This window comes from Artemia sp. Qi Xiang Cuo, chromosome 19 (assembly GCF_049724085.1).
Source record: "Artemia sp. Qi Xiang Cuo chromosome 19, ASM4972408v1, whole genome shotgun sequence".
Lineage (NCBI taxonomy): Eukaryota > Metazoa > Arthropoda > Branchiopoda > Anostraca > Artemiidae > Artemia > Artemia sp. Qi Xiang Cuo.
In genome coordinates this window covers 33,350,471-33,422,559 of record NC_142812.1, presented here as the reverse complement: position 1 = coordinate 33,422,559, position 72,089 = coordinate 33,350,471, and the positions used below count along the sequence as shown (strand labels likewise).

Here is a 72,089-nt window from a genome sequence, read left to right as displayed (position 1 = left end):
TTGGCCTTTTCCGAACCTATGGCATAAGAGCGAAAGAAGGAAAGGCAAAGCAATTGAGACAATTTCCTTAATTTTTACAGTAACTCCCACGGAAGGCAGTTTTTTTTGGGATAAAGCTAGAGGCAATTTTATTTTTTATACAAGCCTGCTTCGGGGCCCATGTCGATTGCTTGCCCACCCTAAGGTTTGGCTGAAATGGCGCCTTTGGTAAAAATAGCTAAAAAAAGGCCCAACCTCAAACAAATTGCAACAAAAATGATTTTTACACCAAAAAATGCAGACAAATCAGATAATAACAAACTGAAAGGCCACCAAAATCCACCCATGGGAAAATTTATCGCAGGGGAAAAACGGGGAAACCAGGGGAAATTTCGCAAAATCCAGAAGTGTTCGGATTGATCCAAGTCAAGATGATTTCCGATGTAATTTTTAACGTAGAAGCCAAATCTTGCATCAGAATCTTGATTACTATATCCTCTGAACATTTATGAGGGGGGAAAGGGGGGAAGAAGGGGAGATTTTGGTTTTTCAGGTCATTGCGATGTTAAGATGCGACCATCCTGCTAGCAGGATATAGGCTTGGCATCAACAAGTTAGCATTCGGCATGACACCTAGCGACGAGTTCTCTGGACTGACATCTAGTGTCTCTTCAGTGACTGAATTACCCAAAATGTAACGCGCTGAATACTCAAAATAGGTAAGTTTTCTTGAGAATATTTGGTCATTTTTGTTCCAAATCTTCAAGCATGTTAGTCATTTTTTTTTTATCTTGTACCATTGAGAATTCTTTCGCTCTTAAGTGACTACTGTACTCAGTTTCGTGACATTTTATCTCTATTTTTACCAACGCCATCTTGCGGCTCCTGGAACCGAATTTTAATGCTTGGATTTATCAATCTGTGAAAACTGGATTAGTTGCGTCGCTGACAACAGTTAACCATATTGTTTCAATTTGTGCTTCAATTTCAGTTCTCTACAACAAGAGGACAAATCTCGTGAATTTCTTTGTTCTGTATCTCTCTAAATATCCAACTAAAAAATTTCACAAACAATGTGCAATCTGTTTTCAGAGCGAAGGAGATGATAACAGTCTCTTTACGCTCGGAAGCAAAGTTGCCGTCACAATTAATGCTGTCAGTAAAGACATAGGTTATTGTGTCAACGTTAACCCAGGTGATAAGGTTCATACTCACTGTCGAACAGGCTTCAGTAGCCACAGAATAATTTCTACTCTTAAAAGTTCCAATTAAAGTGATTCAGCAATCAATAAAGAAAGTAACAGTAGATAGATCCTTACGTTCTGTAAGTTCTTTATTCGAATTCGACAAAGACTGTCTGTTTTGTGCGACCTCTGTCATTGCTGATCCGCGTCATCCAGGCTATTCGCCATCCCAGACTGTTAGAACAGACACATTTCAAGCCAGTGTTAGACTTTTGTGTTCACAAAAACAAGACGAATGGTCGACCGGCATTTTGGGAAGGTTAAATGCAGCTACTGCTAGTCTCCACGCAGCTGATGCTATCTATCGCACAGTTTGTTCATTGAACTTCCGGACTGGAAAAAACTTGCCTCAGTACTATTCAAATTTAGGTGATGGTTCTTGAGTAAATAAGTGCAGGAACTGACAATTGTCCGGCAAGGCTCGAAAATAAGCGACATGAGAAGGTATAAACCTGTTGGTTGATCTGGACGATTCGTATGTTAAATACCCAATATCTTAATAAGAATGAAATAGTTTTGAGATAAAGGAGATATGTATCCATTAATCAGCATTTATCATAAGAAATCGCTAGTTGAGTATTTCGGCAACAATGTGATCATTTCTGATGTTCCTGGGAAGCAAAGTATAGTGACGCTTAGGGAGACAGCTGCAAGCATTCTTCGGGATTATTGCCAATTGCCAAAAGACGTAAATCAAGAGAAAGAAAAAGTCAAAATTGCAAAAGCTTTTGCAAGAATAGTGGAGAGTGAAATAAAGACTGTGATATCTTTCAAAGAAGAATCTGACCAAATACGCACCTTAATTTCGGCAGAGGACAATCTCGATTTCTTTGTTCCATCCCTACGGCTTTTCCTGTCCATTTTGATCAAACACAATAACGCCAAACTTGTGGTCAGAGCAATAGGGCAGGCAATAATGCAAAACACCAGACCTCGAAGCATTATTGCACCAATGCAGCTGGGGTTGGCTGAGTCTATGCATCATCGGTTCGGTTCACGCGACGTTGTCGACACACTGAGCAGCCTAGACTTTTGTGCTGGCTATGCAGAAGCCCTGCGATTTGAAAGATGTGCGGCAATGGCTGAAATCCCCGACCAAGAACTCAACATACCAAGAGGCACTCTTGTCCAGTACATTGCAGACAATTACGATCATAACGCTAAAACTCTGGATGGGAACGGTACTTCACATGGTATGGCTATTCTTGAATTTAAGTCGCCGGGCGGCAAAGAAGAGTTACGCGTGTTTCCCAGAAAAGATTTTGACTTGAAAGAAACTATAGAAAAAGCTGCTATACCGATCTACCCTTACGTGAAGCATACTGACTTTACAAATCAGCTCACTTACGTAGAGTTGGTACTTCCAGAGTTCAGAGACAACGGCAGACATCTTGATATCATGTGGGAAAATTCTCAGCTAGCTCTGCGAGGTTCTCCAGTCGGCTGGTCAAGTGCAATGCAGTCAGCTCATGCTGGACAAACCCAGAAGCGGTCATCGATAGTTTTCCAGTCTATGATTGATTTAAACCCAACCGATCTCACGTGCATCAACACAACGTTGATGTCTATTGCAGAGAAGGCAAAGAAACTGAACCAGATTCCTGTCGTAACCTTCGACCAACCCCTGTATTGGAAAGCGAAAATGATGGTTGAATCGTCACCTTTCATTAGCCCCTTGAAAGAGATCGTAGTGATGCTTGGGTCCTTTCATGGAATAATAAGTTTTCTTGGGTGTATGGGCTGTTTTATGGAAGAAGCAGGTTTGGTTGAAGTCCTTGAACAGATCTACGCACAGAACACTGTAAAACACATCATCTGTGGCAAAGCAGCTTCTAGAGAAATGAGGGCACATTCTCTTCTTGACTTATCTCTGCACATCTTACTTTATGCTTGTGCTTTCGAAGATACTGCCGACGGTCTACGAAGTGAACCCACACCCTAAATTGTGAGCGCAGCCAGTGTCTATACAGAGCTGACATCCGAAAATATTTCTATTGAAGACCTTTCTGCGTCTCCAGCCGGGGTTTCACTTATAGAAGAAATTGAGCAAACATAGAAGAAGCTAGCTACTTATTCTAAGATTGCGATACTGTGGCCTGAAACGTATTCTAAAATGAATACAGCCTTAAGTGTAATAGTATACGCTAAACGGGATGGAGATTTTGACCTGTAACTTCATAACCTGTTGAGTATGCTTCCTTATTTCGCGGCATGAGGTCTAACTACATATGCTAAATCAGCCCGTCTTCATTTACAAACCCTTGTCGGTTTGAAAGAATCGCAGCCAGAATTATACGAGAAGTTCCAAACTGGTCACTTTTCTGTTAACAGAACCGAACATTCGTGGTCAGGACTGGCAGCAGACCTTGTTATAGAACAAGTCTTCATGAAAACTCTGAAGACCGCTGGCGGTCTCACTAGACGGAAAGGTATGAATGAAGTGCAGTGGTCGATCTGGACACTATCTATGCCATTGCGAGCTCAAATGAATGCAATCATGCAAGACCTAACCGGATCTGTTTACCACACAAGCGACCAGAACGTTGATACATAGGGGTCCAGGATATTGAGAGACAGCGAAGATTTGCAGAAGTTTTTCAAGTTCCTTGAGCCTTTGCAGCTGTTAAACAGGGGTCAGGAGCTAATGAATATTGTTACCGGAGTGAATGCTTCACCAGAGGTCAACGTCGACGAAGCAAAAGACGTTGGGTTGCACATACTGCAGGGGATGGTTGGAAAGCCAGTAGAGACTTTTGTACTCAAAAGGAAAGATAAAGTCGTAACTATGGCTGCAAAGTCGGCTCCGAAGCTTGATGGTGAGCCAGTCGAGATTGACCAAACGTTATTGTTCCAGCGACTAGCGGCTGTAGCCACAGCCGACGGTCAGGATCTGTCGGATACTCTTGGTTATGAACTTTGTTCTTTTCCTCCTGGACTTTTTGGGTCATACCAACTACTACGCACAGCTGACAAGGCTTCCCTCTCAAATGCCCTCTGGAAAATGATCGAAGGCTCTTCTGCGAATCTTTCAACGAGTTGAAAATATGTTGTAGATGGAGGATGGCTCCTACATAAATTGCCTTGGACAACCGGCGCTACTTTTGGACAAATGTATCTAGCCTACGCTAGCTATGTCAAAGCTCATTTTGGAAATGCTACGGTTGTGTTTAACGGATACGGAGATACACCGTCAACAAAAGACCAGACTCACTTGAAAAGATCGAAAGGCATAAGATCTCCTGATATTAACTGTTCTGATACAAAAACGGCAACCCTCAAAGAATACTTTTTCCTGAAAAACCAGAAGAAAAAGGGAGAATTCATCCTCCTGCTTGCTGGAGTGCTAAGCTCGTCAGGATGTCGCGTCGTGTATGCTTCAGGTGATGCACATTTCACGATTGCGACAGCCACAGTGACAAGTTGTTCTGAGGTAGAAACCTGTCTTGTTGGCAATTACACAGACCTGCTCGTCTTGCTTCTTCACCATTGCCAGCCAGGAAGCTACCCACTATTCTTTCGAGCGGAAACCAAGCCGGGAACATCCAAAATCTACAACATAATAGAACTAAAAAGCAAGCTTGGGGAAGTCGCAGAGGTCATTCTGCCCATCCATGCTTTCCTGGGATGCGATACGACCTCTAGGTTCTACGGCGTAGGAAAGCCAGTGTCACTTTTATTGGCTAAGATCAATGAAGAATTCCGAAAAAATGCGGCGATTTTTTGCTGGAAGAACTCAGAAAAGCATCAGATCATCAGTGCAGGCGAAAAGCTCACACTGCTTGTTTATCGGGCTAAAGCTGATACCAACCTTCAGGATTTGCGTCACACCATGTTTGTCACAAAACTGGCTTCTTCGACCTCGTTCGTCTGCCCAGAAAGCTTGCCTCCGACATTGTCAGCTGCGAAGTTTCACTTCTTCAGATTTTTCCTACAGGTCATGGAATGGATGGGTTGCTCAGCTGATCTGGACCCTTGTGACTGGGGTTGGTGGCTAGACAGAACCAAGTACGTACCCGTAACGATGGACTCGAAGCCAGCACCCGAAGCACTACTGACAATGATACGATGTGCTTGCAAGTCAGGTTGTGAAACAAAGCGTTGCAGTTGCAAAAGAAATGGACTTCACTGCACAAAAGCATATGCCGAGTGTCATGGTACCGACTGCCAAAATTCAGAAAGCATTGACCTTGATGATGATTTTAACAACTAAGTTCCTGTTTTAATTTTTTTATTATTTGATTTGTTTTAAGTCTGTGATTTGCCGAAGTACAATCAGTCTGTACCATTTTTATACACCGTGATGATTCTTAATATACTGTGATCGAATCCTTGTTGAAATTGGATCCCAGCAAAAAAAAAAAAAAAAAAAAAAAAAAAAAAAAAAAAAGAAGAGAATTCAATTTCCCTACTTTTCACCCTCTGTCAGTTTTTTCCGATGAGGGAAAACTAGTATTCTGAAGGAAGATTTGGATTCTGCGTCTCAAATTATATCAGAAACAGTCTTTACAGCGATGAAATTGAGTGAATCCTCATTTTCCCCTGTTTCCCCCGGTAACCCTATCAGATAACCCCGGTGGTGTGATATAATAATTCTGATGCAGAATTCGAGTTCTGCGACTTGAAATACGTAGGACTGGGTATTTACAATGCTAAAATCAGAGTTTTTCAGAATTTTTCCTCTTTCCCCTCTTTTTTCCCCTGTCAAACTTTTTCCCATCAGTGGATTTTGGTGGGCTTTTAGTATGTTGTTCTCCTGATTTTTCTGCATTTTTTGGTGCAAAAATCATTTTTGTTGCAATTTGTTTGACCTCAAACGCTATTTTTACTGGGCTACATCCTTACTGCCTGAGTATACAAATTCTATATCACCTAATGTCATGCTTCCCATCCTTGGGATATGAGATTCTGAAACTCCTAATAAGTCCAGTTTGAATTGTCTGAATTCTTCAGTGAAAATTTAGATACGATAATTATTTTTTAACGTCAAAACATTCCAAATTCCAATTTTCATTTTTCTTTAAATAATAGAAATTATTTTGGCTTCAGGAAAAGCAATTATCCCTGACACCAATGCAGGACAGAAACTAACACATCTTCTCAAGTATACACTGAAGCGCTTAAACGGGCTTAGAATCAGACATCAAGAAGTCCCTGGGACCTCCAGTATGAAGGGAGGCTTTGCACAATCATGGGCCTATTCTTTTTCACAACATGGTTTTGAGCACTTGGTGATGATCTTCTATGAACAAGAGTCAAAATCCTGCGCCCATAGTAGATAAATTAGCTAGCAAGAGATTTTTCAGCCTGAAAACGCCCATCAAAACCAAACAAGCCCAGAAGAATTGTCCATTAATCAGAATTCTGTGTTAATGATGTTTCGTTTATTTCAATACAATAACCCTTTTATGAAATTAAATAGGAAAAAAAAAATTTTTCAACTAAAAGAAAGGACCTACAATAAAACTTTAAACAAACAAAGTTTTTCAATATATGAGTTCCCCCCTTAAACCCCTCACTCTTTACGCTGGAGTATGACTTTTTTCCCAATTCTTTAAGAAAGACCATAAACATTAGAACTAGACCCCGGCGCCACGCCGGCAGATCGACCGAACGCCGCCGACGAGAGGCCCGGTCGAACGCCGCCGAAGTGTCGTAACGCCGCCGGCGCGCCGCAGGCACGCCACCGCCGGCAGAGGCGGCGGCGTTCGGTCGACTTTAAATTATTTTTACGGCAATTCTTTATTGCGTCAACCGCAAAGTCGGAGCTTTTCCTTCTCGTGTGGTTTAGTATTTCGATTTTCCTGATTAGAAATCAAGCAGGGCTTGCAGTATCCCCGAATTTTCGGCTATTTCCCCGAAAATCTATCCGTCACCTCGAAAAAAAATTTGGTTCCCCAAATCCCCGACAATCACGCAATCACGGTGCCACCCCTAGTGATTTATCACCAGTGACTTTCCCTGCCAAATATTACTTTATATACCATAATTCTTCACTGCTCTCTTGTTCATTAATTTTCGTCTCTTACTTTGCATAAAAACCAGAGAAGATGCAATATGCTATTGCAAATATTGCAATATACACAGTTCTACATATGTTGACAAAAAAAAGTATCGTCTTTATGTAATGAGGTTAAATCATTTTGGATGCAGTTTTCCAATCGCTATTTCTTACATCATTCTTAGTCAAGAATTTTATTTTCAAGTTGAATAGAATTATAGAACGCATTCACTACTATATAGCTTCAGCCTTTTGTTCGATTTTGAAATTGACAGCCGACAGATTGTTTCTACAGCTGGATTGTAACTTTGCAGACCTTTTTTTTTGCTGCTTTTAGATAAGATTTTCTTAATGTTTAATACTCAATTATTGAACAACTGATAGAAAATACAATCTTCTTTCGGAATATTTTTACCCCCCCCCCCCCAAAAAAAAAAAAATAAAAAAAAAAACAGCCTTCGGTTGAGACAAAATTTAGCTATAGACTAAGCTATGTCTATAGCTTGGCAAGAGCTTAAGTCAGTATTCATTTAGCTCTTGCCAAGACAAGACATGATGTGAATTGCCTGCCTAGATAAACCGGTTTAAAGCGGACTATGAGTGCTGCAAGCGATAATGACAGGTAGGCTATGTTTATTCGCCTGTTTTGAACTTTATCCAAGTGAACTTTGAAGCGGGAATTGACGACGATATCATCGTGAGTCATGCGGTTGATTTTTTCGAGAATTCGGCTGTTTCAACTGCAAAGATTGAACTTTATTCAGCTACAGTTCCAGATGACTGTTGTCCTAAGCGCGTTGGCAATAAAGCAATTACAAACAATATCAGAGATATGATTGATTTAATCCGGAAATGTGATTCTGAGAACATAAATATTCCTATTTATGTGATCCAACTTCCGACCGAAGTTCCTACCATACCAGCTATAGCATATTCACGATTAGCAACCAAGATTAATAAAATTGGCTGAACTCTAGAAGTTATTGGTTCTAAGCTCACAAATTATGATATGAATATCCCGGCATTACCTACTGTCCCTGCGAATGATAATCTAGCCACAGTTGTTATCTCGAATGTGCCTAAGGTTTTGAATAACCCAGCAAAACGTAGAGAGGTAATTGACAAGATCTCTGGTCATGAGGCAATTAGCAGCATACGGTTGTCTAACGATAAACTTGTTGTAAGAATCGATAATGTGGCCGTGAATGATTTTTACAAGGCTGTGCCCTCAGTTTTAGCGAACTCTAAAGCCAAACTTATCGAAAAGAAATATTTTGGTCTATTAAAGGGTATAGGCACTGATTACGATATCTCTCGCCTTATTGAATACCCTGGAGTCTCTGACGTAACAAGGCTTGGAACTTCCCATGCACTCAGAATTTCGTTTGTAGATGTTGCAACTAAGATCAATGCCATTAAAACTGGATTGAAAGTTGATTATGAATTTTTGCGCGTTTTTGAGTATTTTCAGATCCCGCGTTGTTGCCATAGATGCCGTTCTCCTGACCACGTAGTTGCCAATTGCAGAAGCCCAGTCGTGAAATGCTCCCGATGCTCCGATCCCCACGAATCATCAAAGGACTCTCCCTGTCAGTTGTCCCATAAATGCGCTAACTGTGGTGGAGACCATGTGTCATATAGTTTGCGATGTCCCAAGTTGCGTGCTATTGCTACCAAAGGTATTGCCAAATAATATCTTTGCCTATCTCTATTTGTTCTTTTAATATTAATGGGACCAAAGATAAGGACATTTGTATTGATAATCTTCTTGATACATTTGATGTAGTCCTTTTTCAAGAACATTTATTGCCGGCTGTGAGCGTAAATTTCCTTCGACGTAGCCCCAGACACATTGTTTTTTCTACAAATGCCCGAAGAACTCGTGGTCGTCCCTCCGGTGGGTTGGCTTGCGTGCTGAATTGGAAACTCTTTTCCCTTTCCCCACAGTGTTACGGATCTGATGATATTTATTTAGCCGTCAGGATTGGTGATCTTGTACTAGTCAATGTTTATTTGCCGCATAATAAGAATAATCTTGCGTCATTCACCCATTTTGTTAAAGCGTGCAAAAAATTGAATAATTTGGTATCGGGTATTGAGAAACTTGGTTATGATTGGCTACTAATGGTTGACATGAACTGTGACATGACAATGTCCTCCCCCCGATCCGATTCACTGCTCGAGTGCCTCCCCCTTGGTTACCGGATTCTGACAAAAGATCTTCCATTTACTTACATACATGCCAGCGGCTCCCGGTCTAACCTTGACCACTGTGTATGCTCTGCTGGTGTTACAACTTCAACTGTCCACGTTGATGAAAGAGATTATGACCACATACCCATATCTCTGTATGTGTCAGTCAAATCTAAACTAGTAATAAATGCTCCCCAATCCGTAGAAAAAAAGTGGTTTCAACGGCGAAATTGGAATCGTTGTGGTTGGCCTCTATATGTGGCCACGCTTGCAAGCCTGCTGAGTACCATTAATGTGCCTTATAACCTCCTCTGTTGCGGAGTTACCTCACCCAGTGATCGTTTGCAATTGAATACGTATTATCATCAAATCATTTTATGTTTAAAAAAAACCGAACAAGTAGTTGTCCCAATTGAACGAATTCGGTCCAACACGCGACAGTTTGTTTGGAATTATGACCCTCTTTTGAAAAAAGTGAAAAATCAGGCCAAGCTATGGTTACGTATTTGGATTGCTTGTGGGCGTCCCTCTCGTGGTACTGTTTTTGATATTAAACGTAAAAGGAAAAGGGCTTATTAAAGACAACTACGGTCCGTCCGAGAAGCTGGAGTTAATTTCCCAAACATTTCGAAAGAGTGGAAATTTGTGACGAATTCTTCTAAGTTTACTGATTATAAGAGTGATAATATTCCGCATTCAGCTTGGATCCAACATTATACTAATATTTTTCCCCGTGTTAATTTCGTTGTACATAGCCGATATTCCCAACTCCTTGCTAAGTGCCTTCCTGAAAAAATGCAGCAAATACACGTCCCTCCTGTGTCAGCTGAGATAATTACTGATTCGATCAGACGGCTGAAGTCTCAGTCTATTGATATTGATGGTATAAGTGTTTTTCATTTACGGAAAGATTTTCGGGAATTTGTAAAACATTTGCAGCTACTTTTTCAAATGTGTCTTTGCTGTTCTTTAGTGCCTGATAGTTTCCTATGTGGTACTATTACCTCAATTGTAAAGAGAGGAAAAGACGTAAATAAATGTGATTCTTATAGGCCTATTACTGTCGCCTGCAATATTAGCAAACTTTTTGAATATGTGCTTCTTCCTTATATTATTGATTTTGTGAATTATGATGCTAATCAGTTTGGATGTAGAAAGGGGATTTCTTGTCAACATGCACATCGGGTGCTTGCTCTCCTTTTTAAGGATGCACAAACGAAAGGTCAATCATTACATATATGTGCTTTAGACATATCTAAAGCTTTGGACAGTGTTTTGTACCCTCAGGCTTTTTATTCTTTACATCAGCTTGGTATAAAGCCATCAATTATTTCTTTGCCACATTTTTGGTATTCGAATTCATATGGTAGACTGAGATCGATTGGATGGGCTTTTTGAAATATTCCTGCTAAATGTGGGGATAGGCAGGGAGGAGTTCTTTAGCCTCATGTTTTTAATGATTGTATTTCGAGTGTGATTAATAATATTCCCTCCAGTTGTTTTTTTGGTTTTTTGGAAGTGTCTTATTTAGCATATGCTGATGACCTCCTCCTGATTAGTAGTTCCAAAAGGAGGCTTGAACGGAATGTTAGCATGGTTGGATCTAGGCTTAGTGAAATAGGCCTATCATTAAATACTTTGAAATGTGAATATTTACTCTTCAACGCTGTTAATCTCGCTGCTACTCCCCTTGCTTGCAACACCTTTACGGTACCTAGTGTCCCTGTTATCAAATGGATTGGTATTTCCATATGTGAATCCGTAGGAAGCATCCGGCGTAAATTTATTTGTGATTCGAAGGATAAGCTTAAAGCTGGTTATGCGAAAATAGTTGCAAACCGTGGACGTTTTAATAGGCATGGTCTTGCTAAACTCTACTGTAGTTTCTGTGACGATGCGATTTTATCCGCTTCTGGGCTGTATTCGCTTTTTACTAAGCATGATCTGAAACAAATGAAGGTTAATTATTTTAGATACTGTAAGTTCCTATTGTATTTGCCGCTTGCTGTGAGCAATAGGCACCTTGTTGGTCGTTATGGTGCAACAGCAATTCTGTCCACGCATGGTGCAAGCGAAGATTAGTCAGGATGCTAGTTTTCGGTTGGGCCCACATCACAGTCTTATCCGTTTTTTTATTAGTGATTATATTTGTGGTTAGATTGTCGTTGTTCTTTTTCTTTTTTTGTTTGTATTACTCCACTATTTTACATTTATTGTACAGTGGGTTAAAAATAAAATAAAATAAATAAATAATATGTACAAGGTTGGGGAATTAAAGATAGAACCGGAAGTTACCCCAAAAATATAATTCATCAATAAATTTTAAATTATTGCCTATAGGGGAGGGGGATAGGGGGCTATCATTTTTAAATGATAATACCTAATTTTTTTTTTATTGAAAGTAGCGATGCCAAAAAGATAATGATTTTTTTCATTTAAAGTGAAGACAGAAGAAAATGATATCAAAGTCCCTGGGAAACCAGTAAAATATGTTTATAGACCCATGGCCTCTTATTAAGACTTGTTCATTGTCATGGGTATTTTGCGAATTCTCACAAGCTACTGGCCTTATTTGGCTTTTGTGTGTGCTCCCTTTTAATTCGATTCTTTGGATCTTATGGAATGCCATGGCGAATCTATCACTCAGTTTTCCAGTAATTTGAGGTATATCTGAATAATTTCGACATTTTTTTTTGTTGTCTTTGTACCCCTTTACTCATACCATCAATTTTTTTTTTCAAGGAACACTAATTTGTTTAACGTTATTTTGCGTGTTTGTTTTAACAATATAGTGACCTTGTTAATTATTCAGTACATTATTTTTCCAATGAAAGCTGATACGGTATCCTATCAAGGTGATATCCAGAGGGGGGGGGGTAGGGAGGTATTATATTTAAATGATAATAGCTCGAAATTTTATTTATTGAAATCAGGGATCCCAAAAAGTTCATTTTTTTTAATTTAAAGCAGAGACGGCATCCTATCAAGGTGGTATCCAGAGGAGGGGGGAGGGGTAGTCAGCTATCATATTTTAATGATAATATCTCGATTTTTTTTTTAAAAGCAAGGGTGCCAATAAGATACTTATTTTTTTTATTTAAAGCAGAGATGGTATCTTATAAAGATTGTATCCAGAAGGGGGGCCTAGGGTGTTATTATATTTCAGTTATAGTACCTTGATTTTTTCTTATTGAAAGCAGGGATGCCAAAAAGTTGAAAAGTTGACAAAATTAACAAGATTTTCGTGAGTTATACTTGATACAGAACTTGCATGGTTTTATCGTCCAAAGGGAAAGGGACATATGCGTCCAATCCAGTTTTTTTCCTATTGATGAAACGGGTTTACTTTGAAAACATTCATTCATATGTACCAGGCAGATTCACACTAATTTGGTGTAACGAAAGCGATATCGACATCCCCACCTAACGTTGCGCTCGAGTAACAATGGCGCCCTTGGTCCAGTGCCCAATTTACATTAAAAGGCCAGGTCATAATAAAAGCTTTCAGTTTGGGAGGTTCAAGGAAGAGTCTTTGACAGTCTTATGACCTCAGGATACTAGATGTTGCAACGTTCTTACGTATCTACAGTGACATAAAAAATTCGATCACCCCACAAATGATTACCCAAAATATGCTCAAATATAACATTTGGAATATTATAACACTTTTTTCAAAGCTTTGAAGAAAAGCAAAAAAGTAAATACCCCTAACTATGCTTGAAAGCTATTTTAAAATGAAACTCTTTGGAGATTTCCATGGAAATGACCATAGCAAAAGCTTTGAGCCTGGGTGGGAATCAACGAGGAGTCTAAGTATTTTGACCACAGGTGATTAATTGCTGAGACTTTCTTAATTTTGGTAATTCCTTGAATCACCTTTATATCAAATCTCGAACTCTATAACTGACACTGATATTCCTAGCCTTTTGGTATGAGTGATTGCGAAGAACTATTATGAACAGATCAAACTATTTATGGAAACTCTTCAGTCTATACATCGTTTAATTTTATTGCATCTAAATCGGACAAGTTTTTCATTTGTTACCTAAGGAAATAACTGGCACTTCATTTTTCTTCATAGCGAATAAACTATTAAGTGTTTTTTGTGTCATTGTAATTGAAGTGTTCTCATGTGAAGCGTTGATCATGTATTTTTCAATTTGATAAATTTACTCCTTTTAGATACAGTTTATAATTTGACTGATATTAGGTATTTATCAGTTTATAATTTGGAATAAATCCCCAAAAGAAAAAATGAATAATATCCAAAAGAGCAGCCAAAAGCGATAAAAAAGCAGCAGTTCAGCCTTAGCCTACATGACATATATTCTATAAAGAAGCCGAAAAAAAACCTTTAAAATGAATTTTCTTTAAATTGTAATTAAAAATCAGTTTTTAATAAAAGAAGTCTTTTTAAGAATTCAAAGGAGCAAAAAAAAAGAAAACAATCAATATCAAATTTGCCCATTTCAACTGTTTTAGAGGTTACAAAACACATATACGAGAAGGGCAATATGAAAAAATTAAGCTTCTAAGTTCAAAGTTATATTCAAAGTTTTTACCCAGATAACAGACGAATTTTGTGATACGGTGTTCGAAGTTTTGTATGCAGTAACGCTCGATGAAAAAAACTGCTAATTTTGATAATTATATATGTTAAGAATACATAGCTAATTGACACTTCATCTACTAGTATAATGCAATGGTTCTGAAACGCCGCATCCATTTTATTTCTACCACATTTCTACTTCTATCGATGAGTAATGAAGAAGACCAGCTTCCAGCCAGCGACTTGTGAATTTTTGAACTCATGAATAGGCTCGAATCTGTTGTAAATTTAAGCTGTGATTTGAGAAAGACTGATGAAAACATTAATGTTTTCGGTCAACATTTATCGTGCTGGCAGTACGCCGCCGACATCTCACTGGCGCCGCGCCGCCGGCGTCTTACCGGTGGCGCGGCGTGCTGTTATTTCCCCCGCCGCTCTTCCCTCATCGGCGCGGCGCCGGGGTCTAATTAGAATAAAAAGCTTTTTCAAAGCAATAGAGATGTTAGTTTAATGAGCAAGGGATTTAGGAGGCTGCAGCCCAACTCATATATATCAGATTATGCCGGAAAATCCGGCTCCCTCAAGATGGTTTCAGGCACCATCCCCTCTCCCCACTCTGCACCCACCGACACTCTTTCATAACAGGTGATTGCAAATTAAAAAAAGCTTATTATTCTTATTAAACGGCCATTGTGTTTCAGGAGTCGTTCTTAAGGAATCGGGACAAAAAGTCAAAACTTTAGCGTAAAGAGCAAGGTCTTGAGGAGGGGGAAACCCGTTTCATATACGTAACAATCTATGTCCGTTTAAGTTTTGATATTGCTCATTACTTTCAGTTGAAGAAACTTTTTTATAATTTAATTTCTGATCGCTTTTAATAGCACCGAGAAATCCGGTTCCTCTCTCCACGAAAAATTCTTTCACCCACGGAAAAAATCCACCGTGTAAAGTTGTTTTCACGTCTCCCCTTTCAAGGGAAATTTCCCCGCGACAATTCCACTCTAGCTGAAAATTCCACTCAGAAAATTTCTTGCAGATGATATTGGATTTAAATTTTTCTTAGCGCACTTTCATTTGAAAAAGACTTTAATTTCTGATTGTTTTTAAAATCATGCAGGCTATCCTCTTCTCAGTGGAAAGGTTTCCCAGCAAAGAAGCAGCAAAAGGGTGTTCCCATTAAAGGTTTTTTAGGGGAAAGGGAGGGGTACAAAAGAAAGTATTAAAAACGCGTCGAAAACGTGAAATGGATATCTACTCCCCCCTACAATTTCTGGGAATATGTCATTCCACAATTTTAGTATCATCATTTCCGCATTGAGAAGAGTTGTCACCCCATAGCCCCCAGATTGAGGGTTGAGCCAAACAATATTCCACAGAATGAAAGTAGGCTAAGGATTACATTCTTTCCTCATCCTCCTTTCACATTATCTTAAGAGGCTCTTGTTGAAATTCAGAAAATTTCAGTAATGGGTTCAGATTACACTTTGAGGCTTCAACGCTGATCTAAGCTGTTATTATAAAAGTAAAGAATAACACCAAACCCCAAAATGAGCAGAATTTATTCCGTAGAGGAGGAGGAAATCGCTTCCTCATCCACACATCCACCTCAAGGCCGCAGAAACTTCAGAATGTGCTCACTGGATAAGAAATTGAGAGTTCTAGTCCTTTGCGTGGGGATGGAATTTTCCGGGGGGGGGGGGATCCGTGGAGCGTTATCTTCTGGGGGGTATTTTCAGCAGGGGGGATGGGTATTTTTCAGTGGGGTTAACGCCAGCCACCGAAAAAGGAAAAGCAAAGATAAAAAAAGAATGTTCAATGCCGACAAAAGCCAGACAAGAACAGAAACGTCTAATAATAAGAACAAAGGGATTCCGACTAATCAAGTGAAGAAGAGAAGGTGAAAAACAGAATTGTTCGTCATTAAAACTAAAAGTAATTAAAAACTAACCTGTATTAGGCTGGACTCTTATTACCTGGATTTGGTCGGAGTAGCTTAAATACATTTGGTTTTTTTTCTTTGTACTGGAGGGGGGGGTCAGTTGTTTTTGGTTTTACTTTTAAAAATTGTTGTCTCTAGTTTTCTTATCTCTTCTTGGATTATTCTTGTTGTTCCACTCTTCTGGTTTCGTATTGCTTGTTGCGTTTATCATAGGCAGCGCGCTAGCGCTGCCTAAGTAAAGAACGACGTGGGCACAATGTGTTGTTTTTTGGTTTTTTCTCCATACCCGGGCACTTCGTATCAAAGGAGTTGTCGTAGAAACTTCGAAAAGGGCTAATTGGATTAGAAATTGGAGTGGCTAGTGCCATTTTTAAGAGTCGAAAGTGGTTAGAGGGCAACTAGCCCCCCCCCCACGCCAATCATTCCCCCAAACACATCGAATCAAAATTTTGAGATAGCCATTTTGTTCAGCGTAGTTGATTTTCAGATAGAAAATATGTTTTTAAGGAGGACACTCCCCCACAACCCTTAGGGCAAGGGTTTTAAGTTATGTCCTGGGGGCTTATAAGGATTTGTATAGAAGGTGTTGTCGTAGAAACTTCAAAACGGGCTCATTCGATTGTAAATTGGAGGGGCTAGTACCCTTTCGAATAGTCGAAAATTTTTGGAGGGCAACTAGCCCCCCCCCCGCCCATCATTTACCCAAACACATCCAATCAAAATTGTGAGATAGCCATTTTGTTCAGCGTAGCTGATTTCCAGATGGAAAATAGGTTTTTGAAGAGAATACTCCCCCATAGCCCTCAGGGCAAGGGTTTTAAGTTATGCCCTGGGGGCATATAAGGTTTTTAAAGAAGGCGGTGTCATAGAAACTTCAAAAAAAGCTCATTCGACTGGAAATTCAATGGGCTAGTGTCCTTTTTAACAGTCGAAAGGGATTGGAGGGCAACTAGCCCGTCCCCCCATCATTCCCCCAAACACATCCGATAAAAATTTTGAGATAGCCATTTTGTTCAGCGTAGTTGATTTCCAGATAGAAAACATATTTTTGAGGAGGACACTCCCCCCAACCCTCAGGGCAAGGATTATAAGTTATGCCCTGGGGGCATATAAGGTTTTTTATTGAAATATTTGTCGTAGAAACTTGAAAAAGGGCTCATTCGATTTGAAATTCAAAGGGCTAGTACCCTTTTTAATAGTCGAAAGTGATTTTATTCAACGTAGTTGAAAGTTTTGGAAATTAGGTCTTTAAGGATGACAACCCCTCCCCCCACAGCCCTCAGGGCAAGGGTTGTAAGTTATGCCCTGGGGGCATATAAAGCTTTTTATTGAAAGCGTTGTGGTAGAAACTTCAAAAGGGCTCATTCAACTGGAAATTGGAAGGGGTAGTGCGTTTTTTAACAGTTGAAAGTGATTGGATAGCGACTAACGCGCCTCTCCTGCCCATCATTTTCGCAAACACATCGAATTAAAAATTTTGAGACATCCATTTTGTTCAACATAGTTGAAAGTTCTGGAAATTTTGTCTTTCAGGATAATAACCCCCTCAGAGCCCTCAGTGCAAGGGTTGTAAGTTATGCCGTGGGGCATATAAACTTCAAAAGGGCTCGTTCAATTGGAAATTAAAAGGGCTAGTGCCTTTTTTAATAGTTGAAAGTGATTGGATAGCGACTAACGCCCCTCTCACGCCCACCATTTTCCACAACATATCCAAGCAAAATTTTGAGATATCCGTTTTGTTCAACGTAGTTGAACGTTCTGGAAATTTGGTCTTTTAGGATGATAACCCCCTCAGAGCCCTCAGTGCAAGGGTTGTAAGTTATGCCCTGGGGGCATATAAGAACGATGTTGGCACAATGTATTATTATTAATTTTTTCCTTTAGAGCAGGGCACTTCGTATCGAACAAGTTGTCGTAGAAACTTTGAAAAGCGCTCATTCAATAGAAAATTGGAGTGGCTTGTGCCCTTTTTAATATTCGAAAGTGATTGGAAGGCAACTAACACCCCTTCTACGCCCACCATTTCCCGAAACACATCCAATCAAAATTTTGAAATATCCATTTTGTTCAGCATAGTTGATTTCCAGATAGAAATTATGTTCTTGAGGACAGTCCCCCACAGCCCCTAGGACAAGGGTTGTAAGTTTTGGCCTGGGGGCATATAAGGTTTTTTATAGAAGGCGTTGTCATAGAAACTTTAAAAAAGGCTCATTCGATTGGAAATTCGAAGGGCTAGTGCCCTTTTTAATAGTCGAAAGTGATAAGAGGGCAACTAACCCGCCTCCCACGCCCACCATTTCCCTAAACATATACAATCAAAACTTTGAGATGGCCATTTTATTCAACGTAGTTTTAAGTTCTGGAAATTAGGTCCTTGAGGATGACAACCCCCCCACAGCCCTCAGGGCAAGGGTTGTAAATTATGCCCTGGCGGCGTATATGCTTTTTATTGAAAGCCTAGAAACTTCAAAAGGGCTCATTCAATTGGAAATTGAAAGGGCTAGTGCCTTTTTTAATAGTTGAAAGTGATTGGAGAGCGACTAACGCCCCTCTCACGCCCACCATTTTCCAAAACACATCCAATAAAGATATTGAGATAGCCATTTTACTCCACGCAGTTCAAACTTCAGGAAATTATACCTTTGAGCAGGACACTCCCCCCCACAGTTTTCAGGGCAATGGTTATAAGTTATGCCCTGGGGGGCATTTTTAAAAGGGTGTATGTTGTTAAAAATTGCTGAAAATTTGTCTCCAGCATACAAATAGCAGGCCAAACTACAAAGTCTTAAAAAATGAAAAGATTTAAAGTATTATTTTCTTTTTCCCTGAAAAGACTATGTCAATATAAAACAAACAGAAAATTATTAAAAAACTTTTTCCAGAAAATAAGTTTTTCAAAGAAAAGTATAGAACTCCATTAAACAAACAATGAGCAAAAATAAAATCAAATAATCTACCAAGTGTGAAACAATCATAAATAAGCATCAATAAATAAATGAAACCCAAAACGAACAGAAATTACAATAAATAGCCGAGTCAAACTCAAAACGAGCAGAAATTTACATAAGTTGGGTGCAAAACCCCTATGCCTTCCCAAGGCCAGAACAAAATTTGCACTTTACAGAAAAAATACAAATGAATGTGCATTGTCAGTTTAGTATATATATACTGACATTTAGTAGTCAAAATGTTAATATTATTTGATTTATTAAAATTAAAGTAAAAACATTTATATTTTTTCCGTAAAGTGCAAATTTTGTTCGGGCCTTGGGAAGGCATACGGGTTTTGCGCCCAACTTATGTTAATTTCTGCTCGTTTTGAGTTTGACTCGATTATTTATTGTAATTTCTGTTCGTTTTGGGTTTCATCTATTTATCGATGCTGATTTATGGTTGTTTCACACTTGGTAGATTATTTGATATTATTTTTGCCCATTTTTTGTTTAATGGAGTTCTTTACTTTTCTTTGAAAAACCTATTTTCAGGAAAAAGTTTGTTTAATTATTATATATGAATAAATAAATCTTAAAACTAGTACAGCTTAAATTGAATATGCAAATCAAGCTTAAAACGACACAAATATTTTACTATTATGCATAAATGAACCCAAAAACGAACAGAAACTAAATAAACAAACATACAACATGTTCTAATATAAATGAATGAATAAACCTTAAAACGAGTAGAGCTTTAATTAAATGTATCAAGATAGAAACGAATTCAAAGAAGATTGAGGGTTCTGCCTCCTTCCCTAACTGTAAAAGTCTAAAACCTACTGCGTCATTGGCCCTTTACTGAAAATGACGCTTTATAACAAACATTTTCTTACGTACTTATTACATTAAAAATAAAAAATGAATTCACAGTGAAATCAAATTTTTAACTGATGGGCTTTTCAGCAGTTGATATCATTATATATCAAATATTTTGTTTAACCTTATTTCTTACCAAAACCGTTCACGACAAACAAGAAATTAGCTACTGCCTCCTTTCCTTACTTTAAAAATCTAAAGCCTACCGCGTTATTGGCCTTTCAATGAAAGCGAATTATATTACAAATATTCTCTAATATAAATGAATGAATAAACCTTAAAACGAGTAGAACTTTAATTAAATGTGCGAATCACTATTCAAACTTTACTTATTCAATTTTATTTATTCAATTAGAATTAAACCTTTAGCCTCCTTGTAGTATATTAAACGCTACATGCATATTGAATAGGTTCAATACCTTGTGGCAATTAAATGTTTCTCCTTATACTATAAAAATATTACATTCAGATTGGTACTGGTACAGAAATTTTAGCCTACTGCGCGTGTGGGCGGTTCTAGCAGACAACAAACTAAACGTAATCGATGAAATCATGTTCCAATCCGGGTTTTTAGCCTGTTGTTAAAATAGGTTCTGACTATAACTGATTTCTAAAAGCTCCTCCCAGGGAGACATCTAGTTTTATAACATCAATATTTCAAAAACATGTCTTACAAGGTTAAACAGGGGCATTAATCTAACCCTCATTAAGTTCAGTAGCGTCAAGCGTTTTCACTTTTACCCCGGTCCATCATACAGCTTCTGCAGTATTTCATGCAATCCATAAACCACTTTACAAGCAATACTTGAAAATAATAATTCTTTTAATGAAAAATTCAACTTTTTCCCAATTTCTACTAAAAAGTACAGAATTGATCCTAAAATTAGCATTTTGATAAATGCAAAGAAAAACAAGAAGAAAAAGAATTTATCTGCATGGGAAGGCTAAAATAAAATACCTATAATCGGTGCGACTAGCGAAATACTTGTATGTAGACCCCGGCGCCGCACCGTCGGATCGACCAAACGCCGCCAACGAGAGGTCTGGTTGACCGCCACCAAAGTGTCGCTACGCTGCCGGCGCGCCGTCGCCGGCCGAGGCGTTTGGCTGACTTTGAATTAATTTTGCGGCAATTCTTTATTGCGTCAACCACAAAGTCGGAGCTTTTCTTTCTCGTGTGGTTTAGTATTTCGATTTTCCTGAGTGGAAATCAAGCAGGACTTCCACTATCCCCGAATTTTTTGGTATTTCCCCGAAAATCTATGCTTCACCCCGAAAAAAAATTTGGTTCCCCGAAAATCACGCAATCACGGTGCCACCCCTATCGATTTATCACCAGTGACTTTCCCTGCCAAATATAACTTTGCATACCATAATTCTTCACTACTCTCTTGTTCGTTAATTTTCTTCTCTTTTGTTACTTTTAATAAAAACCAGACAGATGCAATATACACAGTTCTTCATATGTTGACAAAAAAAAGTATCGTCTTTATGAAATGAGATTAGATAATTTCGAATGCAGTTTCCCAATTGCTATTTCTTATATTTGTAGTCAAGAAATTTATTTTTAAGTTGAATAGAACGCATTCTCTATTATACAGCTTCAGTTGGATTTTGGAATTGACAGTCGACATATTGTTTCTACAGCTCAATCGTAAGTTTACAAAATTTTGTTTTCTTTTGCTGTTTTTAGACAAGATTTTCTTAATGTTTAATGCACAATTGTTGAACGCCTGATAGATTAAAGAATATAGAATCTTCTTTCCGAAAAAAATTACCCCCCTCCCCCCAAAAAAACCCTTCTAATGAGACAAAATTTAGCTATAGACTAAGCTATGTACAAGCTTGGGGAATTAAATATTGAAGCGGAAGTTACCCCAAAAATATGATTCATAAAAAAATTGTAAATTATTGCCTATAGGGGGGGGGGATTGGGGGCTATCATTTTTTGAATGATAATACCTCATTTTTTTTTTTTTAATTGAAAGCAGGGATGCCAAAAATATAATTATTTTTTCATTTAACGTTGAGATGGAAGAAAATGATATCAAATTCCCTGGGAAAATATTGAAATATTTTGATAGACCCAGGGCCCCCCATTGGGACCTGTTTATTGTCTTGGGTATTTTGCGATTTCTCATAGGCTACTGGCCTAATTTGGCTTTTGTGTGTACTCCCTTTTAATTAGATTCTTTGGATCTTATTGAATGCACGGCGAATCTATAACTCAGTTTTCCAATAATTTGAGGTATATCTGAGTAATTTCGACATTTTTGTTGTTGTCATTGTACCCCTATACTCTTATCCTCATTTTTTTTTCAAGGAACACTAAGCTGTTTAACGTTATTTCGCGTGTTTGTTTGAGCCATATAGTGACCAGGTTAATTATTAAGTAAATTGTTTTTTTAATGTAAAGCTGAGACGGTATCCCATCAAGGTGGTATCCAGAGGTGGGGGAGAGGGGGGTATTTTTTATTGAAAGCAGGGATGCCAAAATGTTAATATTTTTTTTTAATTTAAAGCAGAGACGGTATCCTATCACGGTGGTTATCTAGAGGGGGGGGGGGGTAGGGAGCTATCATATTCAAATGATAATACCTGGATTTTTTTTGAAAGCAGGGATGCCAATAAGTTATTTTTTAATTTAAAGCAGAGACGGTATCCTATCAAGATGGTATCCAGAGAAGGGCATAGGGAGTTATTATATTTAAGTGATAGTACCTTGAATTTTTTTTTACTGAAAGCAGGGATGCCAAAAAGTTATTTTTCTTTAATTGACGGTATTCTATCAAGTGGTATCCAGAGGGGAAGGGGGGGGATAGACAGGTATTATATTTAAATGATAATATCTCAAATTTATTTATTTTTTTAAAGCAGGGATACCAAAACGTTAATTTTTTTTTTAATTTAAAGCAGAGACGGTATCCTATCAAGGTGGTATCCAGAGGGGGGGGGGCATAGGGAAGTATTATATTTAAATGATAATATCTTGAATTTCTTTTATTGATAGCAGGGATGCCAAAAAATTAATTTTTTTTTAATTTAAAGCAAAAAATGCAAAAGGGAGTGTCAAGGGAGGTGGGATTTTGCAAGAATATGACAGTTTGGTTGCTACCAGTAGCTAGGCTACTAGGTGGAGTATTCTGTCAACGTGTACGGCGAATGAGTAGAGAAAGTAAATTTGTAAATTTAAGCTGTGATTTGAGAAAGACTGATGGCAACATTAATGTTTGCGGCCAACATTGATCGCGCCAGCGGCGCGCCGCCTCTGTTTTTGGCCCCGCCGACTCCGGGGTTTACCTGTATGTTCTTTCTATTAAACAAACAAGAGAAGTACTAGTGCAGATATCTATTTCAACAAAGAAGGGGAGAGGAGGGCAAATTATTTGAAATGGCAAAAAACAAGTGGTTTGTATAGATTTATAAAAAATATAAGAAATCATAATTAATCAGGTTACTTGTGGATGCGTGGCTGATAGCAGCTTCATGAAGCATACGTCCATCTTATAATTGGCCAAAAAGTGCCTTGTACGTTTCAGGGTGAGCGCAAATATGCATTAAACGTCGTGATTGATTATAGGTTTCCTAATTTCAAAACTTCTGCAAGCGAAAAAAAGAACAGTTCATTAAATTGAAAAAAAAAACCAACAAAAACAAAAAAAAGAAAAAAGAAAACAGCAAGCCACATTAGCACATTACAGTCGGACTTGAAATAGACCAGCTTTCGTGATATACTTCACCCCTTTAAATGGCTTGTATCTTTCACCATACATGTCCAGACGATTCACTTTCAAACCAGACGCAGCCAGCTGGTTAACACAAAATCGGACCTTGAAAATCAATAATACATCCATAATAAAATTAATAATACAAAAATAATGCATAAAAAAAGAAACCACAAGTCCGGAAATAAACTCAGGAAGACACAATTCTAAATAGCAAAACTCGTGAAATAAATTACAGGTCCGTAACATACGGTTGATGATTCGGATGGCATGGCAAGGAGTTTTCTACGGGGACACTGCTACTTCTCCCCTAGCTAAATCCATGGATATACAAAATTTATTTAGTTATTTAACCTCTAAAAGAGGTTCGACTCCCATCTGGATCTAGATAATTTTCAGAGCTCAACACGTTCTTATAAACAAAACTGATAACCGCGTAAAATTAAGGGAAAGGTAATTTTAAAGTTTTTTTCTTTTTAGGCTGGCCTATAATTTTCTTGGAGGAACTATTTCTCCTCCCCAAGACCGAAATACGATGTGTATTTCGAGGATAACATTTCTAAGATCAACGAGAACTCTTTGTACTCACAACGTAGAGGGTTCATTTCTCTCCCTGTTGTACACACAATTTTATGAATTAATGCCTAAAATTTATGTCACCAATAATCGTTACGAACAAGCGTTCATCACCTATCTACATAAACTTTCGTAACTGATATATGGAAGGAGGAACAATGTCAAAGCCGCACCACGAAACTATAGCTTTTGTATCTGACCACGGTGGATAATTTAAAAATATCAGATTTCGGCCGAGCGATCAAGAAATTTGAAATGAGTTTGAGCATGGGTTACCTTTTTAATGTCACTATAATTGTGTTAAATCCGCAAGAACTGGTCATCAACAAACGCGGGACATAAAAATAGAAATTAGAAAGTCTACATAATGCTGCATCTTGGCCGATTTACTTGGACAGTATATTGTGTACATACATACATGTATATATTTCACGTCAAAATTATATATATAAAAAATTTCCGGGAACATATATCAGACGTTTGGACTGAATTATACATTGAACAAACGCCCATGAAAAGCACAAAAAGTCGTTCTGGTTTAACACATGGAGGAGAAATGAGTCAATGCGCATTTTGTGCACATGCAAGGTGCAACGTGGATTTTGAGGCATTCTGGATGCAGGGAAATGATAAGTGCAATGAGTTTGCAAGACTAATGTTTCAGCATAGTGGGAAAACTATGTGGTCACATCCTTCAATTTTTATGAATCAATGTCAAATTGTTTTTCAGCATGGAATTTCTTGTGGTTTCATAACAAATATATTTTTTTTTAACTTTTCAATTATTTCAGGATGTCGGTCAAAAAAGCATACAGAAATTTTTAATGGAGGCCAAAACGAATTTTGGGCAATAATATGGATGCCTGGTTTTAGTATGGTAATTAGAATGTTGCCTATGTTAGCATGTTACCTATCATATACAATAAAATCTTTTCTTCTCCAATTAGTTCCACTCGTAGTACTTTCGTTTTATTTCTATTGTCCTTTACGATATGGTTAAGAAGAGTTCTTAACCAAAAGTTGGTTCTTTACGCTAATATTTAAATTTTGTCACAATTCTTTAAAAAAGGTTCCTGAAACACAAAGGTCGTTTGTTAGATTAGAACAATAACAAAGGTCGTTCGTTAATTAGAACAATAAGTAACTTTTTTAAGTGCCGATAAACTTTAGCTTGAAGAGCGAGGTGTTAAGCAGTGGCAACCCCCCTCATATACGTAATAATTTCTTTTCGTTTTAAGTTTTAATGCTGCTCCTTACTTTTAGTTAAAATAACTTGTTTTTTTTATTCAATCACGCTTAAAAACCGAACAACTGTGGTCCAAAATGAGGTATTTTTATGGTTATGACAGGTATAAAAAAAGGAATATTGGCTAATTTTACCCATTCTCAGTAATATTTAAATGTCGGGTAGAAGCTTTTCGGTCTCGGTAATGTTTCGATACTTCTGTGAACTGTTTTTTTTTCCTTCTGAAGATTAAGGCTCCAACGTTGTCATTCTCAACTCCTCCTGTAAAGTACTCCACAATCGCACACAAGCTTTTTAGTGGAGAGGGGGGCAAATTGACGTTTCTGTGGAATAGGTCCCAAAAGGTTATTTTTGAATCCTGATTTTGTATTTCTCTGTCCTAAAGATGAATTTTGTGCGGCAACATTCCCCGTTCCTTTGAATTCATTACGGTGCTGAGGTGTGATGGATTTTACAACGAAAGGAGGAGGGGGGGGGGTTGTTCAAAGAATCCCAACCCCTTGAAAAGGCTAAAAATACCACTAATCTTTGGTATTTCCAAACGCCTTCCCCTCCCCTTCAAATCTTGTCTTGGGTTTCCCTTTTGTTAGGCGTGATCATTTTGAACTAAAGGATGTAGAAAAAAGAAACGAGGTCAATTTGAAAGACAAGTCCTTTGTTGAGACCCTTTGTTGAGGCTACTAAGATTTGTAGGAAACCGCTTTTAAGCATTTTTGGCCGCGGAACAAAATTTTAAGTGCTCAAATCATGCCTTTCATTTGCAAATACATTACTATGCAGTCCATAATTCACTTATTGTAAATAACTGAAAAGAAATCCGCTTCTTCACATGAAAGTAAAGGAGGACATCCAAACTTAAAATGAAGATATTATATTAAATATGAGGAGGGTTGCCGCGCGCGCAGCTTCCTGCTCTTTAAGGTAAAAGTACCATATACTTTGAAGAAAGCTCATGAAGATACAACAAAAACATAATTTTGGGAATCGCTAGTTTTTTATTTGAATATGCTTTAAAAAAAATTGGACTTAAACATCGGAGTTTTCAATATATATATTATACCCGTATTTAAATGTGAATACACTTAAATAATTGTAGCCATTTAAAAGAAATGTAATAAAGAGCGCAAAACAACTATACAACAATTATTATCACTTTTTGAATCACAAGTTTAGTACAAATAGCAAGAGGTTGAAAAAAGCGAGGGACAGCCCCCCTATATTTAGGAAATTTTTGTACACCTAAATATTTTGATGTCACTCTCTACTTTCACTTGAAACAGCTTGTCCTTTTTTCTAATTACTAGTAAACATCTTTTAATTTTAAAACGATAATGTGGTGATTTTAACAGTAAATAAAAGTACTTACATTAATAACTGGATTTGAGGCAGGTATTGTTGCGCCTGACTGAAGAGCAATCTACAACGAGACAAAAAAACAGATCAATCAAAAGACAGCTGTACACAAACAGTTCCAGATTTGGTAGAATTCGGACAAAGCTTCAATCAAACAGGAAAATTAAGACCTCGATAGGATAAATTGGGATGTCATATTTCGATTATTCAAGTTAAATAGTTTTCTTTGTCTTTTTTTTTTTACCTTTGAGGCATAAAATCAGAGGCATACACTTTGGTGGTCCTCCGAGCAAAATCGATCAAGCCCATAAAAAAACAATGGGAAAATTCAATAAGTCCATACATCAATGGTACTGATTATAATATATTAGTAATTTCCGCGACTAAATGTCCAAATCTTTTCTTTGAACTTATTTAGGTATTTGAGTACGAAGAGAGTGTATATACACTTTTCAGTGTGAACTTTATCAAACTGGCTTTTTAGATGTGTACGGCATCCAAACGATTTTGAGTCATTTTTAAGGAACATCCAAATGAACATAAAAGGTTAGGTCTCAATCTAGTACTTTGATAATAATAAAACCATGGATTCAATCGATTTGGGATTCGAACAAGTTATTGTTAAATACAACAGCTTAGGTCTAAATGAAAAATTAGTCGCTCGTTGCAATGGCTGGCATACAACAAGCTGAGCAGAAAACAAAATAATAGGCTTAATATAATTGAACAATAAATTCTTATCTAATTCGGAGACAAAAGGGATAAATACATCAACGATTGTAAAAAGCTGTTGAATTATATATATATATATATATATATATATATATATATATATATATATATATATATATATATATATATATATATATATATATATATATATATATATATATATATAAAATTATCTCATAATAAGAAAGAAAGAAATAAGGAGTACAGAGCAATAGGTTAATAGTGACAAATTCCTTGCTGTTAAACAAAACTGACAAACTGTTAAACGACTTGTTTTAGCTTTGCCTTAGTTTTGAATACTCTCTTTTCAAATTCTATAACTCTTCACCTGACAAAACAAATGTTCCCCTTTATCTTCCCTTGTTGAAAAAAAGCTTTAAGATTATGTTGCTTGATTTGTCATATTTTATTCCATATATAAAATAAATTGTGAAACTAGATTAACTATGCAACTGCCTCTAAGAAATCATTGGCTTGGATTGTACTTATCAATTTTATTTTGTTTGACTTAAGAACATTCAGGCCCATGAAGAGTTCTTCGGAACATGCTTTAAACCGTTAATGCTCTATGATTTAAAAGGTGAAAAAGAAATCGAATGATTCAAGACTTAAAACTTTTTAGAAAATAAAATCGAAAGGAAAATGCTTACGCTTCCTTTACAGCCTGGCAGCTTTGTAGGATCAATTTTTCCGATATCCCAGAGAAGAAGACGAGTAACAGAGTCAAACGAAGCTCTACCTTGTGTAACAGTGAGTGTGCAATTTAACACCGATTTTGGCATAGAAATCTCCAAAACAACATTCTCAACCTATAATTAAGCAGATACAACATCTTACAAGTGATAACATAGCTTACAATTTGAATGGTCAACAGGAACGTCCGAACGAGAAGAGAGATAGGGATGTGCCCAGGGGAGAAAGCCCCGGGCCCTGGGTCATTTGAAATCCTAAATTTTCCTGAGTTTCTGGAAACTTTTCATTCTAATTTTCAAATTTTAGCTTTTTTTTATTATTGCCCCACATCATAAAGAATATACCTAGGTACATACCAAGAAGGAGAGGAGAGGATAAGACCAGATTCACGAAACAATAAACTAAGAGGTTTTGACAACAAACCAATTAACTAAATCAATGAGGAATAGTTGACGAAGGATATATTAGCGGTTTTATTTTTAAACAGACAAGTAACGACAGGCATAAAAGAGGAAACAGCGCATTCCCTTTCGCAAAGACCCCGTGAAAAATATTATGCCTTCTTTTCGGAACACAAGTATCAAGTCCTTCCAGCCGCGAGACAAAAGAGGGTTACTTTACCAATTGCATGCAAAATTTACTGAAACTTGTACAAAATCGACTTGTTACATTTTACTGAAACGTATGAACTAATTGCAGGGTTCGGCCGCGACGAGGTGCGCGAAAAAATTGACTTTAGTTACTTGAGGATATAAAAAAAAGTGACAAAAAGTGACTACTCAGAAGCCGTCAGAGCATAGGCAGATGACAAGGATTCCAATTACTGCCGTAAGATCATCACTGACCTATGACAGCCCAAGAAGTTACGGACAGAAAGGTTGAAATCCTTATTTTTTTTTTCAACTGATTTTATTTACTAATACAAAACGATAACTTCAATAAATTTATGACTTCGATTATGGTACTAGGAACGAAAACTGATCTTCGGTAAAGAAAAAACTTCAGTTATTCAAAAATAAGGGTCAGCCACGACTAGGTATAAGCAATCACTAGATATTGTGTCATCACTTCTTTGACTTTTTCGATAGGCGATCAATTAGTTCGGATTTCCTCTTAAGAACAAGTACTTCAACCGATTTAACATCATCTGCCCTTTCCCTTTCTTCAGAGCGAGCTTTTAATGCTGCTTCCAGTACACTTTGAGCAAAACCAATGTCCAGAAAGTCCTTCTCTTCCACAGCTTTCTTCAACCGTTCCCCTGCCTCTCTCAGAAGGGTATCACCTATTTTCTTCTTCTGCTTAACCATCTCTTTTTTCGTACAATGTCTGACTCTCGGTCCGCTATTTTCTGCTTCTTCCGCGCCATCTCCTGGATTTCTTGTTCAGCATCTTTCTTATCAGCTTCAAGCTTCTCTCTCTCTGAGTCTTCCTGTGTTCGCTCAATAAAGTATAATTTATAGCTGGCTCTAGCTGATCAAGCCGGACAAAGTAGCTTCTTTGTGATCAGCACACGCTCTGGTCTGTTCTCATAGTCACAGAGCGCATCCACAACAAAAGTCTTAGCGTTCAGTGTCCACTCTTCTGTACGCGCTTGAAGGCTAGTCATCAGCAGAGCTGACCGAGAAAATCCTCTCTCTACGTCTGCACTTCCATGACAGAGCGAGAGAGCTGCCCGGACGATCCGACCTAAGGCCTGATATTTGGTTTCACCAAATGGTGTCTTCAGTTCCAGGATCTTTTGCCAATAGCTGTTGATTGGAGTACTCTCCGTGGTGGCGGCACGAGATCTGACTGTAATAACAACCGTTCTCCCTGGACTTGCTCGATGTCCGTCTCAAATCGAAGTTCCCTCACGATGTGGAGGATATCACTGCAACTCGCTCTTTGGCAATCTGGACTGGGAGGGCTTAGGCAGGCAAGGCTTGGGAAAAACTCGTTGTTCACAGGGCATTTTTTCAGCAGGTACTGTACAGCATCTTTGATATGCTTCCTGATTCTCAGGAAAAATTTCCTGTCTTTCAGAATAACTTTCGAAGAATCAAGGGCAGCCAGGACCGTTTCATTAAACAAGGGTTGCTGTAGGTAAACATCTGCAGTAATATCTAAGCCTTCGCAATCACCGAGGATCCGAAGATTGACATCACCAGCCGGCACAATCTGCCTCAAAAGAACTGTGCATGACCGTCTCAGCTCAAACTTTACCACATGAATTAACGGCTCCTGTTGTTGAAATACACCAGTAAAAGCAGTGAAAGTTGCTGCAGAGCTTACAATGAACTCAATTTCGGCTTTCATTGTTTGCTTTTTTTAGCCAACTTACAATTTTCAAATATTTTGCATTTGACATCAAGTACTTCAGACTATTTTTCTTTGGCACGAATTCTAGGAAATATTCTATCAATGCAGGCCACTATTCGATTGCTCCCCCTATGGTGAGCCATCTCGTAGGGACGTGCTTCACAAACCTATGCTGAGGAACTAACTTTCCGTTGGCACTGGCTGAAATTTTTTCTCTTTTCTGAGTCTACGATTGACCACACTTTCTTATTGACAGCTGGGCCATCCCTTACAAGCATCAGCAATCTCTGAAGTGAAAGTCCTTCATCTTCAATACTCTGCAGGATTTTCTTACTCAGATCTTCCCTAGTTGCATGTCCCATATAATATGTCCGAAAATGCCGAGTAACCACTTGTTTCCGCTCTTTTGACCAGTATTGAACGCTTACTTGGAGCTCCTTTACCCCATCATTGTTCGTTGTTTCACCATATTTCAGCACAAAGTCAGATTTCTGGATGTCTTTTTCGAAAGTACGGATAAATATCCTCCGTCAATAAGTATGTAATTTTTTTTAGCATTTAACGAGAAACCTTCTGGTACAGCATCGGGGAACATTGTTCAGGACACCTCGGCAATATGATCACACGAAGCTGCAGCAAAAGAACTAGCAATAGTCTTAAAAACCCAAACTATCTCCGCCCTTGACGCTGCATCTCGCTCGCAGAGCATTTCCAGATTGTTTGTTGTATACTATCGCAACTCTGTGAGTTTGGGTGGTTTCCGGTTGGAGCTGATGCAGCGAGTCTCAACTGACGGTGGTTTAACATAACAGAAGCATTGTTTCTGTGATCTTGCGCGGCTGCATGCCGAAGAAGGGCCTGGAACCCTTTCTGGCAGCTGAGTGTCTTTTTACAAATACTCAAAACGAGCAGAAATTAATATGAGTAGGGTTCTAAACCCCTAAGCTTTCTAAAAGCCAGAATACAATTTGTACTCTACTGAAAAAACTCTTTTAATGTTTTCATTTTTATAACTTTAAGAAATCGAAATTTAATTATGATTTTAAGGAATAAATATCAGCTATGTATATTAAACTGATAATGCACACTTTTTTCAGTAAATTCATTATATATATATATATATATATATATATATATATATATATATATATATATATATATATATATATATATATACACACATTGATCTTTTTTAATAAAGTAAAACGACGGTTACGGTTCACAACAACCAAATGGATATAGGTACAGGAGTTGTAGGTGGAAAGGTTAACGTACAAGAGGACACAAGATCGGATGAAATGAAGAGAAGGGTTATTTTCCCTGAGTTCTTTTCATCGAGAAGAGCATATAATGTGCTACATTAAAGTTTTTAATGAATTTTAGGTCTAGTTTTCTCACACGGGCTAGAGGGGAAAAAAAATTCCGCTACTTGTATCATATAGCCCCTACCTAATATTCTTCTAATATCTTTCTCTTGCGCTCAATCCTAATGAAATATACCTATGTATGATAAAAATATAATACTTTAGAAACAAATTTGGGCTGTATATTTGCACATTCGGGGGGGGGGAAGAATATCGGGTCTGCATGCCAAATGTGTTAGGTACAAGTATTCTGCATACTATGAAGTAAGAATTGTTTTCTACCTTCACACTGTCCCAATACTTCTCCTCCACCCCCCCCCCCCTTTCTAATGTGCAAATATATAGCGCAAATTATATATTCTCCATCTATTCTATCATTTCCCTTAATTTTGTCTCATGCTAAAAAAAAAAAAAAAAAAAAAAAAAAAGAAAAAAAAAAAAAAACCATTCTATAATGCGTCAACAACTTGAGCGGTAGGGAGTATATCATACAAGTACCAAATTTCCATTAATTTTTTAGATTATACACAAAGTTAAATGTGTGATGGAGATGAAGATTTTTTTTTGCCATTAGAAATACATGATGGTGTAAAGGAAGCTGCTCAGCCATGTTTAGGTTGGAAAAGTATTAATAATAGGATTCTAGTGGCTCATTCGAAGACTAAAAAGTGCAATGTATCAGTCATAGCAGAACATGCTCTTGGAAAACTGACTTATGGATATCGTGTTGACTCAGGTGAACTTTACTTACAGCTAAAGGAACAAACAGATAAGACCCCAGGTAAAACTATGGTATTTTTATTAGGGGATTTTACTACTCAGCTTGGTAGAAATAGAGATACATGGTATCCTAGCCTGAGTAAATTTGGTGTAGGAAACGAAAATAGTAACGGTTGCAGACCACTGTATTTTTTTTTCTTTATATTTGGTATAACAATCTAGTTATAACCAATATTTGCCCACAGTATGGTTTTAGGAAGAGGATGCGTCGACCCACTTTTCATTCTTAAATTAATAACTGAGAAGAGCCGGAGTCATCAGACCTCTTCAGGCCTCAGCTTTATAGATTATGAACAAGCGTCTGATTCAGCGAATAGCAGAGCTTTAGCGAAGGTCGTATCCTTGTATGGTAAACCAGATAAGTACATTAAAGTGATTAGTGCCATATACGAGAACAACATTTGTGCAGTTAAGGCAGGAAATGAGGTTACTAGCGGGTTTCGTATGCAATCAGGAGTTATGCAGGGTTACATTCTATCTCCATTCATATGGGTTATTTTGATGGAATTTGTCCTAAGGAGCACGGCAAAGGTTATGGGAGAGCAGTGAAACAAATGGGAAAGTTAAACTCTCATACACTTAGATTAGGCTGATGATTTTAGCGTCTTAGACGAAAATGTTAGCAAAATGAATGATTTTTTGGCAGTTTAAGAGCTCAAAGCGCAAGAATAGGCTTGAAAATTAATGTCAAGAACACTAACTCACTTAGACTGGGAATAAGTGAAGGTGAAGAGGTGATATTGGATAAGAGGAAGATTGATGAAGCGGAAAGCTTCATTTACCTAGGTAATATTATTGGTAAAGATGGCGGATGCAGTAAAGATGTTATAAGTAGACTAGCCATGGTCCGGGATGTTTTTTTTCACAGCTTTAAAAGTTTGGTAGAATAGGAAGATAAGTCTGCGAACCAAGATTAGAATATTTACAGCTACAGCAATGACAGAGGTTAAGCATGGTTCGAAAACGTGGGTGCTCCGAAAGATGGACGAAAACTTTTTAGATATTTTCTAGAGGTACTGTATGCGAATTGTTTTGGGTACCCGTCTGACTGACCCTATTTAAACAGTAAGCTTCACGAAAAATGTGGCTCAATCCTCTTTCTAGGGATAAAATGAGAGAAAGGTTGAGATGGCTAGGATGCCTTCTGCGGATGAAAGATGACATCCGCAGACAGTCTAAGTCCTTTTCGGCTAACAGTCTAAGAACAAACAAAAAGTCGTCTCGGAATTGGGTGGGAGGAGGTGATAAGGGAGGATTAAAGGGAGATTGACATTTCTTGGAAGGATGTAAAGTGATTATCTTTAAATAGATTAAGATGCAAGAGGAGCAAGCGTAGATGTGTTGGCCTCAAGCGGCTTGATGCTGCAGTTAGTTGTTACCATTAGTAGTAGTATCGTAAATACATATCCCTCCATGAAAAAGGTCAAAATAAACATACTTTTATGAGGAATAGAACTATAGTTACTTCTACGGTCCAGCATTTCATAAAATTCTCTGAGCTACTACTTGGAACTAGGCCTAATACATAAAAAAATTACTTTGTTTTTTAGAATGGCGTTTTTTTTATATTATTTAGTCCTGAATAACAGTCAATATACTACCCCCCCCCCAATATAAAAATGTAAAAAAATATATTTTTAAGGGGCCTAAAAATGTATCTAATCTAATAGGTCTAGAACTTCATAAAAATAGTTGAGCTACATTTGAAACTAGGCCTAGTAAGTACATAAAAATCATTAATCCTTTTTGTAGAACAGCAGCGTGATAAAGATTTCCCCCCTCCCCTATTTTCACTTTGTTGGTCGAATAATTGCGAGTTTTTTTTAGGAAGACAAAGACTAAAAGAAAGGAATTCTGTTTACATCCCATTTTAAAGATATTTTTCATTTTCAAAAATAATTACTTAACTATCAAATTCTCAAAGGGCCCTTGTGGCATTATTATAATTCACATGAAGCTAATGAGCTGTAATTCTCGGTCATAGTGGACTGTGGTTCACTCCTTGCAAGGATGAGCTATTGCTACAACCATGGTGCCAACCATGATGCATATTTAACACAAACTCATCATGACAATGATGAATTATGGATTACAAAATTCATTTCTGAAGAGGAAGATAATAATGAAAAATTGAAATCGATAATTTGTTTGCTAATGGATTTGGTTATACTGTCTTGTCCTAGGTGATTGGATGGATGAGTAAGGTCAAGTACTCATTAATCTCAATTACAAAATTAGTAAGACAGTTTTTTTTTTTTTTTTTTTTTTTTTTTTTTTTTTTTTTTACCAAATAATTACCTGTAACATATTATATGTATAAATAAAGGGACAAAATAAAACATTATTTGAGTAACAATAAAAGACATAATTTAAGTGGAAAATAACAGAGAAATGTGTTTGGTATTTGGCGAAACCAACCAAGAATAGAGAAAGACTGCTTGAGGCATTCCTGGTACAAGAAATTTAGTAATAAATAGTAGCAGCACAAAACAATAAATTGCCTGAGCAGATAACACAGCTCGTACGGTAGAATATTTGCAAAAGACTTACAGTTTTACCCATTGTTGTCCTAGGACCAACTGTCAAATCCATTTTTCCACCGGTGCCTTCTCTGAATATTATGTTATGCTTGACATAAATAGGAATGGCTACAATATTGTTCGAAGCAACGTGATACGACATCAGTGTAAAGTTGCCATCAGGAGGGATAAAACTGAGTACCCGTTCAGCCTAAATTATTTCAGTGTTGTTTTTAAACTGTTAAAGATAAGATACACTGAGACTGATATCCTTTCAGATCATTTTTAGATTTCTAATATTGGGAAAGAGGATCAATATTGTTAAACACGTGTATAATCCTATTAAACAGCCTATCGAGAAGATTCAAAGGACAGGAAAATTTGGGTAGGTAAATAAAGCAAGAACATATGAGAGGGCGAGAATAATTAAAATAATAGTAAGTCAAAAATAGGGGGTAACAAAGATGATTGGGAGAAGGGAGAAAAGGCCAGAGGAAAGAGTTACCAACAGAAAGCATACCAAAAAAATGTTTGGCAATGTAGAAAAGCTGTTTCTAGCTCTTTAGATTCGCAGAATGGTCGAAGCCATCGGGAGTGGTGAAATATACTCTAATTTAAGAAACTAAACTCGGGAGTAAAGAGGGTTAAGTTTTTCACACCAAGCGAACTATTAACCGCTAGATTTAAAGAAGAAATGACCGAGTAGACAGAGTTTCAAAAAAGTATAAATTTCAAGATCATTAAGGCCTTTGGTATCTTTTGTTGAATTGGCGCAGAAAGTCCTTTAAGGAAGAAAAATTACTTTGTGTTTCTGTAATATAGACTCTCATTAAAACATTAGGAGATTTTTTTTTTCATTTTCATTAATTTTTGTGCTGCCATGACCTGCAGGCATTATTAAACAAACCTTCTATCTATCTGACAGTTTTTTTTAGACAATCGTTAATTAGGCAGATTTCTTACAATTCAAGGATATTAATAACATAGTGATTCTTTCTTTGATGGAAAACCTTATCCTTACAGCAACTACACTGAATTACCTAACCTTGACCTTGCACTCTCAAGTATGAAGGGGATAGTTCTTTCCTACAAATTTGGATTATATATATATACAGAAAGAACAAAGTCTTAATCAAGATGCAGAGGTGAGATGCCAGATTTTTTTTTTTTTTTTTTTTTTTTTTACAAATGAAACTGGGAGTATTTAGAACGGTGTGCGTGTAATTGATCCCCCGATTATTGAATTCTGTTTATCTAATCCCATTTCTAACTAAAAACTCGTTCGATCGAAACCCCGTTTAACCTCAACCCCATTTAACTAAATCTCAATACAACTCAGCCCTCATTCAACTCAATCCTCATGCAAGTCGACCCCCTTTTAACTTAGCCTTGATTTAACTCAACCTTAATGCACCCTAACCCTCGTTTAGCTCGACCCCCATTCAACTCAGCCCTCATGCAACTCAACAGTCGTTAAACCGAACCCTAATTGACTCAACCCCATTCAACTCCATGGTTGAATGACCCTGGACATGAAAAGTGTTGCCAATTTCAAATGTATAAGACAGAAGAACAATCTGTAGTTTTCAAGGGCAGGTTTGCCTTAAAACGGCATAAAAAAAACAACAAAAGAATGGACCAATGAATAAAGACCATTTCATTTGTGTCAAATTTTATCACTTCAAACAGAACAGGCTGAAATACATTTTCTAGGTGTGTTGTTGATTTAAGGAGGGATGACCTGAATAGGGTTGATTTGAATGGGGGTTGAGTCAAACATGGTTGGTTTAAACGGGGATAGAGTTGCATGACGGATTTGAGTTGAACTACACCGCGTTTGAGTTAATTGGGGGTTAATTTAATCAGGGGTTAGACGAGAGTTGAGTCAAACAGCTGTTGAGTTGCACAAGGATTGAGTTAAATAGGGGGTTTAGTTGGAAGGGTTGGGTTGCACGGGGGTTCAGTTAAATAAGCGTTGAACTGAATGAGGGTCAGTTAAACGGAGGTTGTTCTAAACTAGGATCGAGTTGAAGGAGGGTTGAGTTGTATGAGGGTTCAGCTGCAAAGGGAACCATTAAGTACTTACTCTTAATGTAGTTCCCCCCCCCCAAACAAAATCAGGTTTATTTCTTGCCAGATCTTCAATCCAGGAAGATTGACAAGAGTAACGTAAAACCACTAATAGCAATACTGTCACAACTTAACAGAATAATGAAACTAACAACCCATCAAAAAATAGCTATAAATAGACCAAAGCAGCAGTCTTTTCAACGTTGAGAACTTAATGCTTAGCCAAGACCGTCTTATCAATAACTTAAGTTCGATTATTTGTTTTTACGTTCTGTTGCTTGATGTTCACAGTCCAAAAATCACAATCACTATCGTAGACAGTCTTGGATGATTCTTGCCGTTTAGCTAACATCATTACCCTCGTTTCCTCGGTCATTTAATTATGCTTGGTTGAGTTTACTTCAAAAGGTTAGTTTTCTTCTTTCTTTTTTTTGAGGGGTGGGGGGGGCAAGAAGGTGCACTGAAGACAGTTTGGCGGAGGTCTTTGCAAAAATGTCTACTTTTGTCCTTTTCGCTTCTTTTCTATCCACTGGTTCATATCACCCTCGTTTTCTTTGTTATATGACTATATTATTTTTTCTTGTTTGTCATACCATCAGCAATAACCGGGAAACTATAAAAGTAAAATTTTAAACTATACAGTAACAAATCTTCGAACCAGATTTTTGAAAACCCGAGGAAAATCCGCAACTCAGATTTTAAAAATTACAACTGAAAATAAGTTTAAGAAACACAACGATGAGTGGCGTCATTATTTGACCCATAAAAAAAAAAACAGGATTAAGCCCCAGACACTTTGGAATATCCGAAATATGCTTTTTGGAGACACCGAGTCATAGTACCCCATCTAAGAGAATGGAAATATTCTAGGTTGTGTAGCAGATTACCCCATTTTCATCAAAAATTCACTACATAGAACAGTAATATTTCTCTAATTTAACCAAATTATCCATCACACCTGAACACATAATTGAGCTCAAAATTTCTCTTCAGATCTATCCATAAAAAGAGACACCCCCCCCCCCCGCCCAATCCGCAAATCATCATAAAATAGGAACCGAAAATCAATTTTATCAAATTTTAACCATGTGTACAAACAGGTCTGATTGGTAGGAAAGGAGGACTCTTGCAGAGCTAGAGGAGGGCTTATTCACTCCATTTTCAGGATGACCCTCCTCCTGTGTTCGATTATGCTGGATTATTTATACAATTTTTTTCTGGACAGCAATTTTATCTGTTATTTTAGACCCAAGCTCCCAACAATTCCAGCCAAGGGTTTATGGAGGAGCAAAGGCAGTCGTGCCTTCTCAAGGCAGAAAATGCACAGACAAAATGTGCATGAAATTTGGCTCAACCTTCTTCTATACCGTCTAGAAGGAGTCCTCCCGCCCGCCTTTGTCCCTTTATGATTTTGATTCTGCCCATAAGTGGCTGCGAAAGTTCCAAAAGTGGCAACAGTTTATTCCAGGTTACAGCGTTATTCGCAAAGCTTTTGCCAAATTTTGTTCGTGCTTTTAATATTTGTAGCTCGTGCGTTTTGATAACTTTTTGCTCGTTGACAAATCTTTCTTGTGTTGACCATATCTTCATTACTATAGTATTTTTGATTTTTGACTAACAGATACTATGTTTGGGCCATGGCATTGAAAACGTATCTTGTTTATAATAAATGATTTGATTGAATCAGTTAAAACTATGGAATTACTCAGTCCAATCCTTATTATCATTTTTGCTTTTACGATATCATTATTTTAGCAGCCCAATTCCTTTTACATTGTTCCAAAAAAGTTAGGGGTAGGTGCAGATTAAAAAAAGAAATCCAGGAAGAGGATGCTAGAAACGCATCTCTAAAAGTTCCATAAGAAAGAAATATGTTTAATTATATAACTGACTTCAACAAAAAGAAAATGTAGAAAAGAATAGAGCTTTTGTGTCAGCTATAGTTCAACACTCTTTTGATTTCTACTTCTAATACCATTAACAACTCACGTAGCACCAGGGTGCCCGTGACAAACATGTCTGCATGTGCTACAAGTCGATCCCGCCACATCTAGAGTTTTCCCTTTACTCACTCCCATGAAGATATCATTCTCTTCTTATGACAACCCACCCCAATTGAGTACATCCTACTTTTACTGCACGATTTAAAGCAGTTCAAATCTATCTCATTGTAGCCTTAGAAAGTGGGGTCAATATCCATTTTCGTAGAAGGCTTGTGAAGTTGGATATGGTGTCTTAGAGAGGAAACTTAGAAACGTAGCTAGGAATGTAATTGAAAATGCTTTAAGTTTAGTAGAGAGGAGGAGGAGCCTGTACAAGAAATATTTCAGTAGTATATAATATGAAAATGAGAAGAATGTAAGGAAAGTGGAAAAAAAAACATTCAATATGAATCAAGGAGATGTGAAGTGGAAGCAATGGATAAAATTAGAGGAAAATCTGGAAGATGCACCAGAAGGCATAATAGTAAAATATTGTACTAGTATGCTAAAAGATTGAGATGGAACAGTCAATCTGATCTCAGTGAATGACGGGAACGGGGCTACAATTAGTGATAAGGAAAATGTGTGGTAAGTGTAGTAAGGTATATGAATTTATTTTTAATTAATTAAAAAAAACTTTTTCCACAAAATAAGTTTTTCAAGAAAAGTAAAGAACTCCATTAAACCAAAAATGAGCAAAAATAAAGTCAAATAATCTACCAAGAGTGAAACTACCACAAATCAGCATCGATAAATAAATGAAACCCAAAACGGACAGAAATTACAATAAATCACCGAGTCAAACTCAAAACGAGAAGAAATTAACATGAGTAGGCTCAAAACCTCTATGCCTTCTCAAGACCAGAACATAATTTGCACTTTACTGAAAAAATATATATGTTTTTACTTTTATAACTTTAATAAATCAAATAATACTAACATTTTGATTACTATATATCAGTATATTTATATTAAACTGACAATGCACATTCGATATTATCTCGTTTGTAGTGATTTCTATTGTATCTCAAAATTGTGATTGGATTTGTTTGGGGAAAAGGTGGGCGTGAGAGCAGGGTTAATTGCCCTCCAATCACTTTCGACTATTAAAAAGGGCACTAGCCTTTTGAATTTCCAATCGAATGAGCCCTTTTTGAAGTTTCTACGACAAAGCTTTCTATAAAAAGCTTATATGCCCCCAGGGCATAACTTACAACCCTTACCCTGGGGGTCGTGGGGGAGTGTCCTCCTCAAAAACATAAATTCTATCTGGAAATCAACTACGTAGAACAAAATGGCTATCTCAAAATTCTCATTGGATGTGTTTGGGGAAATGGTGGGCGTGGAAGGGGTGTTCATTGCCTTCCAATCACTTTTGACCCTTAAAATGGCACTACAACTTTTGATTTCTAATCGAATGAGCCTCCTTTGAAGTTTTTACGACTACCCTTCCATATGAAGTGCCTCTGGAAAAATAAATTAATAATAATAATAAATAAATAATAAAACATTGGAGCCGTATCGCCTTTACTATAGGCAACGCTATAGCGTTGCCTCTGATACTACCTAGGAGAATGATCTCTCTACTTGATCGATCTTCTTGTTACCCAACATGATCTGTTCGCATTAACTGCCAAAGCTATTCTTGCACCCGACTCTTAAAACCTCCAAAATTCATTCATTTTGATAACATTTGTATCTAGGACGCTCAAATCATCAGCATAATCTAAGTCTAGGAGAATTTTACTCACTATTTGATTTCATGCTCTCCAATAGCCTTTTCCGTGCTCCTTAGGACAGAGTCTATCAAAATGATCCATATAATTGGGGATAGAATGCGACCCTGCTCAACTGAATTATTACGAAATCAGCTACTAACCTCATTTCCTACCTTAACTGCAGCATTTTATTTTTCTCGTACAAAGCACTAATGACTTTAACGTACTTATACGATATACCATTCAACGATAGGACTTTGGCTAAAGCTCTTCTATCGGCTGAATCAAACGCTTGCTCATAATCTATAACAGTAAGGACTGAAGGGGTCTGATGACTCATACTCTTCTGGATTATTAATCTAAGAGTGAAAAGAGGGCCGACAGACCACACTGTTTTCTCTTAGAACTTTGTCTGCAGTATCTCTAAGTTTAAACAGCATTATCCCACTAAGTAATTTTTTCCTATAGAAACCAATCTAATGCGTCTGTAATTGCCACACTCAGTCTTATCACCTTTCTTATAGAGGAGTGAAAATAAAGTTTAGCTCAAATCGCTGTGTACTTTCAAAAAATGATGTTCACATTCTTCAATAATTTATCTCTAACTTCACAACAACCATATCATAGGCAGCGCGATCGCGCTGCCTAAGTAAAGAACGATGTTAGCACAATGTATAATTTTTTTTTCTTTAGACCAGGGCACTTCGTATCGAAGGAGTTGTCGTAGAAACTTGGAAAAGGGCTCATTCGACTGGAAATTGGAATGACTAGTGCCTTTTTTATAGTCGAAAGTGATTGGAAGGCAACTAACCCCCCTCCCAGCCCATCATTTACCCCCACACATCCAATCAACATTATGAGACAGCCATTTTGTTCAACGTAGTTGAAAGTTCTGGAAAATACGTACTTAAGAATGACACCCCACCCTAATCCCTCAGGGCAAGGGTTGTAAGTTATGCCCTGGGGGTATATAAGGTTTTTATTTAAAGAAAGTGTTGTCGTAGAAACTTCAAAAGGGCTCATTTGATTGGAAAATTGGAATGGCTTGTGCCCTTTTTAATAGTCGAAAGTGATTGGAAGGCAACTAACACCCTTTCCACGCCCACCATTTATCCAAACACATCCAATCAAAATTTGGGATAACCATTTTGTTCAAAGTAGTTGAAAGGTCCGAAAATTATATCTTTGAGGATGACACTCCCCCCACAGCCCCCAGGGTAAGGGTTGTAAGTTATGCCCTGGGGGCATATAAGGTTTTTATTGAAAGGTTTGTCGTCTGAAGAAACAAAATCACTACAAATCAGGGTTTGGGTATCGTCTCCGTCTCTCACTGTAAAAGTCTAAAACCTACTGCGTCATTAGCGCTTTACTGAAAACTATATGCGTGTTGAACAGTCTTGGTAAGTATAAACAACATCAAATTGAATATTTGATTATATATATATATATATATATATATATATATATATATATATATATATATATATATATATATATATATATATATATATATAATGGTATTAGTTATAGAAAAATCCATCAGTTCAAGAATTTATTCACTCTAATTTTATTTTTATTTTCAATGCTGTAAGAACAGGAAAAGAGAATATTTGTAATATAATTTGTTTTCAGTGGAGCGCCAATGACGCAGTAGGCTTTTGGTTTTTATTTACAGTTAAGGAAGGGGGCAGTATCCAAACTCTTGTTTGTAACGAAACTATATTCGTCTTAAACAACTTTAGAAAGAACTAGTAAATTAAACTGAATATTTGATGTATAATGATATTAATTGCTGAAAGATCATCAGTTCAAAATTTTACTATACTTTTAATGTTTATTTTCAATATCAAGTACAAAAGAAAATATTTGTAATAAAATTGGTTTTCAGTAAAGCGCCAATGACGCAGTAGGTGTTAGACTTTTACAGTGAGAGAAGGAGGCGATACCCAAACTCTTGTTTGCCGTGATTTTTGTTCGTTTCAAGCTTGATTTGCATATTCATTTTAAGTTTCACTCGTTTTAAGATTTATTTATTCATTTACATTAATATCTGTTTGTTTGCACTGATTGTTTATTTAATTTCTGTTCGTTGTTTCATTTATACTTCAATAGCAAAATATTTTTTTTTCGTTTTAAGCTTGATTTTCATAGTTTTAAGCTTGCATTACTCGCTTTAAGATCCATTTATTCATTTATATTATTATTTGTTGTATATTTTTCCCTATGATTGTTTATTTAATTTCTGTTCGTTTTGGGTTTCATTTATTCTTTAATAGTAATTTTTGGTCGTTTTGAGTTTGAATTTTAACAGGTATTTGTATCTGCTGAGCTTAAGCTCAAAATGGCCTTTACTTTTTTTTTGAAAAACTTATTTTTCGGAGTTTTTTTTTAAATTAATTATTATTAAAGACGGGAGGGGGCCCACTGAAGATGTTAAAAGTTGAATAGCCAAGGTCCTGGGTATTTTTCACAGTTGAAAAAACCTTTGGAAGAATAGGAAGATAAGCCTGCAAACCAAGATCAGAATACTGGAAGCTACAGTGATGACAACGGTCAAGCATGGTTCTGAAGCATGGGCGCTCCGAAAGAAACAGAAGCAGTTGTTAGATGTTTCCCAGAGAAATTTTCTATGGTTTGTATTGGGTACTTATCTGACTGACCATATTTCAAACAATAAGCTGTGCGAAAAATGTGTTTCAATCCCGCTTTCTAGGGCTATAATTAGAGATAGGTAGAGATGACTAGGAACCCTTCTGCAAATGAAAGATGACAGATTGGCAAAGATTTTCCTTGTCAGCCAACCAGCTAGGGCCAAATGAAAAGCATCTCTTCATAGAACGGAGGGGGAGGAAGTTGTAAGGAAATGTTTAAGGGAAATCAAACATGTTGAGAGGGTGTAAAGAAGGACGCTTTAAATAGATTATGATACAGCAGGAGGAGTGTGGGTAGTTGTGTTGGCCTCAGGCAGCTTGGTGCTACATTGAGTTGTTAGTAGTAGTAGTAAAAGTATTATTTGATACATAGTCACTGAAACGAGTGGCTAAAAAATGGTTTAGACCAGTTTCCACAATCACAATGCAGACTTAAAAAATAAATAATCGATAATTGCTATGGTGTTTTAAATAACTTAACGAAAGAAAACAAACGAATTAATAACAAAAAAAAAAAAGTTTATCCCTCAAGGAAAATTATTCCCTGTAGATTGAACAGGGATGAAAGAAAATCTACAATACACCCTATTTATAAAGTATAAAAGAAAAGGAAAATTGTTCCTTCTGATGGTTTGCTAATGATTACGAACTGAAAATACAAACTTATAAATCAACACGTCAAGAGAGAGAACTATTTGTCAATTTACTAAAATGTCAATGTAAATCCAAAAGGGAAAAAAATCATTAAAGCTAAAAAGAACATAAAAGCTAAAAGAAGAACAAAGAACAAAAAAACAAAGAACAAAGAAGAAAAAAAGAACATTAAAGCTAAAAGAAAAGCTAAATTAGTAAAGGTCCCCAATAGCCGTAAAAACACTGAAATAAATTTCTTAATTTTTCTACTATCCAATAAAATTTATGTTGTACACTTAACGTCTTTTGAATAACCACCTTGCTCGAAAATTTTTTTTTATTTACATAAAGAAAGGTGATGTCAGAAAGAAAAAAACGAACGAAAAACAAAGAAGCAGATCTGCAATTGTTTTAAGAGAGGAGTAATAGTATTATTTCGTGTTGATAAGTAAGTTTTGTTCATATAATCAAAACATGATAAGTTTAAAAAAAAATTAGCTTAAAAAAACTTTTGTGTACTTTTAGGTCAGCCAATTAGCATCATACAATACGAAAGAATTAGACAAAGCCTCAGAAACCTAAGAAAATAATATCTACATCGGAGAGGTTTTTAAGCCAAAGATCTTTTTCCTTTGTTTTTTTTTTACCCCTTTTATGTACTACATTTACCATTACACGAGTTCAGGCATTCGAGGTTAAACAGAAAGAAAACACTCACCTCCCACTTTTTAAACCGAACACATGGATGAAAACTGACATCGTCACACAGACGAGGATTGATAAAAGACAGAGTTAAATCAGGGTTTCCACTTAGCCGAATGCAACAGTCAATGTATCCATGAATTTCAGCCATTACTGTGCCACCCATTTTATCAATTATTGCGTCTACCTAAAAAGTTAAGACGTCGATGACCTGTAACACTACACATTATAGTCAACTGACACAAAGAAAATAAAATAAAAAGAAGTGAACACCCATCTTCTAGGCTAAGGCGACGAGGCGAGTTCCGCATAAGATTAAACAGTATCAAATGAATGTGTTTGTTTCTTCTTTTCTTTCCCAGAAAAAATGAATATGAAACGGACTTGCAAGATTACGAGCCATTACGATTTGCAGTTCTTACGTACATTATTCCTAGCCTCGATAATCATTAAATTCTAGTCTAAAGAGCTACCAGGATCCTCGCATTAAATACTTTTTGGTCACCTTTGGCAAAGGTAAAATGATGCTAGGCTTATTCCCCCTGTAAAATTACCCTCACATGCGAAATTCAGCAGCCACAGAGAAAAAATGATCACTAAAATTAATGAAGAAACGAAGTAATTTTGGATAACGAAGTAACTCTACCATGTTCCAGAAGTTATGCAGAATATTTGGTGTAGAATGCTTTATACTAAGTATTTTAACATTTTTATTTTATTTCTTTTTTCGTGTTTCTGGGGGTTGGGTTATCATGGTAGGGTAAGATACCGTCTAACATTGAGGCTGTGCAGGTGATATCAAACCCAAAAGCAAACCTATTGGACATTTCGAAGTTTTGGAACAAAACAGATATCTCAAAATTTTATTTGATATCATGGCTGTTAGAGGAGGGCTGGGTTACAGAAAAGGAACCAAGAGGCAGACTGAATGCCTCCCAGTAGCTTTCGGCCTTCAAAAGGACAAAACACCTTTCAATTCTCTATCGAATTATCCCCTTCCAAGTTTTTAAAAAGCCCCTTCCATTTGAAATTGACGGGAAAAAAGTTGTTGGCACTTTTCTAGCTCTTTGTTGGGCTGCATTTTGAGGGGAAGCAATTTTTTCTTTTCCTTCTGCACCGGGTTCCCCTTAGCCAAAAATTTCATATACGTTCCAAGCCAGTTGGAAAAAAATTTGGCACGTTTTTTAACCTCCTTTGTTAGAGGAGGGACTAATTTCAGAAGGACCAATCCTTTGAACAATATTTTGTACATTAGTCCCCTTGGCCCCAGGACTTACGGCTGTCAGTTTCGAATCGATCAGGAAAAAAGTTTTCGTAAGCCTTTTGGGGCCCTTAACCACTTTCCCTTCCCAAAGCAAAACGATGATGGTCTTTTTGACCAAGAAAATAATCTCTAAAGTTTCACGTCACTTGATTCCCAAGATAAAACATGTCCCCTCGTTTTTCAACTATAAGATAAATTTGCAAAGAAATGACAGTTCGCACAACTTACAGCCTTTATCCCAGGGGCTCAGGGGGTTATGTCATTCTTGGATGCGAATTTTTGAAATTTTCAATTATTCAGAGCAAAATGGGTACCTCAAAATGTTGATCAAATGTCAAAAGGGGTTACAAAAGGACCAGATATCAAAAGGGTTCTAGGACAGGGGCTGGTTGCTCTCCAATCACTTTTGACTTAAAAAAAATGCACTATAACTGTCAATTTCTGATCGATTGAGAATCCTCCAAAGTTTCTGCAAGCACGAGAGGGGGAGGGACGAGGAGGGGACAGTTCCCCCCTATGTGGAATAAATTCTGCTCATTTTAGGGTTTAATGATACTCTTTACTTCCATAATGAAAGCGTGGACCAGGAATATTCCCAGGAATAAAGAGGGATTAGATATCCATTTCTACTCTCTCCCTTCCCCTTCCACAATATATCCTTTAATTAGAAGCATATTAGTTTAGTAAAATTACGCTTTAAAGTAAATGTCTGAAACGTATTTTCTGCCATAGGAAGGGAGGTCTCACCCTGCAGCATCCTTATTCTGGCTTAGCATAAATGAAGGGAGATGAGATATTACAATCCCCCCATACCTCTACCTATAGTCATCCAAAGGCTCATGAAGATTTAGACAATTAGTGCATTGAAATGCGCTCTTTAAGGCATCTAGCACCCTTCCCCCGCCTACTATATGACTCACCACTCCTCCTTCATTAGCTGATTTACAATTATACACCTTTCTTCGTTCTTTTTATTTGTCTTAATTTTTCTTTGGCTGTTCAATTTAACATTTGGAAAGAATTTTACAGGGGGAATGTTTTGAGTATTTTCCACGGAGGAATAAGCCGGATCCAAGGTAGAACTCATTTCTTCAGATCTAACACTTTTATAGAAATTTTTTTTCTAATTTTCTTCCCACTTAGTTATCATAAGGAATTATAACAATTAAGTGGAAGCAAATTAATTAAATTAGTGTGTACAGTTTGGCGTGATTAAATTTAAATCTAGCAATTTAGTCGGTGACGTACATATTTTGTGAAATAAAGGAGCTAAAATTTGTTTGTCCATTAAGTTGCAATTAAGGTGCTGAAATTGGCCACTTCGATAACCAATGTATTATTCTTTTTATTTATTTGGAACTTTACAGAACAATGGACAGATTTAGCATGACAAATATTTTCATTAGTATTTTCTGCTATGTCAACTACACAGCTTCCATTAACATTCAATCTCCAAAAAACTAGAATATTCTAAATGGTATGATATAGTAGAGGGCTCCTACATTTACAAGAGCGGATAGAACTTTCTTTCTTTTATTTCTTTTGGGAGGGGGCAGGGGCACCACCAAAATTTTGATTAAACCAGTAGTATCTTTTGCCCCTCTGCCCTTGTATTTCGTGCAACTTTCGAACTTTTTTTTTGGGGGGGGAGGAGGGACCCCAAAACAACCCCTTGGATCCACCCCAATACATTTATGGTGTAAATCTTAATGGCTGTAATGATGTGAACAAGGATGTAAAGGAAATGCAACATTAGGGCAACAGTAAATGAAAGGACAGTGGTACGCATTGGAGTACGTTGCAACTTTCTTTTTGTCACGACGATATTTGTCACGTATGTGTAATAGTTTTTCTTTCTTTACAACACTAAAAAAAGAGCATAAAATTAACAAAACTTAAGATAGATGAGACTTACCTGTTCCACAACGTCAAAGTATGCTTCATTGTTTGCATATTTAACGTCAGCTCGTCTCCAGGGAACGTTTGAAAGTTGACCTGATGGTAGTATTGAGCTAACACTGAAAAATAAAATTAATAAAAGAAAAATGACAGCGAAAATTTCTGCCAAGTCAGTCACTGGAACGCAAGAGATATGTTTCTTCAAACAAACTAGACGCAGCATATAAGATCCATTTTTCAAGAGTTATACTGCCACCAATAAGTAGCACAAAATTTAATATGCTTCTCACGTACTAATAAACGCAAAATATAGGTCACCCACAAAGTCTTTCTATGATTACAATATTATCTTAGATCCGATTAAAAAAAAAAAAAAAAAAAAAAACTAAAAAAAATAAAAAAAACTAACAAACTGAAACAGATGCCAAAATGTTAGAAAACAGACCAAGTTATTATTTTTTTTTTTTTTGTAAAGCGTTTGAGTATTGTGGATATACTATAGCAATTACAGTGTCCAAAAACCAAATTTGTTTCTGAATGACGGAAAAGCTCACATTTTTTTCAGATATATTTTTCTGTCAACTATAGCAGTGCAGAAAAACTTAACTAGGGACTACCATAATAGGTTTTTCAAGTGACTTCTTTCCACAAATTACTCTGAAGTACTTTTGAATTTTTACTTGGTGACCAAGTGCCTGAAATAGTAAAATCAAGGGCCAAACTGAGCTTTCCCATGATTTGTGATAACCAATTTATGGATTCTATAAAGGCTCTACCTTACCCATTTCTGAAACCTAGTAAAGGGCAAGCACCGACCCAAAAATAAGCGATAGTTTAAAAACTCGTTATCTAAGACACTGTTAACGACAAACATTTCCCACCAGACATAAATTAAGAACTATTAGATATAATAGTTGAACACAGGATTATAAGCTTAATTTATAAAACAAAGACACTATCCTACATATTGTGTATTATGTCTCTATTTGTGTTTGCCCTAAGTGTCATTTTCAAGTGGCTTTCACTTTGTTTTTTGCTCCACTTACCTGGATTTTGAAGCTGGTGATATTTTTATTTCAATTCCCATGAGGATCTAACTTTTTTCGCTTTTGGCTTGCATTTTTATGTAAACAAAAATATTTATTATTATCGCGTGTGCTCTTTCCTTCTAAAAGTGTATAGTTGCCAATATTGGGCGCAGTTGTCAAACATTGATTCTTTTATAAATCCATTGATTACGGCTACCAAGCCGTTTTTCGTGCTTTATCGGAGATAGCCTGTGCAGATAGGAGCAATAACAAACACTTAAGAGCCGTATTGGTACCGGCGGGATTTTTGATCCTTAAACTGCTTGGGACAGGTGACTTCTGTATTGCACTTCCCACAGATCCTATCTGCCACAATCACGTTCCATTTCATCCCGTTTGCTGTCTTATCACATCAAATTTCTATTTTGATTCTCGCGCGACAGCATTGCCTTGATATTAGTGCCGAAGTTAAGCAAAGCCACTAAAAAGGCAACGAGTGAGCCAAAAAAAGGCGAAGACATTTGTGTCGCTTACGACGATAATCTAGACGAAGAATCCAATGCAAACCTGAGTATAATCTTCTAACTAAAATGACGAGGAGATTAGGCTGCGAATGGAAATGCCCTGTTTGTAAGAGTAATGCCCAATGTAGCGTAAATGCAGCCGATATACAAGCCATAGTTGATAAGACACTTGAACCATTCGAACCTGCAATAGCTGCAATACGTAACCTAGATATTAAAATCAAGGATGCAGTTAAGCAATCATTTAGCGAATTTAAAAAAAGCTTAAGAAAGACATTGATGTCAAGTTCATGGATATTGAAACTCGTGTTACTACACTTGAACAAACTTTTAGTGCTGCAGTTCATCCTGCTCTATCGCAAAAATTAATTGAATCCAAAGTTGAATCTGTAAAAGTTGAAATAAATCAGTAACTAGAGAGCCACGTGCGAAACTTAATTGCAGACGACAGAGATAAACCAAGACTTTATTAAGATTAAATTAAAGAACAAAGATAAAAATTAAAGAAAAAGAATAAAGATTAAATATTCTAGCACTTGGAGTGTTATCGTAGTCAAATAATGGAAAATTCATTCACGACTTTTTATCCAATGAATATGGCATGCAACAGGTTGTTGTAACAAATGTTCACCTCCTCGTTAGCTCCAGCAGCTCTCGTAATGAAAGTGATCACCGCAGGACAAGTCCCATTTTTTTTTCAGTGGACAAATTGAGAATTAAAAAAAAAACTGATCCTGAAGAAACCATGCGAGCGAAAAGGAACTGACCAAATTCAGTTCATAAATAATGTTTCTAAATCTGATCGCAAAGATGGCGAAGCTGTATGAAGAGCTTCATGTACGACATGCCCATGGCAAATAAGAGGTAGTAAAATTGTCAAAAAAATGCGCCTTCCCCCACAGCACCAGCTGCGATGGACATGAACTAAAAGTCTCTCAAAAACATGTAAATTCTGAAAACAGCATTGCAACTCCTAATGTTGGAATAAGTTCTACTGACGAATCAAGTGAATCATTTTACAGTGCAAGATCAGTAAGCAGTACTCTCTCCAAACAGACTGTTTTCATTAGCGATAGCTCTAATAATGGCAGCAGTGAATCTAAAGTATCTAATGACCCAAAAATATCACATATAGCTATAACAAAAGTAGCACGCACTGGACAAGCAACGGTCTAAAAGTTGTGTTTAGTAATATAGATTGTTTAACGTCAAAACTCCATGAGGTAAAATACGCTCTCTCTACAGAAAAAGCAGACGTTAAAGCGTTTTGTGAAATAAAACATAAGCAGACTAACACCCCTCTTGGAGATGTTCAGATCTAGATACATGATTACACTTTGGTAACCACTTATCTAAAACAGGAGAAAGAGGAATAGCCGTATACATCCGAAGCCCCATCAATCTAGGAGACATCAATATTAATTCAAACTATGAGCCATATGATAAACAAGTGTGGATCTCAGTTCTCTTACCTCATGAGCCCTTTCAGGTAGGTTGCATGTACAGAAGTCCCAGTTCCCCCAGCCTTAAGTCGTCCCTTCTTGCTATTAGTACATCAATTAATGATAAAATGAAGCATCAAGGCAATATGATTATTGTTGGTGACTACAATCTCCCGTATATTCATTGGATCAATGAATCCGGATTCTCGGAAAATAGTTCAATAAGACCATTTCTGGAATGTCTGTGTAATCACTCCCAGTATCAGGCAGTTAGCTTCCCGACTAGATATAGAGAAAGTCAAAACCCTTCATTACTCGATCTTCTGTTAGTAAAGGACCAAGAATCTATAATACACATTGACACCCTACCACCATACTGAGCAAGTGATCACATTACCATAAGTTGTAGTTTTAGACTGTACCCACATAGATTAAAATCAAAAAAACATATGTATATTGATTATAGTCTAATTCGTCACAAATTGGCCCATTGTGACTGGTCTTTCATTGAATGTATGCACGAAGAAGAGTCATAGTCAACTATGAAAAGAATATTATTGGGAGCTATTGGAAATCATTCTTCTGCAAATTATAAAAGGAAAACTAAAACCCTCCCGTATATTACAAAAATTAAAAAGGTCAGGAACAGAAAAAAGAAATACTGGAATCTCTACATAAGGATTCACAACCAGGTGGATTACTACACGAAATATAAACAGGCACGTAACCAACTGAGAAGTCTTACTAGAAAAACCACTGAAAGTATGAGGAATCAATAGCAGCCGCAACGAAATCTAACCCCAAGAAATTTTGAGGGTATACATTATCTGGTAAGCCTGGTAGGCATTCTGTCACCCAACTTCTACTAGTTGGCACGAAAATCTGTGACCCAAGGGAAATAGCCAAGGTTTAATTTTTACGCAAAGTCTGTAGTAGCCAGGGCCAACAAAACTCTTGGTTTAATAAAAAGAATGTTCTGCAGTAGATCTCTATCTGTGATCACCAAGCTCTCAAAGTGCCTGGCCAGACCAAAATTAGAATTTGGGATGTGTATTGCTTTTCCAGTCAGTAAGGGTGAGATATCAACTCTGGAACCAGTAAAGCGACGTGCAACTAAATACAAACATCTTCGATATCCTAACTGATTGCATAAGCTCAAATTACCATCTCCGTCACACATAGACGTAGGCGAGGAGATATATTAATGACATATAAGTTAGTACATGATTAGAGTGTGATCCCCAGCCTTTTCCAGATAGTAAGTTCGCAGAGTACTAGAGGCCACCCCTTGAAGCTTTACCAAAAACAAGCTAACACCAGGCTACGAAATAAATTTGTTTCTAATCGCGTAGTCAACCTATGGAACTCCCTTAGCCAGAATGATGTTATATCTCCCAGTATTAGTTGACAAAGGCTGGTAGAGGAAACCTTGGCTCACAGTATGGGATGCACCTAACGAGTTGAGTCACCATCATCATTGACCGGCGTTCACAGGACCAGTCCTTATCGCTGGCAAGTGCGATTTAGGGTAAGTTAAGGTAATATTATTCACATAAGAATCTAAAGCCCATTTAATATGACATTAAATGAAATAATTACACCATTGAAGTTGCCATAGTTTAAAAACCTGAAATGGAAGCATACTGGGCCTCCTTAACCCTGAAAACCAAGGAAAATTGTGTCTTTGCATCAGTAGCATCCATACTATGCAGCACTGATGCCGCAAATCATGCCCCATTTTCCCTACCTTTTAGGAAGTATAAGTGGATTTTGTACCTAATGAGTATATAGTAGGTAGGGGGAATCTCTCAGGAACACAATGTTTCTATCTCAGAAAGTACCAGATGCACACTTTTGTCCTCAGCAAAACAATGTATGTATTACAAGATTACAGCATCAAATGTGATAAAAAAAAAGAACTACGACAAAAAACACCACCAAAAAGACATATAAGTTTCTAAAAGGCTACATTAAGGGTATCCACTTGAATCAAGTCCATTTTCAAAGTGAATATGAGTCAAAACACAGATGTTACCCAATATTTACAAGCGTTTTTTTTTTTACCCAAGTTGGAATTACTGCATTAGCCGAAACATTTTAGGAACAAAAAACCAACTTTTCTCTAGTAGCAACAGCACCACAAATCCACCTGGATTTATTACAGTATCATGGTGCATGGTTTAGGTACATGCAAAGAGAGAGAGAGAAAGCAAGAGAAAGAAAGAGAGAGCGAAAGCGAGAAAGAGAGAGATAAAGAGAGAGAGAGAGAGAGAGAGAGAGAGAGAGAGAAAGAGAGAGAGAGAGGGGTAGAAATAACCAAATATATTACTAAATTTCCAGAATTCTTACTTGGATTTCCCAGTGACAGTATTTGCAATCGTTCTGAATAAGTTTGGGGGCTTTATCAACTCCTTAAGAATGTTCGACTCTGTAGCTAAAGGATAGCCATTATCCAACATTTCGTCGAGAAGCTGGAAAGAATTTGTCTTTGAAATAATGGTATATAAAATTAAAACAAAAATAAAAAAAATAATAAATGACCCAATACTATTTACTTCATGTGAAACTGGTCAAATCTTATTATAAATGGCTGTATATATAACCCAGTCAATTAAAAACAACCAGCACCAAAGATAGAAGTTATGTGCGAAATATTTTACAAAGAGAATTTAAGGTTGTTTTGATGGAATAATTGTTAATACTGTTCACAAAAAAAAAAAGCACACACATCACACACACATGCAACGGTTTAATTTAAGTTCTGTGCCTTGCCTAATCAAAACTGTGCCTTGCCTAATCATAATTACTGAAATTACGCTCAGAACAATCTGCAGAACGAAACCCTAATAGACACTTCATACATAAATTTTTCACTAATTCTTGGTTGAACTAGCTAGATTCTCAATGACATGATAAACATAAAGCTCAATTAGAATGAGTAAATATATGGTGTAATTGAGAAAAAAGATGCGTACCCAAATTTTTAATCTCAGATCTTTTATTCTCTAATTTACATATCTCCTTTGATGTTTTTATACAACCAGAAAACTTGGTTCCAAGTTCTCTGGTTTGCTTTTTCCAGTTTCTCTAATATTCCGCCAATGGTGTTTATTCTTTCCGTTTACTTTTATATGCCCATGGATCTTTTGAGTCCCCTTACTGCCTGGCAGGCGATATTTTTCAGTGACTTTATCTAACATACTTCGAAATTTGGATACCAAATAGGTTATTCACTTGATTAATTGTTTCGTGAATAGCCTCAGCCACTGAACAGCAAAGTACAGTCAGTAAAGTTTATCTACAAATTAAAATTAACTGAATCAATCAAATGTAAAAGAATAATCAAAAGCATTTTGTCTTGTTTTATGCTAGAGCTAAATATAGGCTACATTTAAACTATTTCTTCTTCTTACATATCTAAATCCATATTCTAAAATATTTGACAGACTCTAAAACTGAATAATTAGTTAGTGAATAGCACAAATAACTTATTTTTTTGTAGATTAGATTGCTAGGAAAATTGACTTTTTAGAACAAACAAACTGTTTCTTGCGTTTCAAAAAGCTAAAAATTAAAGAAACAAAACAAGGAACTTGAAACAAAACAAAGAACTTGAATGTTAATGTCAAAGTTTAATTTAAAGAAAGAACGAAAGAACAATTACTAATTGTTAGCCTATCAGCTAAAAAGTGCAGAGATAAAAAACAATGAAACAAACAAAAATAAAACAACAAGATGAAAATGAGATCAGAAAATGCAACTAAGACCAGAGGTAGAAATCCCCCATATCTGAGTATATTCCAAAAGATAAAGCTTCCTAGTAAATTCTTCCAGATAAGGAATTTCTTGAAAAAAAAGTTTTTAGCTTACCTCATACACAACTACATGCTGCTCCTTAATAATACTTTCCTTACATTCGCCAAAATAGTCTTCTATTATATGGACGACTCGCTGTAAGAACTCAATGACAAACAGGGGTGGTACTGGAAAATTAAATTTTTTCATGAAAATCCAATGGAAGAAAAAACCGCAGCAGCAGTTGCTTGGCAACAAATTTCCTGCTATCTTTATTGAAAATACTAATACAGAGAAAACCAAAAATTTAAAAATATTGTTATTCTAACAACTTTAGACGAAAAGCTATTATTGCAATTACCTTATATTTCAGATTTTGTTTCTAAAGATTAAGCTCCTCTGAAATTCAAAGCAAAGCTTACCCAATTCTCTCCACTTTTAACAGATTCTATGTAGGACAAAGTAATCAAAGTTCAATATTGCCAACATATTGACGCAACTAAGCCTACCTTGAGTTGAAGGTGAGAGCCAGAAAATATTCTCTTCAACTGTAATTATTTCCTTACTTTTAGGAACTCATATTTAGAACAAGTGCTGAAGACCCACTTCCCCCTTCATTGGTCAAAGAAAAAACATTGACCCAAAAAATTTAAAAACACTGACAAGAACATAAAATCTTAAGGATTTTCGAGGCCTACCCCCTAAACAAATCACTATCACAAACATTGCAATTAAAGCCGAAATATTTTGGCACTGTGTATTTTAGCTGTGTATAAAAAATATTGCTTTAAATAGGGAAACTGAGCTGTCTAATGCATTTGAAGAATTTTCAACAAAATATAATTCAATTCTTTGTTCTTGCTCCACTGTTACAAAGACAACATGTGTGCCTAGAGATAGACAAAGATAAATAGATCAGGGGCAGTATCAATAAAGTGTACCAATGTAGAACTAATAAGTACTCTTCAAAATCACCTTCACTAGATATTACAGCGACAAAAAAGAGATTATTCCTCAAAAGGTTAATTAAATAGTTGTGGGGTACAGGGATGACTGGAGGCACATCTTCTGGTCTTGATGCAGATTTTTGCACATCAAAAAAGTAGTCACATATGGATCTTGGTATAACACTTGCCCAGTGTTTCTCCATCACAATGTCCCTGGAAAAAAAAACATATTTGATTGCACCTGATTTTACAAACCAAACAAAAACAGTAGAAAGAACAATATGCGAAAATTCAACTGCCCATTACAGGTTAAGATTTGCGATTTATCATTTGATTTATTAGAACAACTGCCTTGGCATATGAAAACCAACACTTCTGAAAACATTGGTAAAATAGCCTGTGGATTTTTTTTCAAGTAGAAATAGTTTCTGTTTATTTCCCCTTGCTTATTAGAATTGAACAGAATCATTGATACCAAAAACCAGACTACAGATTGAAACAAAATAGCCCTGCTTACACTCAAGAAATTGCGATAAGCCTGTCTATCAAGGACTCCCCTCACTCTAAAAAAGGCTGCACTTGCAACAATGAAGGCTGTACTTGCCAGCATAGGTTGAGACAATGTAACTTTATATACTGACTCTTTAGAAGTATTAAATAAATAAAAAAAACAAGTTTTTTTCAAATGAAAGTAAGGAGCAATATTAAACTTAAAGGGAGCAGAAATTATTTTGTACATAAAGGGGTGTTACCCCCTCTTCACTACCTTGCCTTTCATGCTAAAATTTTTAGTACTTTAAAAAAAACTTGTTATTATTCTAACTAACCAACCCTTGTTTTTCTGGAGTTGTTCTTGAAGAACTGAAAAATCAAACCTTAGTGCAGAGTGAGTTCCTGAGGAGGGGGCAATTCCCCTCATATATGTAATAATCTCTGTTGGTTTCAAGTTTTTATGTTGATCCTTACTTTCAGATTACTTTATTTAATTTCGGATTTTCTTTAAATAATACTGGGAAATCAAGCTCCCCTCCACAAAAAGATACTCTAGACAATTCAACCCAGGTGAAAATTTGGACAATTACCATTATCATCTCCACATGTAAAATTGCATCAGCAAAGAGAAAGTAAGACAAATAAAAAGCATTTCGAATAGAAATTCTGGCAAATTCCCCCAGTGCAAAATTCACCTCCAGAAACTTTACTCCCCATGGAGAATCCCCCAGCATAAAATTCACCCTCCCCCCACCAAAATGTATGCATACTTCCCATTAACAAACACTAGCCTATACATAAACAATGGTCAAATTCCATAACTTAGAGACTTTTCCCCAGAGGCTGTGGGGGGTCAAGCTATCTCCAAAGGCAGTGTTATTGGACTGTTCAACTATATTGAACAAAATGTATATGTCAAAGCTTTGATCAAACTACTTTGCGGAAAAAAGGGGCGTAGGAAGGGGCTAGCTGCCCTCCAATCTTTTTTGGTCATTTGAAAAAGGCATTAGAACTTTTAATTTCTGTTCGGCTGAGACTTCACCTGATGTACTAGGACCCCTGGGGGAAAACCACAGAAAAAAATAAACACACATCCTTTATCTTTCTTCTAGCAAAAAATATAAAATTCCACATTTTTTAAGATGGGAGCTTGAAGCCTCTACAATACTATTATCTGATATGCTGAATCTGGTGGTGTGGTTTTCATTAAGATTCATTGAAGTTTAGGGGGTGTTTCTTTTTTTCCAAAACAAGGCAAGTTTTTCTGTTTCAACCATATGCAGCACTAATAGATTTAAATGCACTGATAGTCAACAGTAGAGCCTAATCATGGACACACCCTTTAAGCTTGTTACTAGAATTGAAAATGCTGCCCAATATTAGACATCAGATCTTAAAGTTGGATAAAGTATCAAAACAATACTGCTACTACTACTAAACTACTAAGATCTCTCTGCAGCACCAAGTTGCCAGAGGCAAACACAGCAGAACCCATCTCCATCCTAGTCTTAAACCATTAGGTTTTTTATTTTATGCTATTTCAAAATGCCATAGTGGGTTTCTGAAAATGCACCCTCCCCCCTCTCTCCCCTGCTGGTCCTAGGTATAATAGCTGCCCATAAGGGAGAGGGGGCTGCCCCCCCCCCCCTGGCTGGATGACGTGGTCATATATTTGTATTAATTTAAAAAACTTTTCCACAGAATAAGTTTTCAAAGAAAAGTAAAGAGCTCCATTAAGCCAAAAATGGGCAGAAATAAATTCAAATAATCTTCCTAGCATGAAACTACCACAAATCACTGTCAACAATTAAATGAAACTCAAAACGAACAGAAATTATAATAAATAGCCGAGTCAAACTCAAAACAAGCAAAAATTAACATTACTAGGGGCTGACAACCCCCAAGCCAGAAATTATAATAAGTAGCTGAGTCAAATTCAAAAGGAGCAAAAATTAACATTACTAGTTCTGGTCTTGAGAAGGCATGGGGGTTATCAGCCCTACTAATGTTATTTTTTGCTTGTTTCAAGTTTGACTTGGCTATTTATTCTAATTTCTGCTCATTTTGAGTTTCATTTATTTATTAATAGTGATTTGTGGTAGTTTTATGCTTGGAAGATTACTTGACTTCATTTCTGCCCATTTTCGGCTTGATGGAGCTTTTTACTTTTCTTTGAAAAACTTTTTAGTGGAAAACGATTTTTAGATTAATTTCTGTTCATTTTTTATTGACAAAGTCATTTTCATGAAAAAAAAATATTTGATATCTTTTTTTTTTCTATTAAAATCCATAGTTTGGCTTGCTATTTGTATGTTGGGAAAAACTTTTTGACAATTTTTAATCCTGACAAAAATAGTATTTTTTAATTTAATTTTATAGCTCCTCAAGTTGACCTGAAAAAATAAAACTTAATATCATTCCCAAAAGATTCTATCTATGCTCTTTGACAACCTGGATACACTTACAATATATTTAATTATTTAAAATTTAATATCAGAAGTAGTAATAGCAGTAGCCCCAAAAGCTTCAACTTAATACCCCCAGTCGTTCTTGATATATTACTGAAGTGTCTTATTGGCAACTTCAAATACAAATGCCTTTAGATTTATTTTTAAAGTAGCATTTAGTTATATAGCATAATGGTTTGACATGTCCAATGTCCCTAAAGACATAGTTGATGGACTGTTCTACTATGCTGAACAAAATAGTTGTCTCAAAATTTTGACTAGATGTGTCTGGGGAATAAATTGGCTTGAGAGACAGGCTGATTGCCCTCCAATCTCTTTTTACTCTTAGAAAGGACCCTAGAATTTTGAATCAATTTAGCTTTTTTAAATGTTTAAATAATATTTCTAGCTATTATAGAGTGGTTTTGCCTATGATATTGCTAATATGCCGTTTTTAAAACCTGTGTGTATACAGTTTTTCTGTTTCATTGAATTCCTCCTTAACACTTCCTAGAAGTTTCACCTTAATACCCTTAGCATCATTAATTAAAGTAACAGTAGTTGTAGTACAAAAAGTATAAACACAGTGCCTTCTGGCTAGTTCAAAAGCCCCAACAACTTACTCTAAAGATCTAACTTAATAATATAAGTTGTTCTTGAGATATTGCTTTGTTACCTTTTTGAAAGTCCACATGCTCATAATTGTTTTCATTTAGTTCAACGTCCTCCTAAATATTTCTCATATTTGATTACTGAAGACATTGTTATATTCTCTTTGATTACTGAAGACACTGTTATGCTCTCTCACAATTTTGATTGAATGTGTTTGGGGAAAGAGGATATCAGGGAGGGTGGGGGGGCTATTTTCTCTCCCTCACGCTTGACTCTTAAGATGGAACTAGAACTATGCAATTCTAATCAAATGATTTACCCCTATACTCTGGGGGGTTGTGTCAACACCAAAGACCCTGTTATGAGATCTTTGGACAATTTTTGAACAAATGGCTATCTTAAAATTTCTATTGGATGGATTTAGGGAAAATATAATGTGGGGAGAGGTATAGCTGCCCTCCAGTAAATTTGACTCTTAAAAATGGCTCTTCAACTTCCAATTCCCAATCCAATGACCCCCCTCCAAAGTTTATATGACCACTGTTTCCATAAAAACCTTAAATGCCCTCAGGGCAAACTTTACAACCCTTGCCCTGAGGATTTTGAGGGGGTTCTCATCCTCAAAGACATAATTTCTGGACTTTCAAACAACGTCAAGCAAAATAACTATCAGAAAATTTGACTAGAAGTTTTTGGGGGGGGCATTGGGGGCAATGGTTGTCCTCCAATCAGTTTTCACTATTAAAGAGGGCAATAGACCTTTCAATTACCAACCAAATGAGCCCTTTTCAAAGTTTCAATGACAACAAATGGCCATCTTAAAATTTTTATCAGATATGTTTCAGAAAAATATGACGTGTGTGTGTTTGTGGGGGGGGGGGGGGTATTTGCCTTCTGATTACTTTGATTCTTAAAAAGCGTGCTATAACTTCTGATTACCAATCCAATGAGCCCTCTTTGAAGTTTGTATGATCACGATTTGTATAAAAACCTTATATACCCCCAGGGCATAACTTATAACCCTTGGCCTGAGGGCTATATGGGGGGGGGGGGTTATCCTTAAAGACATAATTTCTGGACATTTCAACTATACTGAACAAAATGGCTATCTCAAAGTTATGCTTGAATTTGTTTGGGGAAATGATTGGTGTACAGGGGGGGGGGACTGGTTGACCTCCATCACTTTTGACTGTCAAAAGGGCCAGTAGAACTTCTGACTAACAATCAAATGGGCCCCCTCTGAGGTTTATATGACCAACTTTTCTATAAAAAACCTTATATCTCCCCAGGGCATAACTTAAAACCCTTGCTCTTAGGGTTGTGGGGGGGAGGGTTGTCATTTTCAAAGTCATAATTTCTGGACCTTTGAACTGCACTGAACAAAATGGCTATCTCAAAATTTTGATTGGATGTGTTTGGGGAAGTGATTGACCTGGGGAGGAGGAGCTGGTTGCCCTCTATGAGCTCTTTTTGAAGTTCCTATCACATTTCTTTCTATAAGAAGTGCCCTGATCTAAAAAACAAACAATATATTGTGCCCACATCACTCTTTACTTAGGCAGTTCTATTGTGCTGCCTATGATAATTTGTCTTAAGGTTTCAATTATACAGCACTGGAAGTACCCATTAGACCAGGTAAGCCCCCTCCCTCTAAAATTCAGCCTATGGGTGCCCATGCCAGGTATGAGCTATAATAACTTATTTTTTTATTATTTGACTTGATGAAATTTAGTTTTGCCTAAGTGAGAACTTTAGAATTGTGACAATAAATTTTATTTGAAATGATTCAAAAAAGTGAATAACAATGGAAGGAAACATGACAGTTTAATCTTATTAATAGAAACGTATTGCATATCATATAGTAAGAATTGTAGACTTTCAGTGTTTTCTTTTAATTTTTTAATATAGCCTATTCCTAAGGTAATATTTGGGATCACCAGGCAGAAGAGGGGGGTGGGGTGTATTCTCAAAAAAACAACAATAATATTTGGAAAGAATATAAAATGAGGATTCTAATGGTCAAATATAGGGCCCATATTATGTATGCTCTTTGTATTTTTAATAGCACAACTCTTTTATTACAGCTGCTTATGTAACCTAAGCCTACTGTTAAATTAATAAGAAGGTAAGAGTTGCACTAAGCCTACTAAAAAGACAAAGACCAGGCTACATATAATTTGAGCTAGCCTTTATATTTATGCATTTGGGGTATTGGGTTAAAATGAAGAACTTCACATTTAGGAATGATATAGCATAGTCTAAAAGAATGTATTAGAGGAGTTTTCAGAATTTTGTGTTGTTAACTAGAAATCACACCTATGTGCAAAGATGGGAGATACAAAAGAAACTGGCCTAAATCAGTGGTATCAAGGTCATCAGCAAAGGGATATCCACCATACAGCTAATGTAAAATAGTATAGTTTATATATAGAGATAAAAACCTTAGCCAATCATTATATATAATTTTTTTTTTTAGCTGACTAGGCGGCTAAAGTTGATGAAAGTGTAAATATAGGAATCTTTAAATTTTCTAGCCAGTTGGATATTAGATCTCATCTTTATTTAAATTTCAGTCTGAATTAGTCAGCTAAAAATAGAATTATATAGGCTATACACTATTAAATTAGCTAACTAGTTGGCTATTAATATCCAGGTAACTATTATAAAACTTAGTTGAAAATAGCCAACTATCAATAGGCCTGAAGTTTCTAATAAACTTGTGGAATTAGATAACTAGTTGGCTATTAATATCCCAGGTATATAGGCCATAAGCTTTAGTTTAAAATAGCAAACTAGTAAGCTATTAATAAAGTTTTTAATACACTTTAGAATTAGCTAACTAGTTAGCTAGCCTATTAAAGTCTCAGCTATATACAACTGTTCAGATTAGCCAACCAGTTGGCTATTAGATCTCACCTAGCCTGAATTAGCCAACTAGTCAGCTAAAAAGAAAACTATATAGGGTAAGACACCCAGTAGTCGGCCACCTGCCTATTCTTGGACAGAATGTAACTAACAGGGAACCTAGGCTACCTCTAGGCTAATGTGCTTAGAAAGTTTTTAGAAGACGAAAACAGTATTTTCTGTCTGAGAATAGGCAGGTGTCTAGAGGTAGGTTCCCTGTTAGTTACATTCTGTCTGAGAATAGGCAGGTGGCTGACTACTGGGTGTCTTACCCTATACTTTATAGAATTAGTAAACTAGCTGGCTATCAATATCCAATGTATATATAAACTTTAGTTTAAAATAACCAACTAGTCAGCAATCAATAAAATCATAACAGAAATTACCCCAATCCATTGATGAGAAATATACTTTCTATCATTTTACCCTTGTCCCCAGGTAGTAAATAACTGGCTTCCTTTACGGTCGATTCGTCAAGTCACGTTTTCTCTTTTCAAATTAAGAACCATTAATATTTTTTTTAATATTGGATCTCGAAATTTTGTAATTGGCTGATTAAAATTTGATTTTTTCACAGCATAAAATAAGTTTTGCTTAAAAATTTCATGTTCTAAAAACTAAGATTCCACAAATTTAACTCCTATCTTTATAATAAATTTCAAAATCTGGTTCTTAGATATAGTGAACTTCTTTCAGTTTTAAGAACGGTGTGAATCTAATCTTAAGCAGACTACACAATGTGGGTGAAAGGAAGGATTCCCTGCTCTTCTGCTGAGCTGAACATTGATATTGTTCTTCAATGTGGCCAGTCATTTAGGTAGAGGTTTTAGCTACATTCTTCTGTTTGGTTTGACAGGTAGCAGAAATTCCTGAAAAGGGAAATTTAAATTGTTTTATATAGATGGCTCTAGATTAGGGTTGCCACTATGGTCAGTTCCTAAAGTATTAACATTGCCCAAATTTGCGTGCTACACGGGGATTTTCGGTGCTATAGTCAACAAATTTTTGCGACACGCTCATGGTCTGTTTAAGTGTGCTTGGATTATTTTTAAGTCAATTTCTAATTGAATTGAATTGAAATGAATGGTTCCTCCTCTCTTCCTGCAAGGACTCAGGAGGCTTCTTGTAATCACTACACCACTTGGTTTATATAAGATGTATCCGATTAATATCCTTTAAAAACTTGCATATCAACTTAAGTCCATTAGCACAGTCACTGTTCAAGCCTGCTCCACTTAGTATGTCACTGCTCTGTCGAATTGTTTTTCTCTAATAAACTGTCTAATATCCTTCCTCCTGTCTTCTGTTCCCGCACATTCGAATAACAGATGTTCTACCGTTTGCTCATTTCCACAAAATGCAGATCTCGGATCTAGTCGGATCTTCATTATAAAAACGGGCTCTATATTTCTGAATTCCTGCATGACCTGTCCTTAGTCTAAATATGACCCTGGCTTCAGATTTACTTAGCGGTCCATATATTTTCTTTTCAAATTGCTTTTCTTTATTTTGTGTAACTAACATATTTGTTGAGTACGCACGGCTGTCCTCGAATGTCTTTATTCTCAATTTCTTTATCAGTTCTCCAATTTGATTAACCATCCTGGGCGTGATACCTACAAATGTTTGCCCGTCTTCTATGGATGCTTGTTTTGCTGCAGTGTCAGCCTTTTCATTTCCACTAATGTTCGCATGCCCCGGTACCCAATCCAATGTGATGGTTACTCCCTTTTCCAGTAGTTTCTGTAATTCTTCATGGCAAAAGATAACTTCGGGAACTACTTTATTTGCTAGAAAAATATTCTTGATTGCCTCCAAACAACTTTTTGAATCTGAACAGATTCTATATTTTTCACCTGTGGGTCCCAAATATATTAGGTATCTCACTGCTTTGGCTATTGCAACTACTTCTGCTTGAATAACTGTAGTTATATCACTTAATTTAATCCATTTAACTATATTCTTGGAGGGAATTACAAAAGCAGTCCCCACTTTATTATCGACTTTGGATGCTACTGTGAAGATATCCACAGTGTCAAGATATTACATTTCTTTTGTCATCTTGAATGATTGATCATAATCTAGATTATCCCACTTTTCAAATTCAGTATTGCACTGGTATGGGATGGACTCCCGCTGAGGGGTTATGAACATACTCTTAACATTGATGTCAACTGACAATCCATTTGAAACTCTTCCATTATCTCCTTTGCCCTCACAATCCCTAATAGTTTTTTCCATGAACACCACAACCTTCCCTCTTTTAGCATTCTTGATTTAATTGGATTCTAATGGTCGGCTATCCATGTCTTCCGTAAAAACTTTAATGTTGCTATGTCTCTCCTGCTACCTAGCTTCTCAATCCCACTTTCTGATCCGAGAAAGCTCCGTGGAGTTGTCTTTCTTGGTTCAAAGGCTGTCCTTAAAGCACTGTATTGAATAGTTTCCAGCTCCTCTAACAACAACTTAGACGCTGCCATATAAATTATTCCTCCATATTTCAATTTCGCTCTTATGTATTTTATATAAAATTCCATAAAAAAGTCGGGCTTTGGCCAAAATTTGCTCAACATAACATTTTCATAATATTTAGTCTTTTGGCAAATGTTTTCTTAAACTGTCTTATATGAGCTTTAAACGTCAGCTTTCTATCAATGGTAATTTTAAGCCATTTAAATTCATTCACGGTTTCAACCTTTTACCAATTTAGAAACAGACAAAGAGCAGAGTACTTTTTTGTTCGCGTGATTACCATTGCTTAGGTTTTCTTGACTTAAAACTGCACATAATCTTCCATGGCCCACGTTTCCATTAATTTTATTTTCTGTTGGGCCACTCGTTGCCCCTCCTCAATACTATCACACACTATCCACATTCCATTATCATCAGCGAAAATTCCAGCTCTATCCTCTCCTGTATCCAGTGGTATATCAAATTCACTTATATTTTAATAATCTGGCCCAAATGAGGAGCCTTGTGGTACGCCACGTTTTCTCAGTACCTTTCTTTCTGAACATGCTTTACACAATTTTACTGTCCCTTCTCGTTCACGTTAATAATCATAAGAAAATATTAGTAAACGTCCTCTAACCTTTGCTGCAATCACTCCTTCTAGTATATGTCGATGAACCACACTATCAAAAGCACTACTCACATCAAAGAAAACTGCTAAACAGATTTTCCTATTTTCCAAACAATATACTGCATCATTTACAAACATTTGTAACAGTTCTATAGTATATATGTTCTTTCTAAACCCACATTGAACATCTTTCAAAGTGTTTGTTTTTACACTTTCCATGTAAGCCTCTCCTTAACTATTCTTTCATAAACTTTTCCTAACACAGGTAGTAGAGTAATCATCTTTAAATTTTCCATTTTTGAATTATCTTTGCCTTGTTTAGGAATCATAGTAACTACCCCATCCTTCCATATTTTTGGAAACTTTCCGTCTTCCCAGGCTTTGTTAATAATTTCTAACAATATTTTTTATCCATTTCTCACTTGAATGTTTGATATACTGTGGGTAAATCATGTCCAAACCTGGTGCTGTTAATGGTAACTTTCGAATCCCGTTGTTTAACTCCTCTACCGTAAAATATCTGTTATAATCCATATCATTTTCTATTTTAGAGAGTCTTATTACCTTAGTAAACGTAAATTTTTCATCATCTAAAATCATCTGGTCTTCCAATCACTGACTCTACAAAATCTACTGCTTTTTTCGCTTTTTCTTGTGTTCCCACTAACTCCTCTCCACTAACAATCTAAGGTGGGTTACCATTATCATCTGTCTTCCCTGTAATCAATTTTTCACTGTTTTGAACACTCTACTTGCAGACTGTCTAAAATCCATCTACTCCAAAAATTCTTGATACGAAATTTTCTTTGCTTCCACTGTTTGGCGCCTAAAGACTGCATATCTTCTTTGACACATTGAACAATTTTCAAAGTTTGGAAGCTGATGGTACCTTTTTCTTGCCTCTAATAGATGTTTCTTTGCAATTATACATTCATTGCTCCACCAAGCACTCTGTTTACGGTGAATAGGAACTCTTTTTCTTTTCGGAGCCAATTCTTGTGCTATTTCTAACAGTGAGTTTCGAAATGCATCCATCTTTCTATCAACATCTTCACAACCGTTCACTTGTGACTGAACGTCTGTTTCTTGTAATTTATTCTTAAAATTTTCCAAGTTAATCTTCTTTAAATTCACTTTGCTAGTTTCTTCATGATTTTTGCATACACTATTATCTTGAGAAATCTCTACCATAATGGGAAAATGATCACTATATAGGGTGGATTCCTTGTCACTTGTTATTGATAATTTTGGTGCCAATGAAGCTGATCATATGACCAAGTATATGATCACTGATCTTCCTGTTCTGCTATTGATTCTTGTTGGCAAATCCTTTTGAGTAAACAGGCAGATATTTAAGTTTTTCATTAAAACTTCAAAGATTGTTCTCCCATTTCTCTTATCACTTCCGCATCCACACCAAAGACCATTGTGCGCATTTAAATCACCTATAATCATTAGTTTCTCCCCTCCAGGCACTGTTTCTATAATTTTTTTCTAGACCTCGATCACTTAAAAGTAAATTAACGTCTGGGATATAAATATTGAATATATTTAGCTAAACTTTGTTTTTAAGATGTATTTTGCATCCAACAACCTCCATTTGAAATCCTCCTGTATTGACAAATAAATTGGGATATAGTTGATTTCCTTATTAATTCCAATCTAATCTTTATTCCACCTATCTAATCTCACTATATTATGATTTCTGAATGATGGACTTGTATATGGTTTCAAATAAGTCTCTTGAATGCAAAACACATCAATATTATTCTTAATGCAATAGTCTAGTACTAAATCCTTATTCACTTTAACTAATGATCTTGCATTCCAAGACATAATTTTTATGTATGATTTAACAGTCATTTATTTACACACTGATTCAAAATAAGGCTGCTATTCATTTGCATGATTCCCAAACTTTCAATAAAATTACAGAGTTTATCTACTTTTTCTCTGATAGAAAAGTTCTCTGTGCTTAAAATTTCTGGTGACAACACTAGACCAATCACAACATTGTTTATAGTATTACTCACTATTCTTTGCTGCATCTGACCAATTTCTTTATCCCTAAGAGACACGTTGATTTTTACTTGTTCTTTATATCCCTGTTTGTTAGTCACTTCAGCATATGACCTATAAACTATTTCAGCTCTTCTAAAACTCATTTGATGTCTTTCTGCAACTATTAGAATCTCGGTATTCCCTTGTCTGACACTACATTGCATTGAAGTTAATGGGTGGTTACCATAGCAATTAATGCATTTATATAAAGATGTTTTATTTTTTAGATTGTTGTTCTTCATTTGAAACAGTCCAGATGCATGCTTGCCAGCACATCGTAGGCAAATTTCTTCTTTTGCTGGGCAATATTTTTTCCCATGTCCATATCTTTGGCACTTATGACATTGTAGTAATTGTCTCTTATATTCACGTACAATCCGTCTCCTCCCCCCCATCCAGACAACTGGAGGAAGGAGATTATTTTCAAATGTTAGCAATATTGCAAGACTGTCTTCCATTTTTCTAGTCTCTCTATTAAATCTTTTTTGCCTTTTGGCCCCAATTATTGCAATTGGGCTATCTAAACTATCTAAAATATCATCCTCTGAAACTTCTAGGGGTACTCCCTTTATTATCCCTCTTACTGTCTCACCTTTTCTCTTGGCCTCTATTGCCAAGCCACACATTTGACTTTGCTTCAAAATTTTCTCAGCTGCTATCTCATTTTTCACAAAAATAAACATTTTCCTTCTTTCAGCAAAAACTTCGAACTCAAACTTGTTTTCTTTTAATAGTTCTTTCATGCACTTTGAGAGTCTGAAATCTTCTGAGAATCTTTTTGATTCCTCTTCCTCCTTTACTTCAATTCCGATATTGGAAAGCTCTTCTTCTGGGATTTCAAATTCTTTATTGATATTTAATTTTGCTGACACCCACTGTCTCTGTTTTGGCTCCATATTTATCTCTTTCCTTCCATCTTTTGGAACCTGGGATGAGAGTCAAGCATTATTCACTGAATTATACATTTTCGTTTGAGGTTATTGACACTCCACATCAGTAGCTCTTCTTTTTGTAGCTGATTTGTCTATTTCAGTGTTAACACCTTCTGCAATATAGGGGTTAACACAGTCGAAAATGTCTATTTCCTGTTCATTATATGCTTCTCTGCTACTTGGTAGGGGTGGATATTCCTGATCAAGTAGTGGACTATATCTATTTTGTGTGGGTACCATTGGAACATAGGATGATACACTGAGTAAGCGTATGTTATTAGGGCTATAGATTGGAATAAACATTTGCCCATACTGGTTAACTACAGGCATTGTTGTTAGTCCTTGCATATTTTGGTAGCCATAGGGGATTTTGACCGAGCCCCTGATGGCTCCATTATTGTCTACTTTCCTCTTCTTGCAACAAATATTCTTCAAGTCTGTCCAAATTGACAATATTGTATCTCCTTTCACACTACAGCTCTAGTCTGTGCTTCTATATTCTGTTCCGAATGAATTGGATAATTTTAAAATGTCTCATATTCATAATTAGTAATTTACTTTCCCTCCACGCTAAGATGCAATGCCTAAATCTTTTGAAATTGCTGATGTGAATTGCCAAATAATTTGTTCTATAGATAGTGTTCATCCCGGTCAATGTTAATTCCGTTTTTTTTAATGAACAGTGGCGAAAATACCGTTTTCAAAAATACAAAATATTAATACAACCAAGCCTAACTTCGATAAAAATTTACAAATGGTACTCCTGATAAGGAGATATGTTAGGAAAACAATTCATACTTTAAAATATGAGTCTTTCCAAGTCAAGTCTTTCCAAATTGACAATATTGTATCTCCTTCCACACTACAGCTCTAGTCTGTCCTTCTCTATTCTGTTGCGATTGAATTGGATAACTTTAAAATGTCTCAAATTCACAATTAGTAATTTACTTTCCTCTTATTATCCACTTTCCTCTTCTTTCAAAAAATATTCTTCAAGTCTTTCCAAATTGACAATATTGTATCTCCTTCTGCACTACAGCTCTAGTCCGTCCTTTTCAATTCCGTGGCGATTGAATTGGATAACTTTAAAATCTCTCAAATTCACAATCAGCAATTTACTTTCATTGTCCTCATTGAGAGTCTGTTTTTTACAAATTTAAAATGAATTCAGTCAATTTCTAATCTTTTTATGTCTAGTTATTTCAAACTTAGCACTAAACTTTTGAAACAAACACGGCAAAAAGATGGTGCTGGTTATATCAAACTTTGTACTAATATTTCCAAACAACTACTGGAAAGAGGGGGGACCGAGCTTCTTGTTAATTCCTCTGCCTCTTTTCAGAATTCTCATTATTTTGTTCAAGACAAAAAGAAAAAATTGTAGCCCAAATGTGCTAGTATTTGGTCTTTCAATGTAGCACGTGCCGCAGTGCTATACATGATGAAATACTGTTAAAATAGCACTTTTGTGCTACGGGTGGCAAACCTGCTCTAGATAACTAAGCTAAAAAAAAATCCTGCCCACTCGAAACAAGTAGCTGTGGCCGTACAGCACTGGTGTTACATTCCCTAGTTTGCTCGATGTACGAAAAAATATATATTTGATTTTGATTGTAGAATTATTTTTGGCTGACCAATCGTAGGCCATTTGACATTCTAACGTTAAGTTGTTTACAATATTTTCCAGATTCTGGATAATTTATAACTGGCCAATTATAGACCTTTTAGTGGTTTCACGCTGCAGCTGCATAACTTAAGTGACTTATCTTAAGAGTGTAAAACAGTCAGCTAAAAATAATTTATAAATTAAAAAATTCTTTATGTAAGTAACTTTGACTGACCTACTTAGCCAACGTGAAATGCCTATTTTAAACCTACTATTGCGAACCTAATATAAAGTGGCTTAAAACTAAAGTAGCTCTGTTACATGAGGTTTGCAAGAATAAAAAAAAACTATTGTGGATGGTCAGCTATCTTTAGCCTGACCAATCATTGACCATTTTATGGTAAATCTATTGATGTTTAGATAACTTTGCAAGCCAAAAAATGAACTTGATACTTATTGTGCCTTTTAACGCTGATTCCAAACATACATTCTAATCGCTATCCTTGCAAATATGTTCCTGTCTCATCAAAGGGGCCAGATATAACCCTAGGCTGTATACAAAAAGTTATGGATTTATTATTGTCATTATTATTTATTTGGACTCATGAACAACCAGTCATGAGAAAAAACAACAAAAATAATATAAACCAACAAAATTAGACCAACCAACAGAGTTTTTGTATATCCTAGGGGTATATATGGCCCAATTAGGGGATGAGGGTTGTGATCAGCATATTTGGAATCGGTGTTAAAAGGTATATTCAGTGGTTTGATCATCTTTTAGGTAGGATAGTTCTGTAACCCTTAATGGTTTGTATTTCTGTCTACCATATTTTACATGCTTATATAAAGTAGGCTATATTGCAGAAATACAATTTGAAACCACTATAAAGCCTCTTTCCTCGAAGCTACTATACAAAATAGCATACGAAGAGCTCTGAATTTGAAATTATGTTGAAAAATAGTTTGAAATTCCTATAAAAGGGAAGCTGAACTTCCCAAAAAAAATATTTTAGACGTCACTAGGTCTATTCAGATGAGAACATTAAGTAAAATTGTTAGTAATGGCACATATTACTAAGCTCCAAGCCGTCCTAGACCTGATGAAAAGATCTCTGATGACGTATTTCACCGTTTTCAAAATGACTAAAATGGCTAATTTGAACATGAGAACTGCTGCCCATTTCAGAAAACACCCACGGGTTTACTGTCCATAAGCTTTCTGCTAACACTAAGTACCAAAGTTCAGATATCCTTCTATCCCGTAACAATTATCCTTATAGTTGTTACGTATCAACCATCTATTAGACATCGGATGCAATTTCTTCCTGTAAAAAACAACTTTGGATGACTTTCGCGTTTTGTATTTTGTTTTTCATTACTTTGTTATTTTCAGATTTTGAAATGCTCTTTTTAACCTTTGTTTGCAGTTAAAAGTCCTATTTTCAAACTTCATCCCTAATTAATACATTTTAGCAAATTTTGAATAGTAAATTTTGCAAGTTAATGAATTCGTTCCTACAACCTAACAGATTTTGGGTAGTATTCGGTTGTAGCACAGAAATCAGATAGTAAAAAGACAAAAAAGAGGAAAATATCGTTTGATTCCTCCCTGAAAACACTTTCCAAATGTCACAGCTGTGTCCCAGCCTCCCCCCTATCATCCCCCGTGACTTGATAAAGATTTTTTGACAACATAGGTGAAAATTATCGCTAGGCTCCCCTCCCTCCTTAAAGTAACTCAGACACTAAACTATAAAACATAAAAAAACAAATTTTATTTCATTATCAATTTACTGCTTGCTGTCAGGTAATCAAATGAAAAAGATAGTGGATTTCCAAATATACTTTCCAAAGGTAAAAACAGCAAAGGGCTATAATTTTTTGTTTCTTGGTTTTCTCTTCAGAAAATATTGCGACCCCACCATTAAGGTCAATGTACAATGCTAGCTCTTGCTCAATAGAATATGAAACCTGTTGTCTTGCACAGTGGAATTTGAAACCTGGAAATAGAAATCAATTTCTCCTGGGTCACATTCGAACAGAAGTAAATTTTAATGAGCTAGCAGCTTTGAAAAACTTCTTTCTCCTGACGATATGGATTCTGGTCGCATTAGGAGAACCAACAGAGCAACATACTAGCTAGTTTTATCCTCTTCCAAATAAGGCTGTAAAATCAAATCAGGGATATCTTATGGAGTTGGCTGCTCGGCAACTCATCTGGAGAAATCTCATAGCTCCCCACACATCTCCATTGTGTCAGTATCCTTTGAATAATTATAGGTCACCACTTTTTTG

At 36.3% G+C, this 72,089-nt stretch overlaps 1 protein-coding gene across 2 annotated transcripts; it reads right to left on the bottom strand.

The window, feature by feature from the left end:
• Positions 1–23,115: 23,115 nt before the first annotated feature.
• cm (AP-3 complex subunit carmine) lies at positions 23,116–62,953 on the bottom strand. Of its 2 annotated transcripts, none has more exons than XM_089105262.1 (10): positions 62,845–62,953; positions 55,684–55,868; positions 54,784–54,896; positions 53,263–53,384; positions 47,936–48,038; positions 44,773–44,943; positions 35,032–35,211; positions 27,997–28,155; positions 26,628–26,678; positions 23,116–23,544 (listed from the first exon to the last, which is right to left on the bottom strand). In XM_089105262.1, the coding sequence occupies exons 1-10, from the start codon at positions 62,892–62,894 to the stop codon at positions 23,410–23,412; spliced, it is 1,269 nt and encodes a 422-aa protein (XP_088961388.1). In that variant the 5' UTR covers positions 62,895–62,953; the 3' UTR covers positions 23,116–23,409. The 2 variants fall into 2 exon arrangements, with proteins under 2 accessions (XP_088961388.1, XP_088961389.1); XM_089105263.1 differs by lacking the exon at positions 62,845–62,953 and adding an exon at positions 62,497–62,824 and having other exon boundaries at positions 23,117–23,544.
• Between the last annotated feature and the right edge of the window lie 9,136 nt (positions 62,954–72,089).

Bases quoted from the DNA above. Each gene is read 5' to 3' on its own strand.
- cm (XM_089105262.1), bottom strand. From the start codon at position 62,894: ATGTTCAGCTCAGCAGAAGAGCAGGGAATCCTTCCTTTCACCCACATT. The intron at 55,869-62,844 runs GTAGTCTGCTTA...TTTTTTTTCCAG, and splicing joins CTTCCTTTCACCCACATTGT to GGACATTGTGATGGAGAAAC. The intron at 54,897-55,683 runs GTGATTTTGAAG...TTAATTTTCCAG, and splicing joins CGCTGTAATATCTAGTGAAG to TACCACCCCTGTTTGTCATT.